The sequence below is a fragment of the Pinus tabuliformis genome, chromosome 3_1, assembly GCF_031772625.1.
Source record: "Pinus tabuliformis cultivar Carrire ecotype Pingquan chromosome 3_1, CPIR1, whole genome shotgun sequence".
In the NCBI taxonomy this organism is placed as follows: Eukaryota; Viridiplantae; Streptophyta; class Pinopsida; order Pinales; family Pinaceae; genus Pinus; species Pinus tabuliformis.
In genome coordinates, this window is record NC_142301.1 from 575,459,128 (window position 1) to 575,531,216 (window position 72,089).

Consider the following 72,089-nt stretch of genomic DNA (forward strand, 5'->3'; position numbering starts at 1 on the left):
GACTGCAATTTTAGAAATTTGGTGTTCTACTACGTTCAATGTTAAAATGGCATTGGTGTTTGGCTTTTCGATTTTTTTAAAAACTTGGTTTTGCATGGTGAGCAACAAATTTAAAAGGGCATGAATCTAAATCAATTTGATTTCTAATAATTGAGAATTCAAAACCATAGAGCTGGTGAGAAGAGATTGATATGAAAATGAGGCTTTGAGTTGTAATTAGATTTTTTTTTTCTCTTCTTCTAATGAAATAAACAACGTGGGAAAGAGAGAGAGAAATTGTGGACATAAAAAGATAGTGATAAAGCTGTCAAATGTCAAGAATATAAGGAACATAAGGACAAAACGAAGGTTGTAGGTGGATACTGAGTGAAAATAGAGGTTGTTAGGTATAAGAAAATTTCATAGGATCATAAACAACAAGAGTGTTGTAGAAATAAGATCATAATAACTTGTCAAAAAAATATTTAGTTCAATTACCAGGGGATTGGAATCATCAATGGGTTGGTTCCTGGGAGTTGGTGTTTCCAACAAGTGGGTGCTTACAAAGAAAGATTGGTTAGAACCTCTTGTGGGTTGGTGCTTGCTTAATATGATGTGAAATGAAGTTGGTGCTTGCATTTTCATCACAATTAAAAATAAGATTGGTGGTTTTCTCTCTAATGGGTTTACACATAAAAATTAGTGTATCATATGTGTATGATGGTTATGGCATTGATGTGTGATTTATGTATTGCTTACATTGTCATTTCTTGAGTATTTTTGTATATGTATAAATTGTGGAAATTGGTCATAATACTGATTCACACCCCCCTCTCAAATATTACCCTGTTTTCCAACAATTCTCTAAAACCTCATCAATGGCCTTCAAAACTTGTATAATTTTAGGACTCTAAGGGAAAATTACGTAACTTAATCCAAGTTGGAAATCTGGAAATAACTTCCTCTCATGCATCAAATAAGGGATATCAATGTTTAGCACTAAGAAGTTTCCTATCTCAATACCATTAGCACAACAAAAATTTCCATGCATAAGTCCCCGAATGGAATATAAATCCAATATATCTCTTGAACAAAACTGTGGCATATCAGAGCATAGTTGAGGACTGGAGCTTACTCCTTTTTCATCTAAGAATTACAGGTAGTCATTGAAATCCTTCTTCCTCAAAACATTCTAATGATCACTCAATTCCACCACCTCAGAACTTCACCACCTTTTTCATCCAATATTCTCCCTACACAATTCACATAATTTTCCACCCTAAAGCTCAACTAGATCAAGTAAACTGTTGATAAGCCCTAAGGGAGGAACCACATCAAGACTTAGACTTATTTGAGGAGCTACAAAAAAGAGCTATAAGCAAATAATAGTTTGAAGACCAAACATTCATAAGCTCACCATGCACTATAAAGGAACCACTTTGTCACATACCCGGACACATAATAAATAAAAAATTTAATGCTAACGATTACACTTACCATTTGTTGATATGGGTTACATTACCAAGGCTTGACATGGGTTACATTTACCATGGATTGATATGGTTCTGCGTGAAATACTTGTTTACGTTAATATTCCACTCCAACCACCGTATATGAGGCCTCCATGTATACACTTAAATTGGGCACCTTGCATTTTTTCCGTTGCCAGAAGTAGCAACCCGAGGCAGCTCTGGTCAGTGGCATTGCTGGCATTACCAGCGGTTAACATTTGGACGCGGCATTTAATTCCACCGGCCTGATCACGTGAAGGGAGGGTGTGGTCCGGTGTCAAGAGATACCGCCTAAATTTTCCGCCCCAATTCAATGGTTAAGATGATCCGGTGTGGATCCAAGGGTGGTGATGCCCCCTGGCTCCACTCCCGGAGATTGACTCTTTATTATCGTTCCCTTCTCGATAATTCGAGGTTCTGCAAGGCTCGGCGACCTGGTTCCTCCGCTCCACCTCGCCGCGGCCAGAGGTTTGATTGAAGTTTCCTTCCGCCGAGCGAGCACCTCCTCCGCCGAGCGAGCACCGTCTTCGCCAAGCGTCCACTCTGCGCGTTATATATACATTCGTTGAAGAATTTTGGGTAAGGCTACAGTCGTAACATATTTTTTTTTATGTTGGGTTTGTCGATCTCGGTTCTTTTATGATTTCCCCCTTAGGTGAGCAGTGCTAATAGTTATCTTACAGTTGTGTTGATGTGTGAGTGCAGTTGTTCCGCCTCCGAGCTCGATTCAGGAGGAGAAGGGTCTCCTCCAAAAGCTACGGTGACCCGGCTATCCTCCAGGTGCGTCCCTTGAACGTTTTGCATGGTATTTAGTTCTGGGTTAACGTTTCTTTTTCCTCGTTTTGATCTTATACCTGCCGGCAGAGGGTCTCCCTCGTGCCTGGCCGTGGCCCAACTTTACTCTTCCATGGTTGGTCGCAGATGGCAACGGGAGGCTCTCCACTGTCCTGCTCAGCGTCTTTTCTGTTTGCAAGATGTGGGTTCCGGGCGGAACCCTAATGTTTCCAGTGTTTTCTGAGTTGAAAAGAATTTCTAGATTATAAGATCTGTAATTGCATTTCTAAATAACTGTAAATTTGAACTGTTATACTGAATATGTTTTTGGGACTGAGTTCCAAGCACAATGCTATTGGTTACCATCGTTTGGACCCAGACCCATTTTGTTTCTTGTAATCAGTTTGTTACAGTCTCGCGGGCATTGCCCATTTTAACTTTGAATCTCTGTCTTTGTTGCCATGTTTGGGTATTAATTTTGAAGAGTAGATATGGGTAATATCGACCCAGATACTGCACGATTCTGCAATACACTTGCTGTTTGGTAGTCATATTGCTTAATTCTTTGTAATTGGTAATGGTTCAGGTTTATATACATGTATTCGTTTGTCAAAGCTCTCATTAAGTGTTTGGTAAGATTACTTTATAGCTGCTTCACCTGATGGAGTAACAGTCTCGGTCGTATCCCGACCTTTTCTTACCTTATATAAATGGGTAAACTGTCGTTTTCGTGCATGCCAACAAGTCAGGATTTGTTCTCAGTTTCGTAGTTCGATATAACTCTGTTTTTTTTTTTAAATATTATTTCTTGATTAATAGTCGATGGTTGCTCAGTTTATTTCAAGGTTTTTCTTTAGATAATATCTTGAATATAGCTCGGATTCCGTTTCCATGAGATTGCACTCCAGTATTCACTGCATATTACTTAGTCTTTGTTTACAATATTATTACGGAAAGGTTCTGTGCCACGGAATTTTACCCGGCTCTAAAGGTTTACGTTTTCTCTTTGCGTTCTAATACAACAACCTATTTGGGTTTTCTCAACATACGACTACAGACTGCCATACTCCTTCCTTGGTCGTTCTTGTAGCCAGAGCCCGTTACAAATCTTCGGGAGTATACTATCTTTTTCATGTACTAAGCTTTGAGTTATTATCATTATAGTTCCATTCCACTGCGTTTACGCCTGTGGCTTCCCTTCGTTCTGACGAAGATTCTCTTCCAGAATACTCAGGAAAACAGTTTCACTAATAATTCTATTTACAGCCAGTTTTATAGTTTTCATCTTCGTATCTGTTGTGTTGACAGGGAGACTGTAAACTTTTACAGTTCGGGTCTCTGCCCAGCACCGTCTCTTTATCCCTTGCCCCTTTACAGGCATAAGAAACACAGTTTCCTAGGTTCAGATATCTAACACCTGCAGCCCTTCTAATGCAGTATTATTAAGTATCATTTATATCCTTTCAAGGAAACAAATAACTCAGATAACTTGCAGATAACTTGCAGAGGTTCAAGGGTTTCAGTTTGACTTACCTGGTCGCTGCCAGCTCTTAAATCCCTCAGTAAATCACCTACAGAATTTGTGCATATCTATTTAATCGCCCATCCGTGAGACTCGTCCTTCAAGACCAAAGTCTCCCCCCAAGCTTTCTCTTGCCGGATCACTATCCTCAGCAAGGTTGCACTTCGTGCTCGACTATCTAGTCCTTACCAGACTTAGTCTTTTCGTTTTTTGCCTTTTCTTTATTTTGTCTCTCTCTCTCTGCCTGTCCCTACAGCGCAGATTTTTGCCATCCCCCTTCCCTTTTCCCCTGGAAACCTTTCCAGTTAGGGAAGGTGGTTATATGCAGTTTTGATAACTGACTTTCTTTACCAATTCCCTCTCGGGAGTTGCCAACACTATCATAAGTATTTCTTTATTAGAATATTTTAATGCACATATAAAATAGAAAGAAATACTATTAAGGTTTTTTTTTTAAAAACAAACATTCTTCCAATGTTATTCTTAATTCTGTCTTTTACCACAGTCAAATTTAAATATTTACATTTTCCCGAGGTCATCACACACTTGAATTGCATCCTTAAAGCCACTTAAATTCCTAACTAAAATCCTCACACGGACCCTTAGGATCTAGCAATTTTTCAATATCATTACATTTCACCACTGGTATATTTTTCCATAATAGCTAAATGAGACATTTAGGTTTTCAACCTCATGGTATAGAAAAAGATGAGGTCTATATGAAAATTAAAGAATATCATACCCTTATTACTGTGTATTCAAAATAACCAATCAACTACACGTGTCATCCATTATCCCCTTTCCTATTATAAAACCCCGCACCTATGGAGACCTTAACCATTCTCCATACAATATTTATTTATCTCTTAAGCGTTGAAGATATTATATAAAGAAACCAATTGTATTTGTCAAATTGGGTAAGTATAAATAGCATTATCTTTATTCAATAATGCTAATCTTCAGACATGATTATAATTTTGGAGAAAAAGATAATAATTCTATTCAACATTGATAAACCAAAGTATAAGACAATAAAATCTAATCGTAACGTATTTATTTATAGTATAAATAATTTAATTACAATATTAAATTTAAAAAGTGATTTTTGAAGTCATGCTTTTGGGTGGAAAAAAATATAATAGTTTTTTCCCCAATTTAATGAACAAATTTTAAAATTATTTTAAAAAATTAATTAATATTCAAATATATAAATTAATTTAAAATAATTAAAATAAAAATTTTAAGCCTATTAAATTTAAATAATGTGAAATTTTTAAATTGGTAATAAAACTTATTTTGTTGAACTTATTGTATTTTTAAATGTTACAAAATTAATAATTATTTGGAGTTGTTTTTAGTGCGATTTTTTGGAAGTTTTTACGGTGGGTTTTTTAGGGGTAATTTCTTTGGCAGGAATTTATTGAAATCACAAGGTCCATTATTAATCCTGTGCAATCAAAGTGCTCTAAGGGTTTTGGAGGGTGCTCAATCTATATATACAATTAAAAAACTAATTTAAATAACACAATTCAAAATTTCACCTCAAATTTTTCCACTTAACAACTCCTAATCAATTTATTTCATTAAAATTTAAAAAAAATATATATATTTCATTGAACTTTGGGAAAAAAATGATGTATACTAATATTCTATCTTCAAATGCGCTCTCCCGAGGCCCACGCCCGTCGATTTCAGTTAATTACACCACAAAATTGTATGAAGTATCTTTCCTTGGGCAATTTATGTTTCAACTTCTGTAATTTAATAAACACTTTTATCTTTAATGAGACATTTTTCTTTTATCGAGAATTATAATTTTAGGTTATTCAATTTAATCATTTTTTATTCTTGTATACTTCTTTAATAAATTGAATTCGTTTTAAATACAATGCCATATTAAAAATAATATCATCAAATTTCAATTTAAAAAATTATTTAAACTACACCATAAATTAAAGGGTTAATTTTTATTTTCATTTTTATAATTTTAATTTAAATATTTTTTATAATTTTAATTTAATTATTAATATTTATTTGATTGATATTAAGGATTTAATCTTTTAGAATGCAAAAATAAATTATGTTATTTTTTTTAAATTAATTAATTTAAAAAAATATATATATAACCCAATGTTATGAGTAATAGTTTTTTACTATGTTATATTGATGATGGACTATGTTGTATTGATGATCTTGTAATAAAATTTATTTTGTTGTAAAATTAATTTCAACTATAAGTGTAAATTAATCAATTGGATTTTGTTTGCATGTTGTGGATTTTTCTTGGCAGGCTGAAGGATATGGGTTAAATGAAGTTGCGAGTAGGAGTACAAATTCCTCATTCCCCAACACATCAATAATTAAGAACAAATGGACATTAATGAAGGGTTGGTAAAAATGTATGGTCAAACATTTATCAAGCAACTATTTCTTACACTCCTCAACATCTGCAAGTTCATATAATTTTTTACTCTGTCATGTTTTTGTACAAATGGTCCATCCTGTGTCTTAATTTTTTACTCTATCATGAACTAATGAATTAAAAACTTGTATGTGAATTTGTATGATTGAATATACATGGGTAAAAGTCTTTATTTTAGTTTCACGTTTTGTTGCTTTGGAACTCCTGGTGGTGTAAATTGGAGTTCTAGTAAAATGTAAATCGTATAAGAACTTTTATTTCACTTGTTGAAGGAGCCGCAGTCTCCATATGAATGTATTTTCATATATTAGAATTATAATCCAAAGTTTTATTTTGTTTCTCCCAATTTTACTCTATTTTACTCTGTTTTGTTGTGCCTAAATTTGCTTCAGTTTTAGCTCCATTTTAGTTGTGAAGTTTTATTTGTGTAAGAGTAAGTGTAACTCTTCTACCTAAATCTTTCATTTGGTATTAGAGAAGGTGAAATTTTATTAGTGTAAGAGCAAGTGTTTTTACTAGGAGTTAAAGATTGTTTTGAAGGAGGATTTTTTTTAGCATATTTACCTTTATAGTTTAAAATGGAAGCATAAAACAAAAGCTTGAATAATCCTCAAATACCTCAGTTTAATGGAAAAAATTATGCCTACTGGGCTATAACAACAAAGGCTCTGTTTTCTTCCCAAGATATTTGGGATTTGGTGGAGAATGGCTTCCAAGAACTAGTAGATGCAACAATATACAATGCATTGTCACATGTAGACAAGGATTTGTTGATGGACAGCATGAAGAAGGATCCAATGCATTCTCACAAGTAGACAAGGATTTGTTGAGGGACAACATGAAGAAGGATTCAAAATCCCTCTTCTATGTTTTTCAAGGAGTTCATGAAAGTTTTTTCCCAAGGATTGCAGCAGCAATGAAGTCGAAGAAAGCATGGGATACCCTCTAGAGAGCCTACCAAGGCATGGAAAACATGAAGACAAAAAAAATACAAATTCTAAGGAGAAATTTTGATACAATTGTATGAAAGAGTCTAAGAATGTAGACTCATTTTTTACACAAGTAATTGGACTAGTTACTCAAATCAGGTCTCATGGTGAGACACTTAGGAAAAGAGAATAGCTGAAATTTTTTTGAGAAGTCTACCAACAAGGTTTAGTTCCATTGTTGTGGCCATAGAAGAGACAAATAATCTGTCACAATTTTTAGTGGATGAGCTTCATGCATCACTAATTTATCATGAACATAGACTCAATAGAGCAACAAGCTCCTCATTGGAGCATGCCTTCAAGACACAAGTTTCATTTGGTCAACATAGAGTCAAAGGAAGATCAAATGTTAGAGGAAGAGGCAGAATCCCACACAGAGGTGGAAGAGACATCCCTTCAAGCTCAAGTGGAAGGGGTAGCAATCAAACTTCAAGTCAAGTCCCAAGCTAGAATCAATCACAAGGTCGGAGGTATGATAAATCTCAAGTTCAATGTCATTATTGTAAGAAGTATGGTAATTATGCAAAGGAATGTAGAAAGAATCAACATGACATAAGTAATAAACCAAGTGCAAATTTCACAAAAGAAAATCAGAACCAAGATAACATGTTTTTAGCTTGTAATGTAGGACAAGAAAAACAAAGGGATGTATGGTTTCTAGATTGAGGGTGAAACAACCACATGATAGGGAAAATATAAATGTTTTCCAATTTAGATGAAAGTGTGAAATATAAAGTGACATTAGGGACTGATAGCAAAGTCTTTGTCATGGCAAAAGGAAGAACCAATATTCTAACAAAGAAGGGGGAGAAGAATTACATTTCAAATGTTTATTTTGTCCTTGGTTTGAAGCATAACCTCATAAGCATTTGACAACTCATGCAAAAGGGCTACAATGTCTCTTTCAAAAATGAAGAGTGCACAATTTTGTATAAGTCTCTAACCAGACAACTGATTGCAAAAGTTCAAATGACAAGTAATAGGTTGTTTCCCCTAAAGATAAATCCAGATTTGAAGGAAGAAGGTGCCCAAGCACAACTGTTAATGAATTCACAACAGGATGTAAGAAAAGTTACAGCTGTCACACAAGTAAACTTTCAAGAAGAGGTCAAATATGAAAACCGGTTATGAAATTTGAGATTTGGTCACCTTAATTTTGGAGGTTTGAATTTGCTACATAGGAAAGGCATGGTGAAGGGATTGCCACTCATAGAAAAACATATAGCCTATGTGAAGGATACATCTTGGGAAAACAACATAAAGAGACATTTCCAGCAGGAACGTCAATAAGGGCAAAAGGACCCTTGGAGATTGTCCATTCATATTTATGTGGACCAATGCAAACACCATGAATTTGTGGAAACTACTATTTTTTGACTTGAATTTGTAGAAACTACTATTTTTTTTACTTTCATAGATGATTATACAAGGAATACATGGGTCTACTTCCTAAAATAGAAAAGTGAAGTGTTTGAGCGCTTCCGCCAATACAAATCTCTTGTTGAGAAGCAAAGTGGACACTATATCAAATTTTTGAGCACTGATAGAGATGGCGAATACATCTCAAATGACTTCCTTAGATTTTTCAGGGAGCATCGAATTCACAAGAAATTTACAAGGTATACACCTCAGCAAAATGTTTTCATGGAAATGAAGAATAAGACTATTATGGAAATGACAAGGAGTATGTTAAAGGAAAAGCATTTTCTAGTGACCATTGGGATAAAGTTGTTGCTTGTGCAACATATATCATTAATAGGTATCCAACTAAAAGTGTCAAGAATATGGTTCTTGAATAGGCATGGAGTGGAAGAAAGCATAGTGTCACTCACATGAAAGTATTTGGATGTGTGGCATATGAACATGTCCCCGATGAGTTAAGAAAGAAGTTGGAAAAAAAGGGGGAGAAATGCAAATTTGTTGGATATAGTGATGATTCCAAGGCATACAAGCTCTACAATCCATTAACCAAGAAGGTCATAAACAACAAAGGTGTGCAGTTTATAGAAGAGGAAGCATGGGATGGAAGTTTAGAGAAGACAATCAATGTGGAAACATGTATATTACATGAAGACAAATAGGAATTGACCGCAACAAGAAATTCCTCAATGGTGACTCCTCCTACTCCTATTCAAGTGCAACAAAGTAGTCAACAAGTGACACCGTCACACAAATGATAGGACAATGTCACACAGTCACGCAAGTACCACTCCAAGCACATAGCAAAGACCTGCAACATCATCTACCTCAAGCACAACATCAAGTGACATGTTAAGCCCATCTTTCGCAAGTATAAGAAGATAAAAATTTAGAAATTCAAGTTAAATTTATAAACAAAATGAATTTGTTAGTACTGTTAGTCCGAATTCCTTATTTGCATTGCTTTTTCATGTAGGTGACCCAATCCATTTTTAGTATGCAGTCAAAGAAGAAAATGGGTTGTCGCAATGGATGAAGAAATAGAAGCAATAGAAAAGAATGACACATGGGAGTTAGTGGACCTTCTGCAAGGAAAATAAGTCATTGGAGTGAAGTGGGTCTATAAGACCAAGAGAAACGTTGAAGGAAAGATTGAAAGACATAAAGCAAGGCTAGTTGTCAAAGGATACAAGCAACAACATGGAAGATATTATGCAGAGAGATTTACGCTAGTTGCAAGGATGGAGGTAGTGCTTATAATGTTGTCGATTTCCGTGCAACATAAATGGAAAGTGTATCAAATGGACATAAAGTCAGCATTCTTGAATGGAGTGCTGAAAGAGGAAGTATATGTTGCGCAACCACCTAGTTATGAGGTAGAAGGCCAAGAAGAAAAGGTGTACAGGTTGAGGAAATCACTTTATTGGATGAAGCAATCACCGTGTGCATGATATAGTAGGATAGATGCTTACTTGATGGACAATGGTTTCGACAAATGTGACGGTGAGCCTACTCTCTACATCAAAGGGAGTGATGGTAAGCTTATTATTGTTGTTTTATATGTAGATGATTTTATTTTTACAGAGAGTGATGATTTCCTCATCGTTGATTTCAAAGAAGTCATGAAAGTGAGTTTGAAATCACTGACTTGGGGTTGTTAAGGTACCTTTTGCACATAAAAATGAAGCAAACAGAAAATGGTATTTTTATTTCCCAAGCAAAGTATGTAGCAGACATTTTGGAGAAGTTTAATATGAAGAAAAACAATCCCACATCAACTCCAATTGTCATGGGGTTGAACTTGAGAAAAGAAGATTGCAGCAACAATGTCAACCCGACATTATACAAAAGTATGGTGGAAATTTTGATGTATTTGATAGTAGCTAGGCCTAATATAATTTATGGAGTGAGTTTGGTGTCAAGGATCATGGAGACACCCAAGGAGACACATTGACAAAGAGCCAAAATGATTTTAAGGCATGTGAATGGGACAAAGGAGTATGTTTGCACACCAAAACAAATGATTTTGGGTTGGTTAGTTACACTCATAGTGATTGGACATGAAGTGTTGATGATAGAAAGAGCACGCCACGATATGTTTTTCATTCAAGTTTGGGAGTCATTTCATGGGCCTCCAAGACGCAACCGATAGTGTCATTGTCAACACCAGAAGATAAATCTGTCGTTGCAATAGCAACAATGTGTCAAGCAGTTTAGATGAGAAGAATGTTGAGGGATTTATGCCATGAACAAGAGGGAACAACAACTATTTTTTGCAATAAAAATTCCGCAATTGCCATATCAATAGATTTTTTTTTTGCACAAGAGGACCAAACACATTGATGCTAAATATCATTTTATTAGAGAATTGATTAATAGTTTTGATATTGTGTTGCATTACTGCTGGTCACATGAACAATTTGCAGAGATCTTCACAAAGTCATTGGCAAGCAGGTCACAAGAAGAGTTTGCAAAAATATTCACAAAGTCATTGGCACGTGAAAAATTTGTTTATCTCAAAGATCTTTGGGAATTGTCAATGATGGCAGTTGTGATTAAGGGGGAGGTGTTGAAAAGATAATCACAACCACCATGTAAACTGACAACAACCATACTTGTGGTACAAGTGTAAATCAACCAAGTAGATTTTGTTTGTAGGTTGCAAATTTTTCTACTTGTGGTACAAGTGTAAATCAACCAAGTAGATTTTGTTTGTAGGTTGCAGATTTTTCTTTGTAAGCTGAAGTACATTGGTTAAATAATGTTCTATGTAGAAGCAAAAACTCCCCATTTAGGAACACATCAACAATTAAGAACTAATAGACATTTAATGAAGGGTTGGTAAAAATGTATCGTCAAACATTTATTTGACAACTTTACTTACGCTCGGCAACATCAACAAATTCAGAAAATCATGTTTTTTTACAAAATGAATTAAAAACTTGTATATTTGAATATACATAGGTATAACTCTTTAGTTTAGTATGAGAAGTCAAGAGGATAAAATTGTGGAGCAAATTGTGATGTCCCGCTGAAAAGAAACCATTACTGATTCACACTTTACACCAACTCTTAGTGAAGTGTAAATCACAGTAAAAACTTTTATTTAGATGATAAAAAGCCAACAATCTCCATATAAATTTTCATGTATTTTTACTTAATCTCCACAACTCAAAGTCTTCTGCCTAAATCTTGCCTAAATCTTTCAGGTGGTAACAAATAAGGTGATATTTTATTTAGCTTAAGAGCAAGTATTTTATGTGGTATGAGATAAAGTGAAATTTTATTACCGTAAGAACAAGTATTTTTACTGAGAGTTAAAAGGATTGTTTTGAAGACGGATTGTTTTGAAACACATTTACCCCCAGAGAGAAAGTCGATTTCAGTTAATTACACCACAAAATTGTATCAAGCATTTTTTTTTGGTCAATGTAGGTTTAATTTCCTTGTGTCGAAAAGTTTGATGGACGGTGGGTCTTTAATGGTCAATAACATCAATTTCAAATGAAGCATCATGTGTTATGTATTCCTAAGTTTTTGCTTAAATGTGGTCATTGTCGTTGATGATTATTTTTTTTTAAATTAAAAAGAAGGAACGGTTAATTTTATCTATCAACTTAGTAAGATGCCGTTGTAGTTTCAACTTCTGCAATTTAATAAACCCTTTTAATTTTAGTTTATTCGATTTTGATTCTTTGATAGTTCTTTAATAGATTGAATTCCTTTTAAATACAATCACATATTAAAAATAATATCATCACATTTCAATTTAAAAAAATATTAAACTACACCATAAAAAAATTGAAATTAATTAGACTACACCATAAATTAAAGGGTTAATTTTTGTTTATTTTTTTAATTTTATTTTAAATAATTTATTTTAAATTTCATGTTAATTATTGATATTTATTTGGTTAATATTAAGGATTTAAATGATATATTAAAAATAATATCATCAAATTTCAATTTAAAAATTTAATTAAACTACATAAAAAATTGAAATTAATTAAACTACAACATAAATTCAAGCTTTAATTTTTGTTTTATTTTTTATAATTTTATTTTAAATCAGTTTATTTTAAATTTTATATTAATTATTGATATTTATTTGGTTAATATTAAGGATTTAATTTTTATAGAATGTAAAAAAAATAAGTATGTTATTTTTCTTATTTTATTTAAATTAATTAATTAAAAAAATTATATAAACAAATGTCCTGAGTAATGGTTTTTTTACTATGATATATTGACGATGGACTATGTCATATCGATAAATTTATTGAGAAAGTTTTTTTCCGTCATCACATCTTCATCATTTGTAAAATTTTATTTTGCAAATGAAAAATCTCATTTTAATTAATCTATATATAGTTGACGACGACACCCGAAATTTTACATAATTTCAAATAAATTTTATATTTGGTCAATTTGACGTTAGCGGAAAGTCTGTATTTTCTGTGGGCAAATTCACATCCCAAAGGACGCGTCAGATTTCGACGGATGCATCATTACAAGGAAGATACACGCAGAGTGTGGCCGGACCCTTCTGCAGGGCCGACGGTTGAAAAAATGTATAACAGAAACAATTCCGCTTTCAGGATCTAGTGCGATCTGTATGTTTCCAGTTCACGTTTGCGATGTACAGTTATTCGCTGTTAGAATGAGGTAGCAATTTAAATGATTAGTGCAATCATGGCAAAAATCGGTTCTGGCAAATCGGCTGGTTGGATGGCTATGACGTTGCTTTCTCATTTATTGACTGTTATTGCTCAACCAGGTGATTAATTCTAAATATAAACAACTCATGTGAAAACAGTTACTGGGATATGTTGAATTTTGGTTATTTTCGAATCACTCTTAAAATTTCGTGTTTTTGCTCATTGATACTTCATTTTTTTTTGTACATTGTTTGACAAGATACCCTTTGAGGCAGCAGGATTTCTCAGTATCGATTGTGGGGGCAAAACAGATTACACAGACGAAAACAATATAACATGGGTTCCGGACGCTAAATACATGAATTTCGGCCAGACAGCAAACACGGGAAAGACAGAGTTGCCGTCTTACTTGCAAAGTCTACGGTTTTTCCCAAAGCCTCTCAATAAGTCTTGCTATCAATTGCCTGTGGAACCCCAAGTGCCTTACCTCTTAAGATTATGGTTTATCGTTGGAAATTACACCGGAATTCCACAACTGTCAAACAGCTTCGCTTTTTCTATTGAAACACTGGGTCTGTTGACTGAGAAAAACCTAGCGATTAGCCATACCAATACAGTGCCCTCTGAAAGGATCTTTGTTAGTGCAGGCACTGTGCTGTACATTTGCCTTATCAGAACATCTGAGATTGATGATCCCTTTATCAATGCTATCGAGTTGAGGAGCCTCCGGAGCGGTATGTATTCAGAGGCTAAACCAGGAAGAATGTTGAAATTACAATCGAGATATTATGTTGGTGGAAATTCGTCGGTAAGGTGGGTAGAGATATAAATTGCTTTACCCAGTAAATTCTAAGCTAGCAATCGTGTTGAAATTCATTGCAATTCATTTGCCTGTGTATTTCCAGACGTTATATGTCTATTTGAACAGTGGTGAGAGAACATTGAAGTCAGAACTAATTAGAATTCAAGTTCTTCAGGCTATTTCAATCTCAGTTCGCACCTTAAATCGCTTGTTTTTGTGTTTCCTTTGTAATTCTTAAAAAGTTGGGACTGTGATATGTGAATTTTGAAGTGCGAATTGATGCATTACTGTTGTGCAGTTGCGATATTTCTTATGAGTAACAGCATTAAATAACTTTTAATGGTAAGCAGGTATCCTCAAGACAACTTCGACCGCATCTGGAAATCAGGTACGGGTTTATTGATTATTGGAGGTTCTGTACAGACTGTAAGTTTACCAGCGGCAATTTCAACAAACAGTACGCAAGACCTTCCTCCAGCTATTGTGATGCAAAAGGCGTGGGAAACAATCAATGACACGATATCATTTAATATCAATGGAGGAGAAGGGACCAATTCATTGATGCTCTTATATTTTGCAGATATAGGAGAGCTTAACATGACAGAAACAAGATCTTTTGAGGTTTTTATAAATGGTCAACCAGAACTTGCTGAACCCATTACCATAGTGCAAAATTATTCTGCATCGGAGGTGCAACTCCAGTTAAACGTGACAAATTACAGCTTGGCACTCGTTAAGGCCCCTAATTCGATGCATGGTCCCATACTCAACGCTTTTGAGAATTACGTTTTCGTTGATACGGATATGGCAACATACAGAGAAGACGGTAAGTGCCCTTTGCCTATTACGCTCCTCATATAGAAATTGATGGCATTAAGCCTAACCAAGTAGTGTTTAACCTGCAGTTGAAGTTCTTGAAGGTATCAAAACCAGGTTTGACATAAGAAGTTGGATTTCCGATCCTTGCTACCTTGTTGTCTGGGACGGAATCGGCTGTGATAAAAGCTCACCGGCTAGAAGGATTTCGGAAATGTAAGCTTGATTTTAATTTTTCCGTTCTGATATTTTTAGTTGAAATTGCAGGAACTTAGGCATTGATGTTGTTGCCAGAAATTTGTCGGGAATGAATCTAATAGGACCGATACCTCAGAATATTGGACAAATGACTGCATTAGTTAGCCTGTAAGTAAATTCTAGCGTTATCTGTGTGCACCCGTAAGCTATAATTTTGTATGGAAAAACACAGCAGCCTGATTTTCAATCTCTTTTCACTCATCACGCTAATTTTGATTGAAATTAAATGTAGACTGTGCTTGAGATGTTCAGGAACGTTCTTCGGAGCTAGATGTAAAATAAAATGGGTCACTCTGATTCTTCCGAATTTTGGTTTTTGTGGTTTAAAATATGTTTTTAAATGAAGAAATGAAATCAGTGTTTTAGTTTTGTTTTTTTTGGGTTGGGAAATCAGGTAATACATTTTTCGTGAAATTGTGGGGTTTTGGTGTTTAAAATAGGTTTGGAATAAGTGGCTTTGTTATTTAAAATATGTTTTTAATAAATAGGGCTCTTTAACTATTGAAAATATGCCAATTTTTTGAATTTTCAATAAGTGCAAAACAATTCATTATATTTTTAAATGAAGAGGTGAATTTAGTGCTCTAGTTTTAGCATTTTTGAAAATAGATTATGAATTTTTTTGGGGTCAACTTGTGTTATTTAAATATGTTTTTAATGAAAGAACAAATTCAATTACTTAAACAATATCTTTAGCCCACTAAAATTTTTAACAAATCTTTACTGAATCTCTGCGAAATCGATAAAAAAAATAACAGAAAAACCGAACCAAAACGTCATAAATTTAAGCTACGGCAAATAAAGATTTAAATTGTGCGAATTTTATCCATCCGTGTGGAAGGTCTTTATGAAGTTGCCATACTGTAAGTAGGACTCATTCATTCTTATTGACATTGCCAGGTCACTTGCTGATAACCATCTGACCGGACCATTACCGAATTTATCCAATTTAACCATGTTGGAGAGACTGTAAGTACTTTGTTTTCAACTTAAACCCTAAACTCTACGTTTCTACGAAACCCAGGACTGATCATCATTTTAATAAAGCATTTAATTCATTTTTTGTGCAGAAATCTACAAAACAACAACTTGAACGGTGCCATTCCTGTCTGGCTCGCTGGACTCAAAAACCTTGCAGAGTTGTACGCGTCTCTGTCATTACTTTATTCAAAATTAGCACTAAAATTATACTACAGCCCCTTCTGTCTATTTACTGTTATGGTCAAAAGTTTATAGAGAACAATAATATCGCAGGTTCCTAGACAACAATAACTTCAGTGGTGTAATTCCTGCGCAACTTCTCAAACCGCCATTGAATTTCAGGTAATCTAAATTTTATTGCTTGTGTTTCTTATGTTCAACCACAGATTCGCATTCTATTATAATTTTCAGGCTCAAAATTAGCTTTAGTGTTCTTTTACTAGAAATACAATGGATGCTGCCGTCTGAATCGACTTGACACAAAGTCTCGTTCGTTTGATGTGTTGCAGATACACTGGGAACCGCTACCTATACCTCCCTTCAAATTCGAACAAGGATAGACTGAGGCTTCTTCTCGGAACAACATTAAGTGGAAGTCTTGGAGTCATCGTTTTAATGTTGATAATGGGTGTTATAATGCATCGCAAAAAATCTAAGAGCAAAGAAAGCAGCAGCATGGAAAAAGAATCTAAACATGCCGTGGAAGAAGGTCAAGAAATATCTTCAATTCACTATTTTTAATATGATACATGGTAGGAGTGTCCAGTAGAAATTAAACAACTCTAAGACTGCCCTAATTTAACTCCCGCTGATAAAGTGCAGACAATTCAAGGATTATAATGTCAAATTCAACAAAGTCCCACGCCTTTACTCTAGAAGAGATAGTGACAGCCACTCAAAACTTCAGTCAGAAGATTGGGCAAGGGGGTTTTGGATCGGTCTACTTTGGTACACTGGAGCAAGGACCAGATATAGCGGTAAAAGTGCTCTCCCTGTTCTCCAAACAAGGAGTTCAGGAGTTCTTGAATGAGGTAATTAGCATGAAATATGGTTCAATTTTCCGATAGAATCTCATTATGTCTTATCATATTGACTGTGGTTTAGCTACTCTCATGAGTAAACAAGGAAGTAGTGAAATTCATGCGTAGCCTCACTGGATCACTGGATGAGCAGGTTGATCTTCTTTCTAGAGTCCACCATAAGAAGTTGGTATCATTATTGGGGTACTGTAATGAATCAAGAGAACCTATGCTTGTCTATGAGCACATGTCTGGAGGGTCCTTAAAGGATCACCTTTATGGTAAATATATTGCTGAGAAACATGTTCGATTCGGTTCGTGCACATTAGATATCAACTAGCCAAAGTAGGGAAAATTAACTTTCGTAATTGGTATCTAATATATATTAAATAGTTAGAGCATGGAAAAAATTTAACCACCTTTTTTCCCCTCCAGGTCCTACTGCAAAACTTTCTCATTTAAATTGGAAAACTAGGCTGAAAATAGCTTCAGATGCAGCACAAGGTAACTCTTTTCTCTCAAGAAATGTCACTCTATATCTTTTGTCATATAGATCGTTAGCACTATCTATTGATTACCATATTTCTGATCTCATCCACTTGCTCTGTTTGTAGGACTGGAATACCTCCATGTTGGTTGCACTCCAAAGATAATTCATAGGGATATCAAGACGGCAAACATCCTTCTAGACAAGAATTTCAATGGAAAACTGGCCGATTTCGGCCTTTCAAGAATGACAATTGATGGGGAGGCTTCTCATATTACAACTACAGTGAAAGGAACCTTCGGATACCTGGATCCAGAGTATATAATAAATACAATTCTTTGCAATATTCTTGATTCTGAAGCAATTAAATTAATTTCAAATAGCAGAGGAAAATTCATTTTCATTTGAACTTCTTTGCTAACCTTTTTAGGCCATGTTTTGACAGGTATTTTAGCACTCAAATGTTGACGGAGAAGAGCGATGTGTATAGTTTTGGGGTAGTTTTGTTGGAGATCATTTGCGGTAGACAGCCCATAGATACAAAACTACGTGGAGAGGAACTGAACCTTATTCGATGGGCAAGCAATCTGATTATCAAAGACCCATTATTTAACATTAACCATGAATTTTATTTAACATTAACAAGAGATTATGATGGTAGTGCATCTTTTTCTGCAGACTAAAAATAATAGTTATCCCTGTTTTAATTATAGGTCACACCGTATGTGGAGATGGATGAAAATCGTGGGAAAATAACGGAAATCATTGACAAGAGGTTGGGTATAAGTTACGACATCAAATCCATCACCGGCATTGCCAAATTAGCGATTCGATGCGTTCATTCGGAACCATCGGCTAGACCGCACGTTAGTGAGGTCGTCGCAGAGCTCAAGGACGCTATCAAACTTGAGGAGCGTAAGACTTCTCTAATGTCGGAGATTGATATCGAGTATGGAGATTTATCCATAGTTTCCATCGGATCCAAAGATATGGAGTCCGCTGAAAGCAGCAGCTCGAAGCTAACTCCAGGACCTCAAGAAGGACGATAAAGCTCAAACTTCGTGGCTATCGATATTTGTGGAATGGTAAACAAGTCGCGTCAAGTCAAATCGATAGACGCTGAAACCTGTTTACCTGAAGTTTTAATGGGTTGCTTTGAAATCTTATATATCTGTTAATGTTACAATGGTTTTAAAACCATTATTCAATGAACTTCACTACTTGAAATATTCAATAAATTTCATTAGTATTTATTGTGTAACGCTTTACCAGGCATTTGCTCCATTAATAAGCCATGAACTACCCAGATTTTGGGATGCTGAAGGATACCAATATCACTAAGATTAAACATTTCTGATAATAGGATAATAACTAAATAAACCATCCTTCAATGAATTTCACTACTTGAAATCTGCAATAAATTTATTAGTATTTATGGTATAATGCATTTATCTTGCGAGGCTTTAGAAGCCATTTGCTTCATTAATAAGCCACGAACTACCCAGATTTTGGGTTGTGAAAGGATAACAATATCACTAAGACTAAATATTCTTGATAATAGGAGAATAATTAAATAAAATTAGTGGTTCGGTTTATTTTGGGTGGTAAGGAAGAGTGATTTACATCATTTTTATCTAAGTTCAGTTCTCACAGTTAATATTATAAGTTAGTTATCTAAGTTCAGTTCTCACAATTAATAGTATAAGTTAGTTTTCATATAATGGATTGAAGTAATATTATCTACCAAATATAAGTTTATTATTTTTCTTGGCCTGGTTCCTAAGTGGTTTGGAAAAATCAACCCTTTTAGTTGGATAATTTCTAAGTCAGAGAAGTTGTTCCATCTCTAGTTCAATGTCATTATAATGTTGATGGTAACTTTCCTAATTACTCTAATACTCTTTCCATTTCAAACTCACCCCCCCTTTTGTAAAATAGCCAGGTGTCTCGCCTCTTTTGTGTTCACTTTTTTTCATCTCCAAAGGTTTTCGCAATGTTGTAGGCAACTGACCGTGGGCGAAGTCTTGTGACTTTTTTCTTAGCGCTTCAACATCTTTTAGGATTTTACCCCATTGCCCGCCCTTTGGTCTGTACACTCTCCTTCCTGACATCCTCTGCACCTCCCTATGCTCAGCATATGCACCCACCCTAGGACCTCCATTGTCACGCCCCTACACGTGCGGTAGTCTTCCAACCGCTTGTAGCAAGGCGCGGCACCATCGAACGCTTTCTTTTCACCAATACTAACATTCGTGGACTACGCCTACTTTCACATTAACATACTTAGCTTGTGTTTCGCAACTAAGTAAAATGCAATTATCCTTTATACTTAATGAAGCCCATACTCATTCATTATCATCATGCAATTATACCAAGAACAACAACAATTGCAACAAGTATAAAGGGGAGGGGCAACTCCCCATAATGTGAGTCTGCCCGACAATATATTAAGAATATCAGTTTTACAATGTACAAGTGTGCCTTGCCAAACCAAGTCTACACTTAGCCAAATATTACAACCGAGAGGCAACCCTGCCTTTTACAATATATGTGCACCCTTGCACAAAGAGAAGTGCTCACCCGAGCCACTTAAATCCTCTTCACCAAGTCCTGCACAAAACTGCACATCCACCGCACCTTCGGGCACGCTTGCCCACACCTCAACCGACACAAGATACTCCAAAACCGCACCTAGATAGTGCACATGAGCTATGCGCAGCTCCTATCACACTTGCGCAGTTTTACCCCTTCTCCTATGCGTAGAGATGATGTGAAGTTGAATGTTGGAATGAGCTCTCAAAGCTCTCACATATATACACATACTACGTGGGTTTACATGGGGTGTGCAGCCCCCTGGCCGACCCCCAAAACCACTAACCATGCGCCCCAAGCTTCATTTATAAGTCGGCTTGCACACTTCTTTAACATCGCATATATATGTAGTACGCTCCACACTTAGTCGCATAAGTGTTTTGCATATCGTCGCATATAACGTCACATTCCGTCGCACATGTTGTCGCACCCCGTCGCACATTTTATCTGCAGCCCGTCGCACGCCCGTGTCGCCCTGCCCGCCCGTCGTGCAGCCCTCGCCTGCCCGTCGTGCAGCCCTCGCCCACTTCGTGCGCCCGCGCCTGCCCATGCGCCCGTCGACCACCCGTGCGCCCGCGCACCCGTCGACTCGCCTGGCACCCAACCGCGCCCGCGCTTGGGTAGAACTCGAGGACCGTATATCCATTGTTTGGCTTCGCCCTAAACAAGTCTTGATTCGTTACAGTTGTCGATACCCTGTTGTCTACCTCCCTATCACCGATGGATGTTGTTGGAGGCTCCCTTGGGCTATCATTCTTTCAACGTTGACCCTCCTCTCCATGCTCTTGTGATGTGCCATTCATTATCACATGTGCTGCTTCTTTCTCCCCCTTTTTGGTGATCGAATTTTTCCGTTAATCTGACCCTTTCTGCATGTCTCGTCAGCGAGTCCGGGTGCATAGGGGAGCGTCTTATTATCAAAATGAGACCCAGAGGGATAACATGTCTATGCACCACCCTCTTATTTTTGTGACCTCATACAAAGGCCCATTTATACCAAACACTAGACACACTTGAGGAAGATTTAATCACTACATGCATATAATAGATCTTTATTGGTAGAAAAGTTCTTCTTAGGAAGAACTCTACTATCCTCCATTCTTTTAAGTATTTGCATTTTCATATGAAAACATCCTCCATTCCTTTAAGCATTTGCATCTTCATATGAAGGACCTAAGTCGGACCTAGGCCAATGGATGGAGTGCAACAACAATACCTTGGAATACCCCCTCAACAAAGAGCATTACTAGAGACAACAAAGATCCTATCCAAATTGTTGCCACAAACTCCAATCCTTCTTCTTGATTGTATGTCATGATCCTGTTATATTGGTGTGTTGTTTCTACAATTGTTTTTTACACTACCTACTATGAATTTTATGTCAAATTTTAACCATATTGTCATTGAGTTATCTCATACCTCTTTAAATAGAGTTAATTTTTGGCTTTGGTTGAGTTTCCCTTGTGAATAAGTGGCCTAAACCCTTTCAGTGATATTTTGTGAATAAGTGATCTAAACCCTTTAAGTGATATTTTGTAATTGCTAGTTTTGAAAAAAATACAATTGACCCAAAAATGTATAAATATATTAAAATTGGTTTTTAACTAAATTTATTTAAATTGTAATTGTAATTTTTTTTATATGATTTATTGAAATTTTATCAAATTATCTATTAAATTGGGTATTATGAAAATGATTTTTTTAATATAGTTTTGAAGGGTTGCAAATTAATATTTATTTAATTAAAAATTATCAAATAATATTTATTTAGTATTTTTGTACAATACAATTTGAGTGGGCTTATTGGTTAAAAGCACGTGTTTCTTTCTAAGAGGTCACATTTTAAAAATCAGAAATAGACTTAGCAGTCAAATTATTAGGCGAAAATTTGTTCCTTGTCCCACAAACAAAAGATCTTATACACCAATTTGATATCAAACATAAAAAAATTCACTAACTTTCATTTTATTGATTACAACGCCTGTAATTAAAAAAAATATATATAAATTATTTTGGTTTAGAAATTTTTGTGGTTTATTCAGCCAAACCAAAATGTGAATAAACAGTGATCGATAATACATTGAATAATTATCTAAATTTAATCTTTTCACGGTGTTAAAGGCAATGTTATAGTTATTATAGAAATAATATTAGTTGACATAAATGAATATTGATTGTATTAAGTGTCTTTGATCACAACAAATACCCACGGACTTTTACAATTAGATCTCTTTCGTGTAAGGCTTTGTGACGGACATTGTCTAATAGCACTTTTACAGGAGGACATATTATGACTAAATTCAGTACATTCGTGTAGATATAGATTCTATAGAAATTGCCAAGCAACAAAGAAAAGTTACAACAAAACATGTTCTGATTACTATCTACTTCCTCTGTTGTTGGCCGGTTGAAATTCCACCTTGTTTCTGGTTCTCGTTGTTGTTGGGACTAACTCTGGTGTTCAAGAATTGTACTTGTTCTTGCAGTTCCACGATCTGGTTGCGGAGATCCTCTTGTCTGGCTAACTTTGTAGTCATCGACTGAATCTCCTCCATCGCTTGTACATTGGTCGTCATTTGCTCCTTGAACATTAGGTTTGTCACCATCATTTCCACCTGGAGAACATCCAATTTCTTTATCAATTGATTGAACTTGTCATTGAAGCCACAATTCACATGCCAGACCCAACTATTTTTGCTTGTTGAACCTACTTGGGCTCTCCCCATTGTGATTTATTTTTTCTTCATTGCATCACACAATTGCGCCCCCTCCCAATTCCTTCCTCCCTGTTGTTGAGAACACAATCAGAAACTACAAGACATGGATCCCTGAAGGAACATAGATTTTTCTCCCAAGCTGGCTTCTGAACGGTCAACCGAAAACCCATAATACCGCCACCTTCGTTGTCCTTTTCCAAAAACAACCTTGTTTGCCCTATTCAAATGGCCCATGTCGTCTCGAATTTAAACATCACCATTGGAATTTTGCTATACGCTATTTTCTCATAATTTTTAGTGGTGAGACCTCTCCTATATATGATGGTTGTGGCTATTGGTACTTTGTCTCCATTTGGATTTCATGTATTTGGTTTGGGCCCATACCTGTCCACTCAGACTATTCGTGAAAGATAGGATTGTTCGGGGGATCAATTCGAGAGGATCCAAAACAAGGTGATAGGGCACCCCAAAAAAACAATTCTATTGAATCAAATTGATGGTAAGCATGGATTTGGTTTGGGCTCATACCTGTCCACTCAGACTATTCGTGAAAGATAAGATTGTTCGGGGAATCAATTCGAGAGGATCCAAAACAAGGTGACAGGGCACCCAAAAAAACAATTCTATTGATTCAAATTGATGGTAAGCCTGTCACCTCAAATCAAGTAGGCCGGACAAACATGGGGTCAATCAAAGTATTGACACGTGTCAAATATTGCATAGCAAGTTGCATTGCTTATGAACTATACCCATCCCTTTTGTTTGAAATTGATTGAGTTATAATATATTGAATTAGGGTGATTGTGCCTAGCTCTTTACCAGTGAGAGTAGAGTAGGTAGATCTTAAGCGTAAATATGTAAATATTTAATATGTTATGTTTAATATTTTTATTTTAATGTTGGTTTTATTTAAAACTCAATCTAATTATTATTTATAAACACAATATAAATTTGAAATATAAAGAGGTTTACGAACACTCAAAAAAGAAGTATGGTAAATAAATAAAAGTATAAATAAACAAGATGTATGGTAAATAAATAAAACTTTATTTTATACTTAAAAGTATGGTAGATAAATAAAAAACACAAAATAAGTTAGAGGTATGGTAAATAAATAAAACTTCTTTTATTATTACTTTATAAACCCTTTTATACTTAGGAAAACTCAAAAATGAGGTTTTATTTAGGTGAAGCATATTTGACAAATACCATGGGACAAATTATTATTAATACTATGAGCCAAGTACCATATTTATAAGAAGTATGATAAATAAAAAAAATATAAAAGAAGTATAAAAAGGTATGGTAAATAAATAAAAATACATAAAATATGATTAGAAATCAACATCTAATTATATAGCAAGCCTATGGGCCAAATACCATGGTAAATAAAAGAAAATTTGATAAATAAATAAAAATATAAATAAACTAGAGGTATGGTAAATAAATAAAACCTCTTTTTATATTTACTCCATAAACCTCTTTATACTTGCAAACACTAAAAAACAAGATGTTTTATTTAGGTGAAACCTATGGGACAAATAATTATCAATACCATGCAAAAAAAAAAATAGTATTAACCTTAATATTAATACTAAAAGGTTAATATTGTTAGTATTAAACCTAATACTCATGTTAGTATATTAGAATATTAATATTATTAAATTTAGTAACTTTGGATTAATACAATATTAAATTTGTTACATTATAATATATATTAATATATCATGATATATATTACTCTTGACATATATGTAGGGAGGAAAAAAGACATAGAGTGATAGAGGTGGAGAGATAAGGGGAGTGACAAGGGAGAGATGGAGATCAACTCTAGGAGATGGGAGAGGAGGAATGAAGAGAGAGAGGAAGGTAAAGGAGTTAGAGAGATAGAGAAGGGTAAGAGAGGGAGAGGTAGACACAAAGATGGATAGGGGAGAGAGTGAAGGAGAGAAGTATGGAGATAGTGAGAGGATTGGAGGGTAGAGAGACAGAGAGAGATGGGGGAAGAGCGAGGGAGGTAGGAGAGAAAGGGAGAGAGATGAAGGATGAGAGGGAGGAATTGACATATAGGAGGAGAGAGGGAGGGATAAAGAGATGAAGTTGGAGGGGGAGAGAGGGAGGGAAGAATAAATACATATATTGGGAAGTGGAGGGAGAGAGGGGGTCACAAGCGAGAGATGGAGAGAGAAAGTGTATTTTTATGGGTAAGATAAAGAAACAAAGAAGGAGAGATAGAGAGAAGGAAGGAGAGAAGGAGAGAGCGAGAGATATAGTAACATAGTTGGAGAGAAAGAGAGAGAGAGAGAGAAGATTGGAGGGTAGAGAGAGAGAGATGGGGGAAGAGAGAGGGAGGTATGAGAGATAGGGAGAGAGAGAGAAGAAGGATGAGAGACAAGACTTGATTGAGAGGAGGAGAGTGATGGGGAAAGAGATAGGATTGGTGGGAAAAGAGAGAGAAATAGAGAGCGAGAGATATGGGGGAGAGAGAGGGAGGTAGGAGAGAAAGGGAGAGAGAGGAAGGACGAGAGAGAGGACTTGAGAGAGGAAAGGATAGAGAGATGGAGTTATAGGGGGAGAGAGGGAGGGAATAAGATATACATAAAGAGTGAGAAGTGGAGAGAGAGAGAGAGAGAGGGAGTGACAAGGGAGAGATGGAGAGAGTGTGTGTATGTTTGAGGGTGAGATAAAGAGACAAAGAAGGAGAGATGGACAAAATGGGGGAGAGAAGGAGAGAAGGAGGGATATAGTAACAAAGTTGGGAGAGGAATGAATAGAGAGAGAGAGAGAGAGAGAGGTGGGAGAGGAATGAAGAGAGAGAGGATGTGAGAGAGGGATGGAAAGAGAGATGGAGTTGGAGGGGGGGAGACGGAGGTAAGAAGAAAGAAATAGAGAGAAAGAGAGAGAGAGGGAGGGAGTGATAAGGAATATTGAGAGAGAGGGAGAGAAGAAATTAGGAGGGAAGAGAGATAGAAGCAAGGGAGAAGGAGGGAAGAGGAAGAGAGAGAGAGACAGAAAGGGGTTAGGAGGAGGAGGGAGGGATAGCTAGATAGATTGGAGAAAGAGAGCGTATGTTTTAGGGGTGATATAAAGAGACAAAGGGAGATAGAGATATAGATGGAAGGTGAAGAGAGGGAAGAAGAGAGATATGCTGAGAGGGAGGGAGGGACAAAGAGATTGATATATATGGATGTGTTTTTTTTGGGGGGGGTGGGATAGATAGAAAAAGAAGGAGAGATGGAGGGAGGTATAGGTATAGATTGATGGGGAGAGAGGGAAGAAGATTTCTTGCAATAGATGCATTGATTTCAATGGAGATGGTGATTTCTAATCCTATTTGATTGCTTGCACTAGATGCATTGATTTCAATGTAGATGATTTCTAATCCTATATGATTGCTTGAACTAAATGCATTGATATCAGTGTAAATAGTGATTTCTAATCCTATCTGATTACATGCACTAGACACATTGATTTCAATGTAGATGTTTATTTCTAATAATATTTGATTGCTTGCAAGCATTCATTTCAGTGTAGATGATTTCTAATCCTATTCGATTGCTTGCACTAAATGCATTGATTTCAGTGTAGATGGTGATTTTTAATCCTAGTTGATTGCTTACACTAAATGCATTGATTTTAGTGTAGATGTTGGTTTCTAATACTATTTGCTTACTTTCACTATATGCATTGATTTGAGTTTACATGTTGATTTCTAATCACATTTGATTGCTTGCATTAGATGCATTGATTTCCGTGTAAATGTTATTTTTTTTTTATGTAATTGGATTTATGATGGTACATTAATTTTAAAGTCATTGGATTAACATTGTGCATTGATTTCAGTGTAAGCACAAAATAATATTGACAATGTACATTGAATTTTTTGTTATTGTTATTGAACCTATTAATATTGTAGAGCAAGAAAGACAAGATATGATGTTTACTATAACAACTCAAGCTAAATATTTAAATGGTTTATGATTTCAACTGTGCTTTTCATACAATCGATATGAAGATATGACAACAATAACAAGGTTGACAATAAGAATAGTAACAGAAAATAGCTTGAGATTAATTACAATGAAGCCTTTTGGTCATTGACTACATCCTTATTATTCACATTTTCTATCATTCAACACTATCGAATTGTCACTTTGCATTCAACAAATTATTTCATCATTAAAGTTATTAGCAATATTTATCATCTCAACAAAGTTAGGTAACTAAGCAAATTTAAAATTAAAATGACCAGATTAATATCAGACATATTTGGTATATTTAAAATGATTGTATTAATATTATATGTATTTACATATTATTGATAAAATTAATCATATCTTCGATAGATTTTCCTTGGCTACACATGACTGAAACCAACCTAGATCCATCATAACTCCATATATGTCAAGCATCGAGAGGAATCAAATCTCTTGAGGTGGAAACCTTTCCTCAAGTTTTTCACCCAAAAAATAGATTTGCACCTCAAGAGTTTTGATCCCTCTCGACGCTTGATAGATCTAGAGTTAAGATGGATCTAGGCTAGTAGTTATTTCAAGCATCACCCAAGCAATGGTGTCTTTACACGATTGAAAAATAAATAAATGAATAGTGAGGATAATTGTTGGCGAAGGTTGAGAAATTTTTTTAGCAAAGGTTGTCCAACATGGATATACACATGCAAGAACATGAAAGATATTATGATTGCAATCGACTATGTTGTTATACCTAGTTACAATTCAAAAGAAAAACTATGACTTGTTATTTGTTTGAGTGTAATTATCCCACTAAAAGTATTAAATCAAAATTGATAGCATAACAAACATCATTGTATAATAGAATTGGTAATGCAAGTTGGTTACAAGGAAAAGGACAACCTGGTATAAGAGTTCGAAAATTTAGGGAAGACTTGGAGGTTACAAATTGTATTGAAGTGTTGGTTGAGAAATTCCTAGGGTTTGTGACCCTAGAGAAAAACCTAGAGTGTTAGATGCAAGTGGAGTTTGTCCAATGCACACTTTTTTATTTTCATTGTTAGGACGGGGATGACTTGGTATTGATTCTAGCTTGATTTTAAGTCTTTGGTGTGGCTAGATAACTTGATGAATCTCTAGGATCAAGAAACCCTAATTACTTTTCATGAGAAAGGAAAATAAAGTAGCATGAATTAACAACTAATGTTGAGGACAATAATTACCATTTCAAGCATGATCAAGATTGTAGTGGATTTAAGTGATTTCTACATGGAGGTACGTCATGAATTCTTCCAAGGTAATGGTTTTGGAAACAAATGGCAACATTGGGAAGTACAAAGAAAAGGTTGCGGCAAGAGGGTTCTCCTAATAAGAGGGAGTGGACTACAAGGAAATATTTTTTCTAGTCACTAGATAGTTAGATTCTTGGACTTGAGATTAGACTCAACAAGAATGTTTGATATTTGAGAGCAAGGATTGTGAAAACTATTAGGACATCCAAGATCATGCCATATGATCGGGGGAACTTCAAGTTCAGAGGGAGCAATAATAGCAGAAGGAATTTCTTATGTGATAGATGGAGAATCTAGATAGATATGGTTGGTCCACTTCATCCGAGACATGATACAAAGAGGATAAATATAGCTCCAATAGATATTCACAAAAGAGGAGATTGTCTACATACTTCAAAGACAAGATTAGTATGATGTTGGATGCCTCCCTCATTAGAAGGGATTGATGTGGTCTTTGTAGGATTGGGAAGGGGAGGGAAAAAGAGATGGAGTTGGCAGGGGGAGAGAGAGAGGTAAGAAGAAATAAATAGAGAAAGAAAGGTGGAGAGAGAGAGGGAGAGAGGAAACGGGAGGTAAGAGAGATAGAAGCAATGGAGAGGGAGAGAAGGGGAAGAGAGAGAGCGAGAGAGAGAGAGAGAGAGAGAGAGAGAGAGAGAGAGAGAGAGAGGAGGAGGAGGAGGAGGAGGGAGGGGTAGATGGATAGATTGGAGAAAGAGAGTGTATGTTTTGGGGCTGATATAGAGAGACAAAGAGAGATAGAGATATAGATGGAAGGTGAAGAGAAGGAAGAAGAAAGAGATGGAGAGAGGGAGGGAGGGACAAAGAAATTGATAGATATGGAGTAAGAGAGTGTGTATGTTTGGGGGGATGAGATAGACAGACAAAGAAGGAGAGATGGAGGGATATATTTATATATATGGAGGGGGGAGAGAGGGAAGAAGATTTCTTGAACTAGATGCATTGATTTCAATGTAGATGGTGATTTCTAATCCTATTTGATTGCTTGCACTAGATGAATTGATTTTAGTGTAAATTCCAATTTCTAATGATATTTGATTGCTTGCAGTAGATGAAATGATTTCTAATCGTATTTTATTGCTCGCACTAAATTCATTGATTTCAGTGTAGATGGTGATTTCTAATCCTGTTTCATTTCTTGCACTAGATGCATTGATTTCAATGTAGATGTTGATTTCTAATAATATTTTATTTCTTGCAATAGATGCATTGATTTTAATGTAGATAATTTCTAATCCTATTTGATTTACTGTACTAAATGCATTGATTTTAGTGTAGATTTTACTCTCTAATCCTATTTGATTGCTTACACTAGATACATTGATTTTAGTGTAGATGTTGGTTTCTAATCCCATTTGCTTACTTGCATTATATGCAATGACTTGAGTATGGATGTTGATTCTTAATCCTATTTGATTTCTTGCATTAGATGCATTCATTTTAGTGTAGATGTTGGTTTCTAATCTTATTTGACTGCTTGCATTAGATGCATTGATTTCACTGTAAATGTTGATTTCTAATTTCATGTAATTGGATTTATGGTGGTACATTAATTTTAAATTGATTGGATTAACACTGCAAATTGATATTAGTGTAAGCACAAAAAATTATTGACAACATACATTTATTTTTATGTTCTAGAAATTCAACCTATTAATATTGGAGAGAAAGAGTGATAAGATATGATGTTTACTAAAACAACTCGAGCTAAAGATTTTAATGGTATACGATTTCAACTGTCCTTTTCATATAATCGATATGACAAGATGACAAAAGTAACAAGAGTGACAATAAGAATAGTAGAAGAAAATAGTTTGACATTAATCACAATGAAGACTATTTGTAATTGACTACATTCTTATTATTCACATTTTCTATCATTCAACACTATTACATTGTCAATTTGAATTCAAAATTTGTATTTCATCAATTTTCATCATTAAAGTTATTAACAGTATTTATCATCTCAACAAAGTGAGGTAACTAAGCAAATTTAAAATTAAAACTAAAATTACTAGATTAACCTTTGACATATTTAGCATATTCAAAATTATTATATTAATATTAGATGTATTTACATATTATTGATAAAAGTGATCATATGTTCGATATATTTTCCTTGGGCGCACATGACTGAAACTAACCTAGATCCATCTTTACTCGAGATCTATCAAGCATCGAGAGGGATCAAATCTCTTGAGGTGGAAACATTTCCTCAAGTTTTGCACTCAAAAAATAGGTTTTCACCTCGAGAGATTTAATCCGTCTCGGTGCTTGGTAGATCCAGAGTTAAGATGGACCTAGGCTGGTAGTTATTTTAGGCATCACCCAAGTAATGGTGTCTTTACACGATTGAAAATTAAATAAATGAATAGTGAGCATAATTGTTAGCAAAGGTTGAGAATAATGTTTGGCAAAGGTTGTCCAACACGGATATACACATGAAATGTCATGAAATTTATTATGATTGTAACCGATTGTTCTATTATATCCTGTTACAATCCAAAAGCAAAGCTATGACCTGTTATTTGTTTGAGTGTCATTCTCCCTATAAAAGTATTAAATCAAAATTGATAGCATAACAAGGATCATTGCATAACATATTTGGTAATGCAAGTTGGCTACAAGGGAAAGGACAACCTGGTACAAGATTTCGAAAACTTAGGGAAGACTTGGAGGTTACAACTTGTATTGAGTGTTGGATGAGAAATTCCTAGGGTTTTTGACCCTAGAGGAAACCTAGAGTGTTAGATTCAAGTGGAGGTTGTGCAATGCATACTTGTTTATCTTCTTTGTTAGGATGGGGATGACTTGGTATTGATTATAGCTTGAGTTTAGGCCTTTGGTGTGACTAGATAACTTGATGAATCTCTAGGATGAAGAAACGCTAACTCTTATGCATGAGAAAGGAAAAGAATGTAGCATGAATTAGAAACTAATGTTAAGGACAAGGATGAACATTTCAAGCATGATATAGATTACAATGAATTTTAGTGATTTCTACATGGAGGTACATCATGAAGGCTTCCAAGGAAATGATTTTGGTAGAAAATGGCAGCATTGGGAAGTATAAATAAAATTTTGTGGCCAGAGGGTTCTCCCAATAAGAGGGAGTGGACTACAAGGATAGTTTTTCTCTAGTCACTAGATAGTTAGATTCTTGGACTTGAGATTAGATTCAACAGGAATGTTTGATATTTTGGAGCAAGGATTGTGCAAATTGTTAGGACATCCAAGATCATGCCACATGATCGGGAGAACTTCTAGCTCTGTGGGAGAAGTATTAGTAGAAGGAATTTCTTACGTGATAGAGGGAGAATCCTAATAAATATTGTTGGGCCACTTCATCTGAGACATGATACAAATAGGAGCAATATAGCTCCAATATATATCCAAAAAGGAGGAGACTGTGTACATACTTCAAAGACGAGCTTAGTATTATTTTTGATGCCTCCCTCATTGGAATAGAATGATGAGGTCTTTGTAGTATTGGTATGACCATCTCTTGATGCCATAAAGGACTTTAGCTGGGTCATAAAGGACTTCAATCAAGGGGATATAAATACATTCACCTTTGAAAGCTAGAAGGACTTGGGTAGGTAATAAAGGAATATGACCAAAAAGTTAAGTGAACCAAGGAATTTATAGGATAATTGTAGGATACAATTACCTTTGAAGCTAAAAGGACTTCACTATGAAAATGACTTGGCTAGGTCAACTAGAGGTAAATGACCAAGGGATATTATAGGATTGGATAAATCTTCTTCTTAGAAGACAAAAGGACTTCGATATGTCAGCTAAAGGAGATATATGTAGTTCACCTTTCAAGACAGAAGGACTCAGCTTCCAGAAGCACTTTGCTAGGTCATAAAGGACTATGACCAGAAAGGTGAATGTTCCAAAGACAAATTCTCTCCAGATGCTATAAAAATTTGGATGTCTAGGAAAGGTTGTTACGAAAGGATATTGCTACATTTTCCTACGAAGGCATAAAGGACTTTTTCCAAACCTGGATATATGAGGAGTTACATTTCCCACTTCAGGGTGGAGTTATTTATAGACATGCATCAATATGAAAATCTCATAAACTCTTCTTAAGGAAAGAGAAATTTAAGCTAAACTAGAATTTGTTGCAGACAAGGAGAATTCCTCCCTTGCTAAGAGGGAGCGTTGATTTTTATGTAGTGTCAAAAGGTATTCCTGCATGCCAAGAGGCCTCCTAAGATGACCCAGAAAATTTGTGGAAATTAAAACAAAACAAAATTTATTTTTGGGTTTTCATGCAGGCTCCAAAAGTGACAAGTCAACCCCACCATGAAAGGGTGTGTCCCTTGGGGTAAATGCACCCATTCAATTTGCATACATACACATGATGTGACACTTCATATGTCTCACTCACTTCTCATGATCTCTCTTCTATATTAGCCGCACATGGCATCAGATAAGGATGAATTAGGCTAAAGTTTGGATTTAGATTTTTGTCATAGATTTCTAGAAATTTTAGATTTGTAAATATTGTTGAAGAACAATTTCTCTTGAGAAGAAAAGTTGTTGGGATTTTTCCTAAGTTGGATTTCCCCATGGTAAATTTTTTGTCTCTTTTTTGCATGGATGTTTCTTTTATCCCCATTATTTCTCACTATGTCACTCTTACCATATATTATTGTAGAAAAGTCAACAAAAACAAGATTGGAGATAATCTGAACATAACCAAAAAGTTGTTTCATGTGGATTTCTTCTTGTAAATCCCCATGAAAAGAGGCATATTAAGCATCCATTCGATGGACCTCCTATCCATGTGAGGTAGTAAGGGTTAAAACAAGGAAGATGTAATTCATCTTGGATAGATCAAAATATGTGCACATCAATACACTTATGGATATATGTGTATTGATGTGATTTCTATCTACCTTATGTAATAGTTTATTCGAGGCGTTGGAGAAAATCAATATATTTATTTATGGTACATATACTTATTTTCGATGCATAAATATTTTTAATGCTTTCAAATATTCCATAGTTCAAATTTTCTAATTTCAACAAACTTATATGAAATTTTGGGTAAACTTAGCTAGAAAATATACTTAGAAATAAAGCAAAAAAATAAAAAATTTACACTACTATGCTTGTTTTTTCACTTTCCAATTTAAAAAACAAATAAATATTTCTTAGTGATTTAATAAATTTTAAATTAATATATCCTATATTAATTTTATATAATTAAAAAAAACACATATCGAAGTACTAAATCTTAGCATACTAACTGGAAGAAAATTCAAGTAGTGGTTAACGATCACCATTAAAAACATAAACTATAAAAACGTTACATGAATGGATTAAAAGGGCTTTAAATTGCTAAAAATTATATTTAAAGTTTACATTAAGATTCATGTTTGTTCAACCTATGAATAAAATCCCTTCAAAATATGTGTCGCGCATAGCGTAAAAACTTTCCATTATCATTATTTCAATTTAAGTTAAAGATCGGGGAAACATGCTGCGCGTAAAAACGCCAAATCTAATAGCATTCAAATTGCGTATAATAAAATTCCTTATCCAAAAAATTAAAGAAAAAAAATTCGAGAATCTACATTGGCCGCATGTTGCCTTATCCAAATTTATAAAAGACAATTTAAGAAAACGGAATTGAACAATCTAAAAAATCCACAACTTATGTTAGCCACATGTTTATCCAAAATCATAAAATGACAATTGAAACTTCTTGCCCAATGTCCCACCTTGCCTTCCGACTGCGGCATTCTATAGATAACAGAAATAGTCCACACATTGAAAATTGAAGCGTTTTCAAACCGTGAATCTCAATTATTAATAGATATTTTGAAATGAGATTTTTAAATTTTTTTATTTAATTATTAATAATTAACCACACACATTAATATATAAGATAGGGAGTTGAAAATTATTTTAAAAATTATTATTTTTTTCCCTATAACATACTTCAATCTTATTTTTATTAGTCCTTGCTATTTGGCAATGGGATGGGACTATAGTAATTGGAAACTAGTTCTTGCCATTGCATGGAACTATAGTAATCGGAAAAGAGGTGGTTATTATTAGTTGACCTGTTTATTAGGGCCGGTTAATTGGGTATAATCAAAGTTTTTAGGCATATAGTCATTTACCGTCTTATTTGGTCTCTTCCCGAGGCAGGGAGGCGAAAACATTATGTTATAATTATTTATTTGTTTCTAATCACAATTAGACAAGCACGACAAGTTGTTGGAATATCTAATTCCTACTTGTCTCTAGTTGTGATTCTCACTAAGTAAAGGAGTCTATTCCTAGTAGTTAGGAACCATTTCCTAGTTTGTTGTGTGGTTGAGAGATTTCCTCAACCAATAGATTGTGTGTCTAAAATAGTCTCCCTATATTAAGACAACACTTTGTATATATGTAATTGTATTTGATTAATAATATGAATTTGGATTCTCGGTTTTCATCTTGGTATCAGACCCTGTGAGGGCCTGACCCCTCCTGGGCTAAGGAAATAAAAGAGTGTATTTTCTTTTTCTCTTTATTGTCTCTTCAAAGCAGGCACCGACAGTGGGCTCAAATTGACCGCTGGCTTACTTTGCCTCAGTTGCCAGATATGCTGATTAGAATCGCAGAGCACCAAATCCTGGCCTCATGGTGTCAGGCACGGAAGCCTGAAACTCGAGGATAGCTCAGGGACGAGGGTGAATGGCGAGAGTTTGAATCCTGTGCTCTCCACAGGTAGAGATAACGATAGCAGGCTACAAATGCACCGAGAGCCAGAGAGAGTAGACAGTCCAAATCAGGCTTTGAAGAGAGCGTTATTCGAGAAGAACCCCATCGTGCATACCTTGTCTGTGAAAAGGCATTCAACGAACGAAAATAATCTCTCTATCACATCGCGAAAACCCTGCCGGCACCGGTCTGCTATGCTTGTGAGGGACATCTCCACAAATCTCCAATGGGAGAAGGTGTACCAATATGAAATCCCTGTCTTGGCATGGATACTTGCTATCAATTAAGTGGATTTTTTAAATTGGTGCAGTGAAGCCAGCGTTCATGAATTCTCCAAGTCCAAGATCCTTGCCATTACCCAGCTTTTCGATCAAGAAATCCAGCCAAGAGTTGGCTGAAATCGATAGATTTGCAACAAGGGATCTGAGGCGCCTGCTCGCTCTGGATTAAGCATGCTGCCTCTATTCTAGCCTCTAATTTTCCTGAATGTCAAGGTAATATTATAGGTCTTCAAGCGCTCTCTCGTTATAAGGTTCTTCCAATATTTTTTGGAGTGAAGAATCTGGTCCTGTAAACTTCCAAGATTTCTTGTGCCAAGATGTGGAGCACATTCTTACACGGTAGATTATGAACAAAATCAATAGCGGAAACGGCATCTGCTCTGTCATAGCAGTTCCATCCCAAAGGGGATATACTGGCTATAACTGGAGGAGGTAGCAAACATCGATCAGAATCGAGTTCCGAGAATTTGGATTGAGCTTGAATATGAGGAATGAAAAAGTATTTAGAGTTGGAATGGTGTTTAGCGTTGCACTTAGGATTCAGAATTTATCAGACTGCAGAGATATAGAAATTTGATGCTTTGTTAATTTGATTTTTTTTTTTTATTTCTTGGAATTATGGATAAAATTATTGTGCCTTATTGAGCCTAGCTAACTCAATTTAGGTAAAGTTATTTTGTTAGAATTCGCGACTCTAACAAATGATGACATGTTAAGCATGGAGTTCCAAGATTTAATTGACAAAGAAAAAGATGCCCAAGATGTGAAACGAGCAACAACAACGATCAAATTATGATGGACAACGAGGTGAAAGTGTGAATTTGTTCGTGTTTGTGGAATAGACTCTATTATGTTGTAATGTGAATCACAGTTGTAATGTAAACAAGTCTAGGATGTTTTATTGTGGTCTTTGTAAACTATGTACCTGGTAACTCCAGAGTTGGAGTGTGAAATGTAAGCCTTGTAAGGCATGTGTATCCCCATATAGTTCGTGGTAATATAAAAACCACTAACAGTGAGAGCCCTTGGTGGCATGGTTGAGGGTGATCGGTTAAAACCCAGAGCATGGTTACGGGTTTCGACAAAACTTGGGTTAGCAATGATGGAGGGGGATTTACAGGTACAGGTACAGGTGTGGAGTTATAATGGTTGGAAGAACAATGTATGCGAAGGACATCCTACAAGACTAGTGGTTGCAGCAGTTAGTACCCATGCAATCCGGTGGATGGTTGCTCCTTTATATGGGCATCAACATATTCTTTTTGGTATATTTGACCACAACTATATTTTGCAAACTGATATCGAGACAAGTACTCATTAAGGGGGAGTGTTGGAATATCTAATTTCTACTTGTCTCTAGTTGTGATTCTCACTAAGTAAAGGAGTATGTTCCTAGTAGTTAGGATCCATTTCCTAGTTTGGTGTGTGGTTGAGAGATTTCCTCAACCAACAGATTGTCAGTCTAAAATAGTCTCCCTATCTTAAGACAACACTTTGTATATATGTAATTGTATTTGATTAATAATATGAATTTGGATTCTCAGTTTTTACCTCATGATGTTAGCTTAATGCTAACATTATTTCCTAGACATGTAATGTTTGGGATAATGTTCACTGATATCTCATATCATTATTTTTTCATTTTGTGGAAACAATTGGCTTATTTCAGACAGGTGGCCTACTTGAAATTGGCGAGCCTGCATGAAAACACTAGAAGGTGGCGTGCATGAAAATGCATGTGGTGACACTGCATGAAAATGCTGGAAAAAGTGGCTAGCGTGTAACAGCTACCAGCAACATGTAAGAACTACTAGCAACATGTACCAGCTAGCAATGTGTACTAGTAGCTAGCAACATGTACCAGCTAGCAACGTGTACCAGCTATCAGCTTATGAAGATGATTATCTACTGCTACCTTTTCTTATGATGCCTTTGATGCCCATGTTGCTAGACCTTAAGTTGCTTATTTGGTTAGATCTACTGATGTTGGTAGTGCTACAATCACTGGTGTTGGGATCTCCTGATTACAATAAAATAGAGTTCTCAACATATATTCACAAATATGTGACTCATCAATGGGTATCAATAATTGTGGGTTTTTTGACTTACCTTGAGGTTGAAGCTCAAGTTCACTTGAAATATCATTTGCACTAGCATCATCAGAGCATGTAGAAATTCTTAGGGCTTGTCAATAGTCCTTGCCCTAGGAAGTCACAGTGGAAACTCATCGACCTATTGCAGAACCTAGACCCAAGCAAAGGGATGTTGGTCGAACTTGAACTACCTTCGGATATGCATTATTTGGAACATAAGTAGGGTCTGGAATGGGCCCCTCAGGTATCGTGTGAAAGAAATAGTGTTCAAGTTTTTCTTCTCGATCTGAATAACAAATTTGTCTTCTGTACTCTAGGGTTATACGACGATATGCATAGTGAAAGAAAGCATGTTTATCAGTTTTCCATGGCACATTCTCTACATCGACCTCTATGGAAACCCTCATTTCTTCAACCTTGGGTATCAAACCCTCTCCTGTGCTAGAAACCCTAAATCTTTTATCATTTTTCCTCCTTTCTTCACCCTTTTCGGATCTGAGACCCTGTAAATTGTGCCCAGATGATGTTTCCTCCAATCTCCTCATCTGCTTGCCCTTGTTCTGAAGGGAAACCATCATGTTGGATACACTCAACTGAAAGAATGAAAAATTCTACAAACAGAAATTCAGATAATATATAGATTGTTCATTGGATTTCCTCTTGTTGTTCTTGGTAGTTTGATAAATGAATTAGCCATCACCAGGTCAATCTTTTTTTCCAAAGGTTACCACTGAACTGAGCAGAGCAGGGCAATTGATTGCGAGTTTGTAAGGAAAGCAATTACGAGCAGGGCAAGCGATCTTAATCATACTAAAGAGAATTACTGGTTCGATTGAATGGGAAGGGGATAGAAGTAGGTAAAAAATTGATAGGTAAAGGCTTATAGGGCACTTTCTATAGGGTGATAAAGAAACTAATATTATGTATGCCTGTTGTATCTTTCAATTGAAGAGAGAGTCAAGATGCGGTTATTCCTTACCTATGACTTTGAATTGATGGACAATGGGCACACAAATCACTTTCTACTGCCACTTGTTTCATAATCAAAGCTTCTAACCTCCCACTACAATCCAAGGAGTAGTATGAGTAGGTCCAGCATTCCTGGTAGCATTCGAGTCGAGAGAATTCCCAACAATACAAAGATTATTTCTAGCAACAGTTTCCAAATAAGTTATGGGATCATTTCAAGCATAATCCCGATACCTAGAATTTCCAGGAGCACAAGGAGGGCTAGTAGTGGCCGCACTGGCATTATTCCTGGCACTTCCCTGAACATTTCAATTAGCATTCAAAAACGGGAAGTTGGACATGGCCTAACAACATTAGTTGAACCAGAATTCCCTGGCATCATTCATTCCAATCATCAGTTGAAACGGGATTCCCATGAGCAATTGAACCAGCGGCATAACTACAACCAGCATTCCAAGCAGAAGCATTTCGATCATTCCCTGCAATTGAATTCGAAGTAGGCCCAGCATCAAAACCAGGAGCACTACAATCAACAACATCACGACCAACATCCCTAGGATAATTTCCAGCATCAGTAAAAAATGGGATTCTCTCAGCATCAGTTGAATAGGTTCATTCCCGAGAGCATTGATTCTCTCAGCATTAGTTGAATAGGTTCATGCCCGAGAGCATTCTTAGCAGTCCAATCGATCAAACACGAGATCATTCTCAGTGGTTCAATCGATCAAACAAAGCAGGGTTCGCAGGGTTCCTGAAGGAAAGGTAAGGTTGGTACAATGTGGTGACTAATGGAGAATAGTTTGGTATGGTGTGGTGACTAATGGAGAACTCAGGGGACGTGTGAAATGCATGCAAGCTCCTCGTGACAAATCTAGTTTGATAGTTTTTGTAAGTCCTACACAGGGACTAGCTGCCTTGCAACTCTTCTTTTTTTCTTAAAAACCACATAAAATTTATCTTTATTATCTCAATTATGTTTCTATGTGTAACCATGGTGAATCGTAGTTAGAGTGAGCAACTATAGTTATATTTCAATACTTTTCTGTATTATTTATTTGGCACATTAATTGATTAAGTCCATGGTTAATATTTGTTGCTTGAATGTCATGAAATAGTATTATATGGTTAGTATATGGTTCATGGTTAACCCTTTTACTTTTGGATTCCTCTGAACCCTCGCCAAGGACCACCTGGTGTTGTGGGGAAAAGTATCCGACTCGGAATGACCCTATCCCTACTCTAAGGGTGATAGTTCCTTAGCAACAACTGAAAGTAAAGCTTTGGTATTTTCCTTTATGAAAGTACAGAGAAGGAAGAAAAGATTGACCAACCGATATCCTTCGCTTTTGTCGATCTTGTCTTCTCTCTTCGTCCCTTACTCCCAGCTCCTTGTTCTCTTGCCGGCCCAGCTACACAAAGATCCTTCACAAACAAGATAGGGAAACTACAAGAAACATGTACTCATAACTGATGCATGGATTAGAGTGAATCAGATATACAAGTAAATACAATACATCAATGCAATACAAGTATATAGGAGAACATTCAAAGCTTTATTGATAGAAGTAAAAGGTTCTGAGAAGGTTACAACCATCAATGGCTCCAATCCAGCAGCACCTCCCCAGCAGCAAGAAATCTCCTCTTCTCTTCTATAAAAGCAATCGCCCAATAGCTCTAACTGTAAACCAACAACACTTCCTTGCTTGCACAAAATTCCAGCCTCCTTAGACCTCATGAGAGAGCTCTATATATAGGAGATTTGGAGAAAGGATGAGTCAGCTTGAGGCTGGCATAAAGCTGACTAGTGTCCTCTCCCACTTTAGTTAATCTTCAGTTCTTGAGTCCACTTGGAGAATCTTGCTTCCACTTGGAGATCAAGACCTTCTTACTCATCACAGGGCGAATCCCTTGAACCAAGTGTCAGTTTGGAAGCTTCCTGGGCAGTTGACACCTTGCAGAATGACTGTGCCACTTGGCCAATCTCGCCCAGCGCAGGTAGCCTTCATTGGAGTTGACTTCCAGCGCAGGTACAAAGAGGAGCAGTTGACATTCAGCGCAGATGCTCAGTGGAGCAGCTGACATGATCCAAAAATAGCCTGTTTTTGAGTGTTTTCAGGTGGAGAACTGATGGGAAGTGTTGTGGTTTGCTGACCTTGTTCTTCTAGGGGTAAGAACAACATGTTTAGGGACTGAGGATCCCTGTAATTATTGACATTTCATGCTCCATGCTGTGAGGCACAAAAATGTCTATAACAGTTGCCCCCTAAAGTATGAGGTCGTTTATCGGGTGAAATGCTTTATCTAGAGGGTCCGAAGTTCATTCCAGTGCTGAGGAGGCGCCCTGTAATACAATACAATACAATACATTATTTTTCATTTTGTTTTCATGATCTAGCTGAGCCGGGCATTCCCACACTCAGCTTTATAAATACATTTTGGTACATAGAACAGACGATCGTCTGATGGTAGACTGATAATTCTCTGCTGAAATTATCATCCTTTGAATAGGATGATCATCTGCTGCAATGATGTACATGACAAATGCTTTTATATTTCCTGAATATATATTGCAGCCCGGATGGATGAAACTAGATCCGGGGTCTTCAAACTCGTTCGATCTTCACTCTAAGTACAAGTCGATCCATGTGAGAATTGCGCTGAAGTCGAACATGGAAAGACATCGCTTGATTACCGGTCAATGATGAAAATCATTAACAAGCGCGAGAGGAATCACCGATAATGATAATGACCCTCAAGGTACTGCAGTACAATTCACGTGGCGTGAATAAAGGACTTGGCGTCGAACGCCACGCAAAATCTTCTGGTCGAAGGTCATTGATGTATACTTGTCGCCGGAAGTGAGAAACTTGCCATTGAGGCATGCAAGCTTCAAAGTACTGATGGGGTTGTTCCTAGGTCAACTTCTTGGATAATGAGCTGAAGTCGACAAGAAGCGATCTGTCAAAGGAGGGCCTTAATGAATCCCACATCAATGACACGGAACGGAGCTAATGATTTTAGTGGAGGTGAAAACAAACTGTGACATATGATTCAGGGTGGCGATCATGAATGGATGAAGGATAATGTATGGCAGTGGATGGGACACGGTTGACACTTTCAGAATGACCTCTCTTGAACATATAACGACACTGATGCGATGGATCGGTAGCATTACCCCAAATGTGGATGGTTTGGCGAGGACCATGGTGATGAGACCGGTGAATGAAACAACCCAACCCGATGTGGTACGGAGGAAAAGTGTCATGTTCAAGAGCGACTTGCTACCATTAAGCTTTGATGTTCTCCCAATTTTTCCCCAGTCATTTCTGACCAGTACCTCTTTATTTTTGTCAAGCTTGAGGAGGATAACATATGCTTGTTTTATAACCTGCCCTTCGGGCAAGCCCATCGCTATGATTTAACGAGCTTAGCGATAGGGAAACTTGTTCTCGTCTAAAGACAAGTTTGTCGCTATTTAGTCATTTTAACGAGTCTAACGACAAGGAAAACTCGGTCCTTTTCATTTTTAGAGAGTCTGAAAAGGTACATAAAGTCAACTCCAGAATTCCTTTTTCGTCATCTAATCCCTTAAGTCCGAAAAAGTATAAAACAATACAGAAGGGATGAATTTTCGATTGCTTTAACGAGCCGAACAAAACAAGCGCTCGATCTTTTTGTGCAATAATCCCTCAGGTCCAAAAAGATTAAAATTTAGAGCAGGGATAGCTCTTCCGGTCGTTTAACGAGCTGGAAGGCCAAAACTCGGCAAACTTTTCATATTTTACGAGTCAGTGAAAAGAGCTCAAAGAAGACTCGTCTTTTGAGGAACGAGTGACAAACAGGGATAACAACAGATTCCAGGTACAGGTTGGAATTTTCCAATCACGGCAGTGTCACAAGGATGGCTAGGTGAAATCACTCTTCGCAGCTGTTTCTCAAAAGAGGTAAACACACAAATGGAGGTGAATGATCGGCCAAATGAAAAGTGGATGTGACGGTGCACAAACACGACCAAGGCTTTTATGGCTGATGAATTTACGATCTCAAAAGGTTATTTACCGGTTCATTTTTTCTGAATGAGCTTGAACTCTAGGGGAAGATTGCTCACAACTTATGTTTATTTTTTAACGAGCATGAACTATGTGCTAAAACTGCTCGAATCTTGCGTTTATTTTTTAACGAGCATGAACTATGTGCTAAAACTGCTCGATCTACCAGTCATAGAATAAGAACGCCTCCTGTGAGATAGCTATTTTTTAAGGAGCTTTATCTCACGAAGCTATGCTCCAATTTTGGCAAGTTTTTACCTTTGCCCCACAGACTTTCTTCATGTAAGGTCGGAATCGGCTAATCCTACGAGTTTAAAGGGTTAGACCTACAGGTTTAAAGGGAGGACCTAAAAATTTAAAAAATAAATAGTCGTCCCTCGCTCACATTCCAAAAGTTTGCATGCCCCCAGACATAGGATAGAATTTCGAGGCTGCCCCTCCTCTCCCCTACCTCTGTTTTTCTTTGGGTGTTCACAGCTACTTGTCATCTTGCTAATCTAACGTTAACGATACTAGTCTTCTCGTTATTTTAAGGGGTCTTACGCGGTACTCAGTCTTCCCGTCGGCCCAACTTTTAACGAACAGCTATTTGTGACAAGAGAAGAACACTACTCAAAGACAAAACATTGGTATTATTGAGGGAGGCTTGTCTCTTTCTTATTATCCGAAGAGGGTTCTATTTGCTGCCGCAAATCAATCTCTTTCTTCGGCGATGTCTATCATTGGGTTACTCAAAGATGGTTACTCTCTGTCACAACAATAGAATCTCTTTCTTTGGAGGCTGCCCCTACTTATCCTTCAAAACATTTGTTTTAATGGGTGAGGCTTGCTTTTCCCCAAAGACAGTTACTTCTTGCTGTCACAAATAGACCCCCTCCTTAGTAGAGCCCACCTCTTTAGACAAAGGGAGCGACCGCTTCGCTCACATAACTTTGACAAAAGAATTTTATCCTAGAACAACCCTCCTTTCCACTGCCGGACGGGGTACGGACTAGTCCATTCTTCTGCGGAAATTCTACCTTATACCCAGGGTTTCTTCTGCCCGAAGCAGACCAGGGTGCATGCCCCCTGGGTTCTAGTCTTTCTTTCCGAATCACTCGCACTCATCGGGAAGGAGGACTGGGGGTGGAGGCGTATCTTGAGTGAACAGACCATTTAGGATTGGTATTTGACTATTTGCGATGCGAGATCCCGGAAATGAAAGTTGGTCTACGAGCTTGACCATCCTTCCTTCGTGTGGAAAACACATTACTCTAAAGAGTGAGGAGACTATCACTCCCATGCAATAAATATAGTCACGTCCAAGGAGTAGGTTATAATCCAAGGGTCCCTGGACGACCATCATGTTCAAATTGACGGTCTTCCCTTTCAATGTAACAGGTACATTGGGGAGGATTCCTAATGGTCGACTGGTTCCTTTATCAAAACCTGAGAGATTTCTTAACTCAGGTAAAAGCGCCGGGGAACCCAGTGCTTTCCAAGCAACAGAGGAAAGGATACTCACAGACGGCCCCTCATCAATGATAGTACCAGCCATAATCATTCTATAGATATGGACAATGATTCTGAATGGTATACTGGCTGGTAACATGGGTCTGCCTAGTTGATTCCAATCAAAGGATACAACCAGGTTGCTTGGTGGTGGGACTGAATATACGGCCGGGTATGACCCTGATGATGTTCCTTCCTGCGATAAAGGAATGCGCGCATTGCCCTGACGCTCATCAGAGTCGGTGCTAATGAAAAGAACCTGGATGGTGTCATCCTTATTCTCTTCAGTGAGGGTGTCGCATGAAGATGACTCTTCGGCGACGGTGTCATTTGAAGATGGGTCTTCAATGACAGAGTCATTGGACGATGAAACCTCTGAAGGAAGAACCGGGTCAACTGCCGTTTCGACCTTTAGACTTTCGTCTGGTCTGGATTCAGTAGGTTCATTCTCAATGACCGACACTTCAGCTGACCACTTGGGCGGGTCAGCTGGATTTTCAATTATCAAGGGATTAGGCGCGAGTTTTTGGTATCCAGGAGGAAGTCGTAACGGTGAAACCGGACGATCTTCCAAAACTCTCTTTGCCTCATCTAAGAATGGACATTTGTGGATGGCATGCTTGCCTTCACACAATACACAGGGTGATCTTGGTCTCCCTCTTCGTCCTTCACTCTCGCTAGTTGACGGACTGCAATCAACATGACTATCAGAGGTTGATGCTACCAGATTGTGCAACCTTGGGGACCAGTCCCTTAGTATCCGGGGAATACAAGGACAATCACGATGGAAGTGGGTCCCTTTGCAAATGACACATGGCGATTTAGGCCCGGTCGGTGCAGTGTGTGGGTTTTTGTCAGCTGTCTCCTGCTTGCCCCCAGTCGCCTTCGCCATAGGCTCCTTCTGCTTCTTTTCTTTCTTCTCCTTTTCCTTCTTCTCCTTGGGAGGCTGACTTTTGCCAGCTCTACCTCGCGAAGATGAAGGATCAGAGGAAGTATTGTAAGAAGTGGAAGGCTGGTGGGTAGTTCTAGAGTGTTCTGACTGCTGATTCGACTGCTCAGGATTAGTGGCGATCTGGACTACATTAGTTGAAAAGAGCCATACAGGGAGGCCGATTGTCAATCCTGGAAGTGACAATGTTGCCATATGAGGCGCACCAACATCTCCCCAAGAGGAGAAGGGATTTGGACTTCCGCCAAGGTTGCCTCCTTGGTTGGTGGGCTCCATACTTTTCAACTGAAAGATCAACGTGGGAATAACAGGTGATTTTGTTCCGCTTAAAATAAATTTTATTAACGACGCTTTTAGACACAAACTTGCTTTTTCATGTTTTAAGAGTCGAGAAAAAGCTAAAGATGACTCTAGTCGCCTTCGATGTTTTAACGAGCCCGAAGTGACAAATGCTCGGTTGGACTTTTTCAGTTATAGAGTTTGAAAAGGGCTAAAAGAAACTGCTCTGGAGATCTAGGCAGAGGGTGTGCCAAACCTTTCGCGAAACCACAGAATACGTTTTACGGTATGGGTGGTCGATCTTCGTGAATGCTGTGTTCACTGCATCGCGATCAGTAGGGCGGTCGACACGGCTTCTTATGGATAAAGGATAATTGCCTATAGGGGTCTCCCAATATATACTCGACGGTACGTGGGAGCACAAGTCCGTATTAGTGCCACCGACTCTCAGGAGGAACCACCCACCTTCGTAGAGATCGACAGTCACTATGTTTAACGACGCCGGAACACGTCTCTACCTAGACTTCTAAATGTTTGCGTTATGTTACAAAGCGTTGTTATGTAAATTGGATTTATTTTAATGTTGATCTTGCTTAGCAGTTTGCCTTTAAGGATCACCACGAGATGTATATATACAACTTCCTAAATGCAATCTAAGATGAGAAGCAAAACTTTTCAATCTTTCAACTTTGAAAACCTTAATCTACTGAGGGAAAAGAAAGAGATCAACTTTTCTCACAGATCATAGAACACACACTAAATGCACTTTTTCCTAAATCAACAAACTGTCAATAATGCACATGCACAATGCAGATATTTCTTTTCTTTATCCTTAATGTTGATGTAAGACAAAAAGGAAACTGTTGTATAACTTTGAATCTAATTTCAAGCGAAAATAAACAAGCTTGTCCAAAATCAAAAGACACCTTAAGATCGACTTGTTTAGACACTGGAAATGTATAGATTCAAACCATAAAATGAAAAACAAACAAACTCAAACAGCCATGAACAGTAATAAAACTAGCTCCTAAGATCACAAAGACACTTTTACAGTTCAAGATCTAAGAGGCCACAGCTATACTGGTTTGCTTTTCACAATGGGAAACTGTAACTGAAACAAGAAATACTAAAAGAACAATCACAGTTTCATCACACAACTGAGGCGGAATAATGTCAAGGAAAGTTGGTTTACAGCAAGTACAAATGACAAGCAATCAGCAGCAAAATAACAGTGAAAACAGGGCCAAGACTCAGTAGGAAACCTCAGGAAGACATTGGCTAACTGGCTCAGCGCAGGCTCTGGTCTGTCAAACTAACTTTCAGCGCAGTTCCCGAAGGGAGTACCTGCGCTGAAATGCAGACTGCCTTTGGACAGGCTGCACTGAGACACGAGAGTTGCATTTACAAGGATTTCCGGGTCATAAAAAGCTCAAAAATTCACTGTTTTTGCTGAAATAAAAAGCTATAGGTCAAGTACAAGTTAAGGGATGATCAAGAGGATGAAAATCTATCACAAAGAGCACAAGAGTCTTTTGTAGATCAGCTCTTCAAATCATGAATCTGCTCAGAAAATGAGCAAGAGTAGCAGCCCCTCTACTTCGCTTTTGATATAGTCAAAAGCTTTTCGATTTGGTACTCTTTTCTTCAGGAAATGAATAGCAAAGATACTACAAACACCAAAAAGATACTAGGCTCCCCAGTGGAGTCTCCAGTTTGTTGTGGGGAAAAGTATCTGACTCGGAATGACCCTATCCCTACTCTAAGGGTGATAGTTCCTTAGCAACAACTGAAAGTAAAGCTTTGGTATTTTCCTTTATGAAAGTACAGAGAAGGAAGAAAAGATTGACCAACCGATATCCTTCGCTTTTGTCGATCTTGTCTTCTCTCTTCGTCCCTTACTCCCAGCTCCTTGTTCTCTTGCCGGCCCAGCTACACAAAGATCCTGCACAAACAAGAGAGGGAAACTACAAGAAACATGTACTCATAACTGATGCATGGATTAGAGTGAATCAGATATACAAGTAAATACAATACATCAATGCAATACAAGTATATAGGAGAACATTCAAAGCTTTATTGATAGAAGTAAAAGGTTCTGAGAAGGTTACAACCATCAATGGCTCCAATCCAGCAGCACCTCCCCAGCAGCAAGAAATCTCCTCTTCTCCTCTATAAAAGCAATCGCCCAATAGCTCTAACTGTAAACCAACAGCACTTCCTTGCTTGCACAAAATTCCAGCCTCCTTAGACCTCATGAGAGAGCTCTATATATAGGAGATTTGGAGAAAGGATGAGTCAGCTTGAGGCTGGCATAAAGCTGACTAGTGTCCTCTCCCACTTTAGTTAATCTTCAGTTCTTGAGTCCACTTGGAGAATCTTGCTTCCACTTGGAGATCAAGACCTTCTTACTCATCACAGGGCGAATCCCTTGAACCAAGTGTCAGTTTGGAAGCTTCCTGGGCAGTTGACACCATGCAGAATGACTGTGCCACTTGGCCAATCTCGCCCAGCGCAGGTAGCCTTCATTGGAGTTGACTTCCAGCGCAGGTACAAAGAGGAGCAGTTGACATTCAGCGCAGATGCTCAGTGGAGCAGCTGACATGATCCAAAAATAGCCTGTTTTTGAGTGTTTTCAGGTGGAGAACTGATGGGAAGTGCTGTGGTTTGCTGACCTTGTTCTTCTAGGGGTAAGAACAACATGTTTAGGGACTGAGGATCCCTGTAATTATTGACATTTCATGCTCCATGCTGCAAGGCACAAAAATGTCTATAACACCTGGTGACATGACAACATTGTTAAGAGTGAAGTTAGATCCACGACTGTTTCCGAGAAAACTAGTGTCCATTCAGATCTACTAGTCCCACTAAGATGGGTAACTATCTTACAAACAAACAATTCAAAGTAACTTGTGTTTTCCTTTATGAGAGATAGATGGGAGAGAAGCAGAGAGCACCAACCTCAGTCTTTCGCATGGCTCCTTGCTTGTTTCCTCTCTCCTTTGATAGAGCTTTTGGCACTCCTTTCTCACTTGTCCCACTTCAAAGAACACCTGTAGAGTCAAGGCAGCAAGATACCATCAAAGCATAGAGATCTAAAATAATAAACAATATAGGATCAGATGTACATTAACCATACAAATGCATACACAAATACAAGATTCAGAAATATACAAGTATATGGAGCAAAACTCAAATAGATTTATTGATAGAAGTAGTAGAAGAGAGGATTACAACCCAGCTATCTGATCCAGCGCTATCCTCCCATCATGAAATCCCTCTTCACCTCATGTAAAGCTAGATCACCCAACAATACAATGTTTCACAGAGAAACCAACAGCAGTTCCTTACAAAATATAAAATTCTAGCCTTTTGATCTCTAGTATGAGGGATCCATATATAGATATTTGTAGGGGGGTGAGTCAGCTTCTAGGATTTTTATTACTGTCATTTCACTGATAGTTCTTGGTTCCACTTGGAGATTTCATGATCTCTTACTCATCCCCGGGCGAATTTAGAGAGGCAAGTGTCATATGAGCAGTTTCTAGAAGATTCGCTGGGTTTCCACCTAGAAAACTACTCTGCCATTTGTCTGGTCTCGCCCATCACACCCTACAAAAGGTATTTTCAGTATGAATTGCACCCCCCATGTGCAATAGTTGAGATGCATCACGCCCTGACCATGGAGCAGGTGAGATGGTCTAGTTTTGACCAGTTCTGAGCAGTTTTTGAGGGAGAACTTCTGGGAAATGATGTAATCAGTTGACCTTGTTCCTTTAGGGTATGAAACAACACTTTTAGGGGTTTAGAAGCCCTTGCTTTATGGACATATGTGATTGTGGTTGCAGTGCCCAAATATGTCTATAATAGTTGCCCCCTAAAGCATGAGGTCGTAAATCTTCTGATGTCGGGTGAAATGTTTTATCATGGGGATCCGAGGTTTTTCGAACTGGAAGGTGACCTGTAATAAGATACAATACAATACATTATCTTCACAATATTTTCATGATCTAGCTGAGGCGATCATTCCCATGCTTAGCTTTATAAATTCATTTTCATGTACATATGATAGACAACCGTTTGTGTGGCAAACTGATGATTCTGGTAGAGCCATCATCCTTTAGCTTGGATGATTATTTATGCAGCTATGATGTACATTTGATGTCTTTATTTTCCTGAATATATCATAGCCCGGATGGATGAAACTAGATCCAGGCTCTTCAAACTCGTTCAATCTTCGTCCAAAGTACAAGTAAATCCATGTGAAAAGATGTTCTAGTGTCGAACATGGAAAGACATCGCTTGATTACCGGCCAATGATGTAAGGTTTTAACAGGCGTGAGAGGAATCACCGATAATTATGATGATCCTCAAGATACTGCAGTACAATTCACGTGGTGTGAATACATGAGTCAATGTCGAACACCACGCAAAATATTTCGATCGAAGGCCATTGATGTAAACCTATCGCCGAAAGTGAGAAACTTGCCATTGAGGCATGCAAGATTCAAAGTACTGAAAGGGTTGTTCCTAGGTCAACCTTTTGGATAATGAGCTGATGTCGACAAGAAGTGACCCGTGATAGGAGGGCCTTAATGAATCCCACATCTATGACACGAAACGGAGAAAATGATTTTGTGGATGTGAAAGCGATATGATGATACAAGGTTCAAGGTGGCAGTCATGAAGAATGGAGCATGAAGGTATTGCAACAGATGAGGCATTAGTTGGGTTGGTGAATTCTCTAAGCGACTTCTCTTGAACATATCAATGACACTGAAATGGATTGGTAGTGTTAACCCAAAAAATGGATTGTACGGAGGACCAATGGTGATATGACCGGTGAACGGAATAACCCAATCCGACTCAATCATGGTGATGGAGTGAAAGTGTCATGTTTAAGAGCGACCTGCTACCAATAAAGTTCTTCAAGTTTTCTTCGCAATCTTTCCCCAGTCATTGCTGACTAGTACCTCTTTATTTTTGTCAAGATTGAGGAGGATAACATATGCTTTTTCTATAATTTTCCCTTCCGGCAAACCTGTCGCTATGTTTTAGTGAGCCTAGGGACATTGAAACTCGCTCTTGTCTGTATGGACAAGTTTGTTGCTATTGTTTTAACGAGTTTAACAACAGAGATAACTCGGTCCTTTTCAGTTTTAGAGAGTCTGAAAAGAGATGGAAAGGAAACTCCAATAGTCCTTCTTCATAGTATAATCCCTTAAGTTCGAAAAAGTATAAAACAATATGAAAGGGATGACTTTTCCGATCACTTTAGCGAGCCGAAAAAGACAAGTGCTTGATATTTTTATGTAATTATCCCTCAAGTCCAAAAATATTAAAATATAGAGGAGGGATGGCACTTCTAATCACTTTAACGAGCTGGAGAGGCCAATTGCTCGACAATCTTTTTATATTTTACGAGTCTAAAAAGATCTTAAAAGAGACTCGTTTTTGAGGAACGAGTGATATTTTCGGGTAGCAGCTGGTTCCAAGTAAGTTTGGAACTTTTCAATCATGGTAGTGTAAAGAAGGTGGCTAACAGGATCACTCGTCACAACTATTCCTTAAAAGGGTAAACAATCAAGTGGAGGCGTATGATCGGCTAAAAAGTGGAGGTGATGGTAAGAACATGACCAAGGCTCAAAAGCTGATAGTAATGTGATCACAAAGGTTATTTACCGAAGGTGGGTTCATTTTTTAATGAGCTTGAACTCTGGGGGAACATATGCTCATCACTAGGTTTATTTTTTAACGAGCTTGAACCTCCTGTAAACCTGCTCGTGGAAAGTGGGTTCATTTTTTAATGAGCTTGAACTGTGGGGGAACATATGCTCATTGCTAGCTTTATTTTTTAACGAGATTGAACTTCGCATAAAACTACTCGTGCTAGTCATTTAATGAGGATGTCTCTCATTAGTAGGTTCATTTTTTAGGGAGCTTGCCCCATGCGAAACTTTGCTCCAAGCCTTTTGTACGCAAGCTAGGAATGACCAACTATTGTCCCAAGGGTTAAAGAACTACTGGGGTTAGGTAGGAAAACTCTTCCTTTACTTTGCCGGTGCCATTTGGCCCTTGCAAAGGTGAATGGTTGACCAGACCAATCAACTAACTTAACCTGTTGAAGTTAGTAAACACTACGGGGTTAGAGTTACACTGGTCACCTTTGACTTGCGTAAAAAAGATTTGCATGACCCCAGTTATAAAGAAAAATAGAGTTTCTAGGTTACCGTATGGAAGTCTTTGCATTAGTAAAATTGTTTCATCCGTGTAGCAACCAAAACACTTCCTTGGCTTCATCCATCAAAATAGACAAAGGTGAATGGCGGGAGCTTCCAATCACATAACCTTTGACGAGGGAATCCTATTCCAGACTGATCCAATTTTCCTAAACGGACGGGTGTGTCAGATTGGTCATATATCCTACGCGGAAACCTACCTTATATCTGGGGTTTTCTTGTCGAAGCAGACGAGGGTGCATGCCCCCTGGGTTTAGTCACACTCACCGAATCACTTGTGGTCATCAATCAGATGGACTGGAGGTTGATGAAACATTCCTTGTGCAAAAATACTAGTTAGGGATGGCACTTGACTAGTAGTTGTGTTTGAACCGAGGAATGAAAGCTGGTCAATGAGCTGGACCATTCTGCCTTCATACGGAAAACACATCACTTGAAAGCGTGAGGAAACAATAACTCCCATGATGTAAATGTAGTCACGCCCAAAGAGTATATTGTAATTTAGAGGTCCTTGGAATACCATCACGTTTAGATGAACATTTTTCCTTCTCAAAGTTATAGGAAAATTTGGAAGGATCCCTAACGGTCGACTGGTTCCTTTATCGAAGCCTGACAGATTTTGAATCTCAGGCAGAAGCGATGGTGAACCAAGCGCTTTCCAAGAAGTTGAGGAAAGGATGTTCACAGAAGCCCCTTCATCTATCATAGTGCTAGATATGATCATTCTATAAGCTTGTACTATGATCTGTTAAGGCACATTGGATGGTAAGAGGGGTCTCGCTAGTAGATTCCAATCGAAGGAAATGACTAGATTGCTTGGAGGGGGGATCAGATAAATGACCATATGAATATCTGATGAACTTCCTTCATGTGGTAAAGGAACGGTTGGGTTGCCCCATGTTCATCAAACTCTGTGGTAAAGGAACGGTGTTGTTCTCATTCTCTTTGGAGACTATATTATCTGAAGATGGACATTCTGAAGACAAGACTGTGTCAACTGTTGTCTCGACTTGTTGACTTTGGTCCGGTGTGGACTTAGAGGGTTTATCTTCAACGATAGATGTTTCAACTGACAACAAAGGTGTCTCAGTCAGATTTTCAACTAGCGATGGATTTGGTAAGATTTTCTTGTATCCAGGAGGAAGTCGTTGTGGTGATGCAGGACGGTTATCCAAGACTCTTTTAGCTTCGTCCAGGAAAGGACAACAGTGGAGGGCATGATCGCCTTCACACATACCACAAGGAAATTTAGATTTTCCTTTCTGTCCGTTTACTTCATTTTCACTAGTTGATGGTGTACTCTCAACATGATCATCAGAGGTTGAAGACACCGGATTGTGCAAGCAGGGAGACCAGTCCCTTAGGATCCGTGGGATGCAAGGACAATCTCGATGTAGTGGTCTCCTTTGCAAATGACACATAGAGATTTAGGTTTGGATGGTGCAGTGTTTGGATTTTCGCCAGATGATGCATGGTTGCCCCCTTTTGTCATTGGCTTCTTCTTCCTCTCCTTCCCTTTCTTCTTCTTCTCAGTTACTTGGTTTTTAGTGTTTCTAGTTTCACCAAGTGAAGATGAAGAAGGAGAGGGAGAAAGAAATGAAGTAGAAGGTGGGGGAGAAACTTCAGTATCATCTGGTTGCTGGTTTGATTTCTGAGGAATCACGGTGTTTTGAACGATAGAGGTCAAGAAAATCCATACTGGCAGGTCAATTGTGAGTCCTCGAAGGGACAATGTAGCCATGTATGGAGCACCAATATCTCCCCAAGAAGAGAAAGGACAAGGATTCCCCCCAAGGGGAAATCCCTGATTGGTAGACTCTATTTTCTCAACCCAAGACCAACGAGGGAACAGTGATGTTATTCTGATTAAAATAAATTTTATGACGCTTTGACACAACTTTCTTTTTCAATTTCTCAGAGTCGAGAAAAAACTAAAGATGACTCTAGTCGCCTTCAATTCTTAATGAGCCTGAAGTGACAAGTGCTCAGATGGACCTTTTCTTTTAAGGAGTCGAAAAGGAATGAAAGTGACTACTCTGGAAATCTAGACAGAGGGATTACCAAACCAATCGCAAAACTGCAATATACACCTTAGTGGTAAATTATAGAGAAATTACCAAGGACTTTACATATGATAGTCAATCTTCCCGAATGCTATGTTTAGTGCATTGCGATCTATCGTGTGGCAGATACAGCTTCCTAAGGATAAAGGATATCAGCCTATTGTGGTCTCACAATATATACTCGACGGTACATGGGAGCACGAGTCCGTACTGGAACTTATTATATCAAAGCGGTGGAATCACCCAACCTACGATGAAAACGATAGTTACCAGGCTTTATGACGCCGGAATACGTCTCTAGCCTAGACTTCTAGATGTTGTGCGTTAGGTTCCAAAGCGTTTTTATGTTCATGGAGGTTTAGTTTACAGTTGATCTTTCTTAAGACGTTTTCCTTTCAAGGTTAACTGTGTGATGTAGATATACAATTCCTAAATATGCAATCTAAGATGATAAACAACCATTTATTTTCTTTTAGAAATGAAAATCCTAGCTACTAAGGAAAGAAGAGTAAAATTATTTCAACATAGAGCAGAGAGCACACACTAAATGCACTTTTCCTAAATCAACTTCTACATGCAATCCAAATGCAAATGCACATGCATGTATTTGTTTTTCAGTTCTCTTAATGTGAGAATGACAAAAAGAAAACTAAGTATAGATCTGAACTACTTTTCTTCAAAGCGACGCTTTAGCAATTTCTTTTCAAAAATGAAAGGAAGACTAAGATGACACTTTCACTTTTGAATGGAAAACTGTTTTCGACACTTCAAAGAATTGGCAATTCAAATCAAATACAATGGCAAAAGTGTAATCGACTATCTAAAAGAGGAAGACTTTATGACAATTTTTTTCTTGACTGAAAATGACAGTTGCGACATTTTCAAATCAAAATATGACAGTTCGATTAAGCTACAATTTGCAAAGGAGGACTGTAAATGATGAAAAATATATAAAAAAACATTTACAGTTCCTTATCAATGGAGGCTGAATAATGTAAAGGAAGAGAGTTTCAATAGTGATATACTGATCATAGACAACAAACTACTCAATAGAGCTGAAAACAATGAAGAAAAAACCAAAATTTGGAGGCAGAAAATGTCTCATTCAATCATCGCACCTGTCCTTAAGGGAAACCGGGATGCATCTCACCTGCAGCATACGGGAGGTGTGATGCATCTAGACTGCTAGTAAGAGATAGTGCGATGGTCCAGGGACGATATTGAGTTTGGTTTTCACCCACAGTTTTTAGCTAAGTTCAGCGATTTAAGTTGAGCTTATGATAGATAGTAAACACAAAGTATAGGGGCTGATCTAATCAGGTTATTTGAGCTACCACCAGGGCACTTAGGATGTTTGCAAGTCAGATGTTTAGTTCATAAACCAACCTAGACATTGACTAAAGTAGCATTGATCTACTTTGCAGTTGCATAGCAAAATTAGTTCAAGGGCTAGCTGGCTTAACTTCAGGCTCCGTCTGTAGTTTATAAAGCAAAAAAAAGTAACAAACAAACAAACTATTCGCTCCCCAACAGAGTCGCCATTTTGTTTCAGAGCTGCTAGTCCCACTAAGATGGGTAGCTATCTTAGAAAAAAACAATTAAAAGTAACTTGTGTTTTCCTTTATGAGAGATAGATGAGAGAGAAGCAGAGAGCACCAACCTCAGTCTTTCGCTTGGCTCCGTGCTTGTTTCCTCTCTCCTTTGATAGAGCTTTCGCCACTCCTTTCTCACTTGTCCATTTTCAAAGAACACCTGTAGAGTCAAGGCAACAAAATACCATCAAAGCATAGAGATCTATAACCATAAAAAATATAGGATCAGATGTACATTAACCATACAAATGCATACACAAATACAAGATTCATAAATATACAAGTATATGGAGGAAAACTCAAATAGCTTTATTGATAGAAGTAGTATAAGAGAGGATTACAACCCTATTGTCTGATCCAGTGCCATCCTCCCAGCATGAAAGCCTTCTTCACCTCATGAAAAGCTAGATCACCCAACAATACAATGTTTCATAGAGAAACCAACAACACTTCCTTACGAAATACAAAATTCCAGCCTTTTGATCTCTAGTATGAGGGATCCATATATAGATATTCCCAGGGGGGTGAGTCAGCTTCTGGGATTTTGATTAGTGTCATTTCACTGATATTTCTTGGTTCCACTTGGAGATTTCATGATCTCTTACTCATTCCTTGGCGAATTCAGAGAGGCAAGTGTCATATGAGTAGTTTCTAGAAGATTCTCTGGGTTTCCACCTAACAAACTGACTCTGCCATTTGTTTGCACCTACAGAAGGGTTTTTCAGTATGCATCGTACCCCCCATGTGAAATAGGTGAAATGCATCCCACCCTAATCATGGAGCAGGTGAGATGGTCCAGTTTTGACTAGTTCTAAGCAGTTTTTTAGGGAAAACTTTTGGGAAATGATGTAATCAGTTGACCTAGTTCCTTTAGGGTATGAAACAACACTTTTATGGGTTTAGAAGCCCTAGGTTTATGGACATATGTGATTGGGGTTGCAGTGCCCAAATATGCCTATAACAAGGACTCTAGATTGTTAGCGCTGATTGGATAGTCTAATCAACCCTCTAATCAACCCTCCTTAGGATTTGCTGGGGATTCAACAATTGTGTCCTAGCATATTTGTACAATTATTATTTTGTTGTACTTTTTTAAAAGGTCACAACCATTAGCCGCAATTGATGCTATCAATGTGAGGGTATTTCGTATATTTTCCGATTTTCGAACAACCTTGGCACATTTATTTACTATGCCTTAAAGAAACTTTACTTTTAATTATGGAGTTTCTTATGTTTCCCTTTTAATGATAAAATCGTATTGAAGAACGTTATCTGGGTGCATTGATATTTTTAGTCCCTATTGTTAGGCACAGGAATATAGTAATCAAAATGGTCCAGTTAAAATTAGTCGATGTCAAACGTATCTAAGTATTTCATCGTCTTATCTAAGTTTTTCCGCCGACTTATTTTTGAGGAGCAATAAAATTTCAATAAAATTTTTGGCCATCTTATTTGGCCTCTTCCCGAGGTGGGGAGGCCATAAGAATGGATATTATCTCATATGTATTATTCATATTTCGCAACGGAAAACTAATGCTAGCATTAGTTCACATTATTAAATGATATCTAGTTACTGAAATTATAAAGCAAAAATAAGGTTGTATCATCTATACTTTAGCAACGATATGCATAGATCTATTAGATGTTCACTGCTTCAATCATTTTGGCTTGCTCAAATCATCACATCTGGTTGTTGACGTGACATATGGTTGTTGGTGTGCCTTGCTAGAATCATCGAGACATCTTGATGTTGGCTTTCGTGACATCTGGTTATTGGTGACTAGTGACAGTTGCTCACTAGTGACATCTGGCTGTGGGGACTAATGACATTTGTGCATATTTCTGGAGAGCTCTTAAGAAGCATTGGCCGAGGAGAGCTCTTAACCAGCATAGTAAACTGATCCATTCGTCGAACCACCCAGCTCCACTATGCACTATTTTCAGGTCATTCCTTTCTGCAATAGATTGGGGATGGTTATGATCCCTCCCTATCATGTACCTCACTGCTACTAGGCTGAAGCAGATCTTACTACCATTTATATGAAGCTTAGTTACCACAAGAACTAGAATTTCCTTCTTACCACCTTTCTGGAATTGCTTCATGGCCATTGAAATCAAGTTTTTCTCCATGGCCTGACCCTGTTCTAGTTGGTCAGCACGTGCCTTCTTCTCATATTCAATGGAAGTTCTGTAATTATACATTCAATAGTAGAATGCAAAAATACACTCATCATGTTAGGAGTGCTTTACAAGTTAGAATTACAAAACAAATCAAAAAAGAACTTTTCAAAACAATTTGGCAATTCAAATGTAAGAAACGCAAAATAGGTATGACATGCATATGAGCAGTTGCATAATATTATAAATGAACATTTGAATAGCTACAAGAACTACAAGAAGTTTACTACCTTGCTCATTGTAGCTCTTGATGCAGGCTTTCTATCTCTGCCCTCATTACACCCACCTGTTGCATATCAACTCGTGCTCTTGCCAAATCTTGTGGGAGTGCTTGCACCTGAGCTGTCAATTCTTGCCTTGCAACACCCATCTTCTGATTATCTTCACGCAACTGCATAAGTTCAACTTTAATTGGCTCATTCGCATGAAAATCCGCTTCTAGCTTCATGGATTTGTCATACAACTCTCTGAGTTGGTGCTCTTTATCAGCCTGCATGTTACCATCTACATGATTCAAGTGTTGCAACTACTGCTGCGGGGCAACAAATTCTTGTTGTAAAGCTACATGAGTGGTAGCAAGCCACTAGTTCTCCATAAGCAATCCCTGAATCTCTTGATGCTGAGTTGCATGCTTCTCCTCTAATAGTGCGGGATGTGGATGCAGAGGGCATGGTCCTCTTCCATAATGCCTCATCCACCAATGCCATCGACACTCAAGCCATTTTATGAAGCATCATAGGGCTAAATTACCATCCATCAACTTACTAGGATGAGGATCTTACCAATTCTCCACATGAAATTGAAATTTGTCTTTAGTATCCAAGCTTAGGGGTTTTCATGCATACAAGTATCTTTGGTAGCCCGCCTCGTCTATTACCTCGGTTTTTAAACACGTATTCACTCACAAAGTCGTGTGTTACCTTTTCGCTACAACATACCTTGGTGTTTAAACAAGTATTCACTCACAAAGTCGTGTTTCACCTTTTTGCTGCAACAAACAGTAAAATAAGTTCATTTCCGGAAATGTATATCATGCTTTTTACATTGGTCATTTTTAATATTATTTTAAATGAATAAAACTGGTGGAAATTTGATCATAGCATCTTACTCTCACTATCTAGGAGTATGACTCACTAGATCTTCGTATTCAAATGCCCCTTGATGACCATACAAAACCACGAATCATCCCCATCTTTATATTTTGAATCCTTTTATCATAAATATTATTATAAATAGGCGTTTTGAAAAGCTTGACTTGTTTTATCATGGAATAAAACTAACAAGTTATTTAGACAAGGATGTTATTATCTAGCCTCTTTTCCTCACAAACAACTTGTGCCAAATTGTACTAAGGCTGTAATTTCTCATTAGTGAGATTTGATTTATTCATTATCTTTGTGTTGCTATGAGAATTGAAAGAATCGGTTACTGAAATGATACTTCCTGTGATTATTGCGGATAGTAATGGGATCTTCAAATAAAGGTGTGTCTTCCACACATAGAGCAGAGGATATTGATATTTTCCACCTCGGCTTAAAAGGAAACCAAGGCATACTTACCCCCGTAAATCTGTAGGTACTTTCCATCAATGTGGATAACCAACAAGTGATGAAGGGGATGTATTTCCTTCAGTTGCCTCATCTGTGCCTTTATTGAGCTTGGGAGACGGACCTTGCAAGGGATTTATCCACCATTTTAGAATTAAATATCATTTCTGATTCTTCTGTAGGAATACATACACAATCAGTTTTCTTATATAGTCAGATTCCTAAATGTTGAATTTTGTAGTTTACAGTACCGTGATAGGTATTTTTCTATATTACTGATGTATAACCCTGTTCTCCTTTATAGTTCCCATTTTTATATAGATGGTTTTTGTCTTATAGTATTTGTCTTGAAAATATTTCATCGATATGGATCTCATATCAACTGTACTGATGCAACAACGTTCTCGGTTTGATCAACACAATGCAAATACAAGGCTTTCTAATAGTAATTAAGTCTCAAAATGGAGTCACCTAGATTGAACAACTCGCCATTGAGTCTCGAGATTTTCAACCAAACAATGTTCATCTATAATAGTGAAGGGACGAATACTTTCTCTACTGAACCAACTGTAAGTAACAATGAAGGAGATTTTTAGGAATTTGTTCTAGTGCAAACAAGGAACTAGTCCTTTTAGGACTAAAGCCAAAAATCAAATACTGGATGATGGAACTAAAATCTTACATGGATATAGTCTAAAATCTCATTCCACTGCTTGCTACAAACATCATCTTAGATTCTTGATCTGTATCAACTGCAGACAAGGATTCCAGAGAAAAACCAGACTCAGATGAACAACTTTCCAGTGAACTTGACCCAATTCAAGCTGTCTAACTAGAAATCAGACAAGATGTTTAATGCGAACTGAGTAACCTGGACTAAATATGTCAATCCAGGTTACTTAGCTCTATGTAAGCTTATCTTGGTGTAGACTAGTACCTGTTACTCCATGCACTCAGTAATTAAGATTTTCATGTAGAAAACCGTTGATACAATAGTATCCATGTTACCTCCTGGAGCTCATTAACCGAGTATTTGAAATGCAGTGACACATATACACTCGCTAAAAAGAGACAGAAACAACCGACAGGGACTTGCTGCCTCTGCAACCCTTCTTGTTCAGTTATGAAACCTGCTATGTCCATCCTCTATGTTTATTTAATGCAACTGATATGGTTTCACGGATGGTCCGATTATTCTGAAAATTTGTCTTCGCATAAGATTTAATATGAGTATTCATTATTATTGAATTACTAACAAAAGTTCGTTTTGCTCTCGATAGTTGAAATTCTTATATACCACTGTTAATTTTGGTGATTTATGTTCTTTTACGATTTCGATTTGTGTTCAGAAATTATCACTCTATTAAAGACAATTATGCTCCCCCTTCTAGGTTTCCTAAGTACTTTGTTTGTTTAGTATAGTTTTTTTTTTTTCCCATCTGCATAATTTAGTCTAAGTTTATTTTAAGTATTGAATGGGTTTACCCCAGTTTTCTTCAATTATTAGAAATATTAAATTTTGTAAGGGATTTCCCATAAATGATAAGTTTCTTCTTAATGACATTTTAGTGAGATAGCAATTAGTTTTAATGACATTTTAGTGAGATAGCAATTAGTCTTTTTCTGTTGATTTTGTCAACATGTCTCATGAGCCAACCCAAATCTCTTATAAATTTATGTCAAATTCTACCATTATTAACTTCTATCCATGTGGTCTTTACTGGGGAGCGTCTTCACTGGGGAGCAATATCATACCACGTGCATTCATATTCGGGGTAAATGTTTTTATATTGATAGGTATAAAAAATTGAGCTCAAAGTTAATGAAAAAATATATAGGGGTATAAAAAAAATGTAAATGAAAAAAAGGAAAACTACAATATTTAGTGAAAGTAGGGGTTTTTTAAATTGGGAGGGTGTATTGGGATTGTATTAGTAGGGGGTTAAATAATGTGATTTTTAGAGGTATTTTTCCAATATGTAGTCAATTAAGGGTATTGTTTAGTATGCTACAAACACACATGATATGTCAAAGGTTCATTGAGTGAAGGCAGGGGCTTCTATTTTCCCTTTCAGTGATGGACTCTAGATTAAATAAATAGCCATAAATATTTTCCATTAGTCTGCACAACCATTTCCTTTAGTCTTCACAACCGGTTTTAGTTCTGGATATTTCATTTCAACACAAGCACAATTTGCATAGTTTCCTAAAACATTTCATAGTTTAACACGCTTGATCACAATCCCTAACTTATTGACCAACAAAATAAAGAAAACTTTTACGATACTTATTCATTTTCCTCATTTACTTACTAAGCTAGCCACACTATCACAGAGGAAGGAATTATCCACCAAAACTATGAGACCAGTGACGTCAGTGAATCTCCCCCCGAGCCAACTTCACATATAGGATAGTTCAGAACAATGATCTACAAAATTTCAATCCCAATGACTATTGGACCCCAACCAAACTTAGCCTAGGGTTCTCAAACTTAGTACATACGCTTTAGTTAGAATTCTACTAACCAGCCAACTCAAGAATTCCACACATTGACAATGTTATGTCAGTATTTTTTCAAATTTGAGTCTTTCTCCCCTTCAGGTTGCCTTAGGTTCCTCAGGAGTTGTATTCTCAAAGAGGTTGGGCATGTAACCTCCTTGGCCATAATTGTTTCCAACTACCTGGAATGTCAACTTTCTTAGCCCATAAACTATTTCCAACTACCAGAAATGTGAACTTTCTTAGCATTACTTCCCAATGTGGCTTTATGCCTAATTGCATAAAACATTTATGCATTTAATATATTAAACAAATATTTCCTATTAATAATTGTTCTGCCTTAACCTCGCCCATAAAACAAAATAGTTTCTTTCTTACATGTAGTAAACAAATATTTAATTTATTAGTTGATATTGCATTCTCTTTTCAATTTAATTTAGAAATGTTATAAAATAAATAAAAATAATATATATATATATATATATATATCTATATATATATATATATATATATATATATATATATGTATGTATGTATGTATGTATCAGTTTTTATTTAGTGGATATATAATATTGGTAATCATATTGGCCTATGATATTGTAAAAAGGTTTATAAGCTCATTAAGGAAGCTTCTTGTAAAATATAAGTGAATCTTGTTAAATGCTTTTTTAAAAGTATATTTATTTAAATTATATATTAATTCTTTAACAATAATAGTAATAATAATACTAAAGTTATAGTTTAGTTATTTTTTATTTTTTTAAGGTTTAGTAATGTGAAAATGAAGTGTGTTAAGTGTTTTGATGTCTATTAATATTTACTAGCCATTCAAATTATATGGTTACATTAGTATTAATGGAAATTTAATTTGAGTGTGATAATAATTTATGTCCACTATTACATCAATATCACATTTTAATATTTAAAATATAAAAAAAATTAATAAAATAAATCAAAAAACATAATTTTAAAATGTTTATGCTTCTTGAATACAGTTATAAGATTAAAATAAAAAGTAATTATACAGTTTTCTTTTCTCTTCAGTTTAATAAAAAAAAATTATAAATTAAATTAAAATGAAACATATAAAAATTATTTGAACTATCAAATGAGTCATGGATTATTTTATTTTTGCTTTGAATCAAATTAAAAAAATGTTATCAATTAAACTAAAATAAAACATATAAAATTCATTTTAGTTATGAAATGAGTCATGGTTTTTTTTGGACATATAGTATTGATAAACCTGTTGGTCCTTAAAACATTGTAAAAGATTTATTTATAGATTAAGAATCATGAATCTTATACTTAAGAATCTTATTACTTACATTTTTTTAATGTATATCACCTTAATAATAATAATGATAATGATGATAATGCTCAAGAAAAGAAAAATAATCTAATTGGGATTCTTCAAAATCTTATTTATATGATCAAAGAGAAGGGAAAGAGAAGAAAAAGAAGTGCTCCAAAATCGCTATAATTAGACTAACTCAATAAATCAAAAAGATTAAAAGTCATAGATATTGAAAAAACCATATTATATATTTTTTTAATGTATATAGATATTTTCTAATCATTTAATTTATATAATTCTTTAATATTAGTAATTTGAATGTGAATAATAATAATAATTTTTCCAAAACCCAAAATAAACTCAATTAAGATTGACATTTTATATTTAAAATTATAATATTTTTCTTATAATAAAATAATATAATATGATTTCTTATAATAAAATAAAATAAAATAAAAACCTAAATATATTACCAACTTTAATTTAAAAAGGTTTCTACTTTAAATCTTCAATCTAAAAAGATATTTAGTACTATCGAGAGGTCAAATTTCAAAGATAAAAGTGTATTTTAATTTAAATAATTTATTCAAATGTTTTTTCTAAGTTAAAATAATTTTTCATATAAATATATACTTAATATTTTCTTTTTATTAATAAATTTAGATATCGTTAAAAAGAAAAGTTTTTGTAGGTTGATCTTTCATACAAATATTTATTAAGTCAAAGATATACTTTGTACTAACAACCCAATTTGAAATTTTATTTTATTTAAAAATAAATAAAACATTATTTATTAAATATATAATAATGAATTAAAGTTATTAGAGGTAATCTTAATTAGTTAAAAAAATATTAAGTATTTACACGTTTGGATAACCATATGGAAAACTTATTCATTCAAAAAAAATTGATTTTTAATCTATATCATTTGATCTAGGCTTTTAATAGACATGAGAAAAATGATATCATATAAGCCTATATTTTTACTATACTACTTATATTTATGAAGACGAATAGGCTTAGTTATAGTAAGACCAAAAAAATAGTAGCTAATTATGAAAATTAATTCTAAAATCAAAAGGTTTTGACCATGAGGTGCGTGAGTCTTTGCACTAGTTGTTGTGAGGCTTGGCCTTTAGTAGAAGTACATGGATTTGATATCTCTCAGCTAAATAATTATATCTTCTAATTAAATAAGAACTTATTGTTAGGTGCTTTTCTTATCTTGAATAATTTTTCCAACCATTTTGCTCATTTGCCAATATAATTCAACAAATTTCTAATACTTCATGTTTCTAGTTCTAGAATTGCCCGCATTTGGCACCTAATTTTGAATCTTATCATATGCATCCCAATCACGCATGGCATTATGTTCTAGCTAGAATTCTTCTTCAACAATGAATAATTGTTTCTGTATCTATAAAGGATTTTGTTCCCAATACTCATTGGTTCCCCCCTTGCTAACATCTCACACTCTTGAGCCATAAGGTTGACTTCTTCCTCGGTATCCCATGCAAACACATCAACATCTTGGCATGATCGAATAGATCCCCCAAAAATCAACATACCCATAGATAGAGCTTGACATAGACCAAGAGGAATATGACTAATAGGCTGAGGGATATTAGGGAAGGTAAGAGAGGGTTGGAGGGAACCAATGAAAGTCTACATGGGAAAAAAGGAAGGAGAAGAAAGATCTAGGATACAAATATTGTTTAGAAAAAGTGATACGACCCAAGATACAAATCTTATTAATGAACGAGGATAGCCCAACAATGCAAACACATCACTAATGATCAAATGATCTTGTGCATCAAATAGATATTTTTTATTTAGGTTGGGGGTACTAGGTCCTCAAGGTATGATATATTTCCATGGAAATTCATTGTTACACATAACATTCTTCTATTTCCACCCTTCTTAAACCATGTAGTCCTAGTAGTATTGAAACATTAATTATCGTCTATGTATGATGCAAGGTGTGGGTAAGGTTTGTTATTCCAACAATATTCTCTAGGTCTTCATGAGATATGGTGTCTATAGTTGTCACTTGACTTGGGGAGCCAGTGACTTGAGCATTTAGAACTTTATATTCTTCAATGAGGGAATAAATTTTAGAGGGATTTCCTCTAATATCAATAGGGGTGAGTATATTTTTGTCTCATTCATTTGCCAATTTGTTGTTTGAACACTTTATGTGAGAGGGGATGGATGTGAGGTAAAATATTGGATATCTGCCCAGTTCCTTATTCTAACCTCCAAGATTGAGAAACTTTGTTCATTCGAAACCCTTGCTGAAGTTCTATAATCATAGTAATGATGACATGTGAATCTTTCTTCGCTACTAGCATTGACTATTGTAGTCTTTTGGCAATTACAAGTCCATACTCTAGTACCATTAGCTCTGCAAGATTATGGCTATTTATGATTATGGATCCATTATATACTTAGAGGATAATTCGAGTGTGATCCCTAAAATTCCCCTCCATACCCAACAAGATTTGGATTTCCTTTTGGAGATCCAGGGGAGAAGGATTTTAACATGAACAAGCATTGGCCTCAAGAAATATGAAGACGTGTTAGGATTTCATATCTTGATGAATCCCATTCCATTTTGAAGTTGGCCATGGTTCTATTAGGAAAATTTCATGGAGATATCATATATCCTTTTCCATATTCAGTTATCACTTTGAAGGTCAACTTGGAAATTACTTTGGTTCATTTCTTCCCACATTTCCTAGAGAATGAATATTTGGCGGAGCTACCTAGCTTTATTAAATATGAGCTACTTGTTCACCATTATTCTATAGTTTGATTGATTTTGTTAATTTTTTGATCAGGTTGATAGGATATTATAGTAATCTTGTCCCACATGGTTGAAATGCGGTGACATTTAGTGAAAATATGTTACATTGTTTCTCCAACTAGACTCTAATGCCTCCTTCCTTCTCCTATTGTGTCATATTTGTACATCCTTCAATATTATCCCAAGTTGTTCTTAAGGGGGGATGTTAGGATAATCTGACACATAGGAAATAGTTAAGTATAAATTGGTCTAGTGTAGAGTTAGGTAAAGTGTGTTTCTTTACTATGTACTTTTGTAACTTACAATCCGACAGTCACGATATGTAGTGATTCGACGGTTCATACTCTCCTCGATATTACCGACACTTGATCTGTGGCTTAACACTCGATTAGTCGATGATCTCTATTTATAGAGCATGGAGGGTCATTTTTAGGGTAACCATTGATGAGAGATGCTTATGTAAATTTTCATTCGTTTATTAATAAATTTCCTAAAGTGGCCGTGTTGGCTAAGGCCATGGATTGTTTCCCTCTTTGAGGGTTTTAACCACGTCAACAATACTGGTGTATTGATCTATGATCTGTTTGTGAGCGCTGTCCTTTAGTGTTCTATATGAGCAACTCACCATGTAAATTCCTACATGGTATTAGAGCTATTTGAGGGCCGCATTCACTGGTGATCCAAATATGAAGCTGGTACAACTGCATCCGACTGCTGTCTCCTAGATCTATTATTTCTGATTGCTTTCGGGCCGAGAGGACTGCTCTATTGTGTTAGGAGCATATGTTCCAGTGAGAAACCCATTTCATTTCACGCGAAAAGGTTTCCAGTAACCCTAGGTACATCATTTTTAAGATTTGGAGGTATACAATGTTTATTTGCAATTTCTAGTTATTTTTCTCTCTGTTTATTTCAGTTGATTTATTTCTTTGTCTTTTATTATCGGATCTACGCCTTTCATTTATGCGTATGCTCTTTTCTCCGCGACTCTGTGAGATTTGGGAAAATTAGAAACAGAATGGAATTTTTTTTCTCATGCACATGCTCTTTTCTGCCACGCATTAGTGTGATCTCAAAAAATCAAAAACATTGAGGAAAATTGTTAGTTTCCGGGTAAATCTAACTTCAAACCATAAGGTATTTTTTTTTTTGTAAGTCCATTTTGGGTTTTGTGGTTTTCTTTTAGAGTCCAAAAAGTGCATTTTCTAGTAAGCACGCACCCCAAAGCTTCGGTGACTAAATAAAAAAAAATCCCCTTCCTCTTTTCCAAAAATTACTAACCTTTTAAACTAGCTCACTTGGTCCAAAGTTACTTTATGAAAATAGAGGTCTTGAGTTCAAGGCTTTCTCTTTGTTGAGCTAATTTGACTAGGTTTGGAAAGGGGGCTGATTTTTTTTAAATATAACATTATCATTCATTTCCTCACATTCCCGCACTTTGTCGGCATCTTCAACAACTTTTCTTCAAAAAGCCATAACTTCTTCATCTAGAAGCCATTTTCAGAGCCATTTTTTTTAATCAGCCTATTTTTTCAAGATCTTTACATTGGAACACTTATTTTAAGCATTTATAGCTTCAATTTTTGTTAAAATGGAAATTCCATGCCAAGTTATTCTTGACAGCACCAACTACTTCCAATGGTGGTCCTACATTGTGGATTTACTTAGAAGTGAAGGTATTTACAGAATAGCGTCAAGCCAAGAAACCAAACCGAAAGATGAAGATAAGGCAGCCAAATGGGAAAATAGGCAAGATCGAGCACGTGGGTTGATAGGGATGTCTATTTCTCTAGACATTAGATTCCATATCGCAGAACTTGATACTCTCAATAAAGTAATGAAACAAATCACTAAATTTTTTGGAATTAAAAATGAAATTAGAGCCCATCAACTCGAAAACGAGTTTCTTACATTGCTCCCCAATAATTTTTCTTCCATTGAATATTTTTTGTCCAAGTTCAAGACCCTTAGACTTCTCATGGAAGGTGTTAAGGTTAAGAAAGAAGATGGTAACCTTATTTATTCCATTCTTACTAAGTTGGGGCCAACCTACTCTGTGTTTGTTTCCACCTTCCATTCTAAAAGAGAAGCCTTCATTTCTCAAGGACAAGACTACAAGTCCCCTTCCTTTGATTCCTTTTATGATTCTTTAATAAGAGAACAAGAAAAACTCTTACACCTTGGTATTATTAATATTGGAAACTCTTATAAGAAAGCCTTAGCCGCCCAGAAACAACCAAATTCAAAGAATCGTAAGAAGTGGTATCCTAAAAAGAATGGCCCTAAACCAAATAAGGGTCCTAAGAAATTTTAGCCTCAAAATGAAAAATCATTTCAAAAAAATGATAAGGAAAATAAAAACAAAGGGAAGAAGACTGATAGACATTGCCACTTTTGTAATCGAGATGGCCACTTAGAATCCAAATACTTTAAGCGATGGAAGCCTTGGAAGCAGCAATGAAGAAGCATAATATCCATTTGGAGCACTCTTCAACTTCAACATCATCTTCAGGAATAACACTTTCTGCATGTGGTTGTCAAACATCTCGGTCTGGATATGCACTAAATGTATCTTCTTCTTCTAATTCTCATGAGTGGCTCATTGATTCTAGAGCTTCTTATCACATGGCCAAAAACAAAGTCATGTTTTCTTCTTTAAATGATTGTAACACCAAAAATATATATGTTGGTGATGATAGATCTCTTAGTGTTATAGGGACTGAAATTGTTCATATAGACAATGGTCAATTTAATGATGTATTATGTGTTCCAACCTTATCATGCAACCTTCTATCTATATATCAGATAACTCATTCAGGTGAAGGTAAAATCGTTGAATTTTCACCTCACAATGTTGTAATTAAGGACCTAAGAGATCCTAGACAGATTTTAGCTACTGGCGTTGCTGGTGATTCTACAAGGTTGTATAAGTTTAACAACTTTGGGTCATCAAATCTTCCCTTGGTATTTGTTGCTCATAATGATGAAGTGAGCAAACTTTGGCATGAGCAATTTGGTCACTTAAATTATCGCTCCCTTCAGAATCTATGTAAAGAAAATATGGTGACAGGTCTTCAAATGGTATCTTGTAGAGATGGCGTTTGTTCTGGATGTGTACTCAGAAAACATCATTAAGATAGTTTTTAAAAATGTACCTCTTGGCACACCTCAGCCCCTTTACAGCTTGTGCATAGTGATTTATGTGGTCCACTTCCAGTTGTTTCATTCTCTGCATACAAGTATTTCTTAACTTTGATTGATTATTTCTCCAGATGCACTTGGGTATACTTCTTAAAACTCAAGAATGCAGTATTTAACATGTTCTTGGCCTTTAAGGCCTTTGTTGAAAAACAATCTAGACATCAAATTCTTAAGCTAAGATCTGATAATGGCAGAGAATATGTTAACAAACATAAACTTTTGCACTGAGAATGGAATTCAAATGCAACTTACTATTCCATATACTCTACAACAAAATGGTGTAGTTGAAAGGAAAAATCACACCTTAAATGAAATGGCTAATTGTATGCTTCAATCTAAAGGACTTAGTCTTAATTTTTGGGCAGAAGCAATTAACTGTGTAAATTACATAATAAATCACACTCCTACCTTAATTTTTGGGCAGAAGGAATTAACTGTGTAAATTACATAATAAATCGCACTCCTACAAAGGTTTTAAAGAATATCACTTGAGAAGAAGCATGGATCTCAATTAAACCAGATGTAAGTCACTTTTGTGTTTTTGGAAGTGAAGCATGGGCCCATATTCCAGATGAGAAACATAAAGCTTTAGAACCTAAGAGTGAAACATGTATTTTTTTTGGATATTCTGAAGCTATCAAAGGATACAGACTTATTCCACTTAAGTCCAAAAATGTTATCATTAGAAGAGATGTAAATTTTTATGAAAATATATCGGCCTATGAGCCTAGTTCGGCAGATGTGCCACCTCTCTCTATCCCTTCTACTTCTAAAAATATTTCTTCTTCAGATGATGACAGCAAGGATGAAAATCCTCCCCCACCTTCTCAGGATCCTCCTTCAGCTCCTCAGCTTCCAAAATGGGTCCGTGCTATTCGGGATGCAGCAGGTGCTCTTGACGGTGATCCTACAGATCAGCGACCTACATGTTCTCAGTTCAATAGAGCCTCTTCTTTACTGGCTCAAGCTTAAGCTAATTATGATCCTGACACCTTTGCAAAAGCTTCAGGCCATCCAGATTGGGACGCAGCTATGAATGAAGAATATCGTTCATTATTGGCTAATGATACATGGGATCTTGTTCCTCTACCAAAGGGATGAAAACTTGTTAGATGCAAATGGGTTTATAGAACCAGGTATGGACTAGATGTAAAAGTTGTTAAACATAAAGCTCGTCTTGTTGCTAAGGGTTTTTCACAAGTAGAAGGCATTGACTATACTGAAACCTTCTACTCTGTTGCCAAAATGAACTCTATCCACCTTGTCCTTTCCCTTGCTGCCTCTTTCAAATGGGAAGTCTATCAGATGGATGTTAAATCCGCCTTCGTGCATGTGGACTTGCATGAAGAAATATATATGGAACAACCTATTGGCTTTATAAAAATAGACTCCAGCCTTATATGTCGACTTAAGAAATCCCTTTATGTTCTCAAGCAAGCCCCTCGAGCTTGGTATGCCAAAATGGATAGCTTTCTTTTATAAACTAGATTTTCTAGGTGTCATTCTGACAATATTGTCTACACCAAGAAAGTGGGCAAGTTCCTTATCATTCTTGTTCTTTATGTTGATGATCTTCTCCTTACTGGTAGTGATCCCAACCTTATAAACCATGTGAAGTCCAGCCTTAAAAATAAGTTTGAAATGACAGACTTAGGACACTTGCATTATTTTCTTGGTCTTCAAGTCTTGCAATCCAAGGAAGGTATTTCCCTTTCCCAATCCAAATATGCATGTGATCTTCTATGCCATTTTCACACGGAAGATTGTAAGCGAGCCCCTTCTCCCTTTCCGTCTGGAGCCAAAATTTCAATCACGTGTACTTCACCTGAAGTTGATGCTACTTTATACTGTCAACTTGTAGGAAAACTTTTGTATCTAACCCATACCCGTTGTGACCTTTCCTTTGTTTTTTTCCTTATTGCTCATTTTATGAAAAACCCACATAAAAGTCATTGGAAACTAGCTAAAATAATACTTCATTATGTTCAAGGTACAATTTAGTTTGGGATTCATTACAGTGCCGAAGCATCTCCTCTATTTGTTAGTTTCACTAATTCTGATTGGGCTGGTAACCCTAATGATTGGGAGTCTACTGTAGGTTATGTGTTCACTCTTGGTTCAGGACCTATTACATAGGCTTGCAAGAAACAAAGTTCCATGTCTCTTTCTTCAGCAAAAGCAGAGTATCGTGGTGTCGTAGAAGCTAGTAAGGAAGCCTTGTGGCTTTGTGAGATCCTATCAGAGTTTGGCTTTCAGCAGCAGCATCCGACTACACTTTGGTGTGATAATCAAAGTGCCATTAAACTATGCAAAGATCCAGTCCAACATCAGCGCAACAAACACATTGAACTGCACATGCACTTCATCAGAAAGCTCATTCATGACCATGTTCTTCAAGTGTAATATTGTTCAACGGATGATCAAGTTGCATACATCTTTATAAAGGCTATCATAGGGGTGAAGTTTACTAAACTTTGATTTATGGTTGGAGTTCAAGAAGTTGTCACTAAGGGGGGATAGGCTCTAATGCCTCCTTCCTTCTCTTATTGTGTCATATTTGTACATCCTTCAATCCTATCCCAAGTTGTTCTTAAGGGGGGGTGTTAGGATATTCCGACACATAGGAAATAGTTAACTATAACCTGGTCTAGTGTAGAGTTAGGTAAAGTGTGTTTCTTTACTATGTAATTTTGTAACTTACTTTTGGGCCCCTATAATACTAGTAATTAACCCATTACTATTATAGTTGCATCCCTTATTAATATTGTTGTGCCCCTATTATCCCCATATTGTTGTTACTGTGCCCCATAGAATCCCTCTATTGTTATTTTTATGGCTTTATATTATTATTATTAGGTCGGCTGGGTTATATTGTGACTCCTTAGACTCCTATATATAGAAAGGAGGTTTTGTCATTTGAATCATCGAAGAATTGTTCATTTATGTAATGTAAAGTAGGTTTCCCCCTCGAAGAGGCTAAATTCTAAGGCGTTTATCTATCTTTTCTTGAGTTGGTTTCATAACATTTGGTATCAGAGATTTGGATTCTAGGGTTTCACTGCTCCAAACAGGTCATCATGGAATTTTCATTATAAATTTGTTTTTGTGATGTTTCAGAAGTTGAAAAAAAAAACCATTTGAGAAGAAATCACGTTGAACCTTGGGTCCAAATTTCATAGCCTTTCGCGCTATATTTGCGGAGATATGATCTGAGGGAGTTGGTCTTTTTGCAGACTCCTAAATTACATTCCAAACAGCTGACTTGGGGAAAATTGTCATAACTTTCTCTATGGGGATCGGATTGAAATTTTGTAAGAAGGTAAAGAAATAGGACAGACTGTAGTTTCTTGTATTCATTTTTCAGATCCAAAGGTCGAAACAGTGACTTGTGGCACGTCGTACAAGTTCGGTCTACGGAACTAGTCTATAATCAAGTCACTGTGGGAGATTTCGCATAACTCTTCCTTGGAGAATCTAATTTGGGTAAGACTTGTGGCATTGGAAAGAGGACACAGAGGGCTATTGTAGGTCGCAAATTCAGAAATAGATGATCGGAAAGTACAAAGATACATCAGAGGCAATATCGAGCTCCTAAAAGTGAAA

General features: G+C 36.6%; 1 protein-coding gene and 1 pseudogene across 4 annotated transcripts; one reads left to right on the forward strand and one right to left on the reverse strand.

The window, feature by feature from the left end:
- Nucleotides 1-13,059: 13,059 nt before the first annotated feature.
- LOC149188287 (putative LRR receptor-like serine/threonine-protein kinase At1g67720) lies at nucleotides 13,060-18,873 on the forward strand. 4 transcript variants are annotated; one of them, XM_089411632.1, is made up of 16 exons: nucleotides 13,060-13,393; nucleotides 13,553-14,087; nucleotides 14,427-14,464; nucleotides 14,657-14,902; nucleotides 14,982-15,108; nucleotides 15,187-15,258; nucleotides 16,051-16,119; nucleotides 16,221-16,292; nucleotides 16,405-16,473; nucleotides 16,641-16,840; nucleotides 16,954-17,162; nucleotides 17,305-17,431; nucleotides 17,586-17,654; nucleotides 17,765-17,954; nucleotides 18,083-18,215; nucleotides 18,351-18,873. In XM_089411632.1, exons 1-16 carry the CDS (start codon nucleotides 13,294-13,296, stop codon nucleotides 18,684-18,686), a joined length of 2,592 nt encoding a protein of 863 aa, XP_089267758.1. In that variant the 5' UTR covers nucleotides 13,060-13,293; the 3' UTR covers nucleotides 18,687-18,873. The 4 variants fall into 4 exon arrangements, with proteins under 4 accessions (XP_089267758.1, XP_089267755.1, XP_089267756.1 ...); XM_089411629.1 differs by having other exon boundaries at nucleotides 14,427-14,902; XM_089411631.1 differs by having other exon boundaries at nucleotides 13,061-13,393; nucleotides 13,534-14,087; nucleotides 14,427-14,902; nucleotides 18,351-18,872.
- A 19,804-nt stretch (nucleotides 18,874-38,677) lies between these two features.
- Nucleotides 38,678-57,830, reverse strand: LOC149188288 (protein FLX-like 1; annotated as a pseudogene).
- Nucleotides 57,831-72,089: the final 14,259 nt, after the last annotated feature.

Excerpts from the sequence above, each read along its gene's own strand:
- LOC149188287 (XM_089411629.1), top strand. The coding sequence starts at position 13,294 with ATGATTAGTGCAATCATGGCAAAAATCGGTTCTGGCAAATCGGCTGGT. Across the intron at positions 14,088-14,426 it reads GGTGGAAATTCGTCGGTAAG|GTATCCTCAAGACAACTTCG; the intron begins GTGGGTAGAGAT and ends AATGGTAAGCAG. Across the intron at positions 17,432-17,585 it reads CTTAAAGGATCACCTTTATG|GTCCTACTGCAAAACTTTCT; the intron begins GTAAATATATTG and ends TTTCCCCTCCAG.